Below are 72089 nucleotides of genomic sequence, written 5' to 3' on the forward strand. Positions count from 1 at the left end.
TAAAACGCGAAGGGTCTGATGCAACCGTCGAAACCCTGCCCTTAGCCTTCCTATCCTTCCTGTGTATGCGATGCTCAATGAGCCTGGCTAATTTACGTGGGCGCCTAGGGGACCCAGAAGACCTAGCATCAGAAGAAGAGCTGGAAGAAGAACTATCAGAAGAAGAAGGAGTAACTATCTCACCGGTTCCAGAAGGACCTCCCGCCTCTTCGGACGCAGCGATGGGGCCGGACCGCACCTCTTCAGGGACCCGAGATCCCCCAGCTTCACCTGGTCTCCCAGGCTCGTTCTGTGGCGCTGACGATCTCCTCTGCATTGCAGCGTCATGGCTCCGGACGATCCACCAGGGGGAGAGACCCCCCTCGACCCATTGACACCTAAAGGGGAGACAGCAGGGGGGGGGAGGGGAGGTACAAAACCGGCAGCCGCTGGGGGAGGAACAGGAGGCAATGGAGGGGGGGGAAAGCAGGAAGGGGGGGCTGGGAAAAGGGGACCGGAGCGGCCAAGGTCTCAGCATCCGCCACGCCAATGGCCGCCCCAAAGGAGGGAGGCCAAGGGGCCGAAGCGGCAAACCCAGGTTGCAAAGCATACGGAGTCTGCGGGAAAGGCGCAGACCAATATGGAGTCTGCGGTAGGGCCCCAAGAGAACCCCCCCCCCGCGCATATGACCCCGAAAAGGGGGCCAACCCCGGGCCCGCAGGGCCGGGCCACGATGTGACGGATCCCTGCGTATGCGCGAACGCCGGCAGCAAATAAAGGGCAGGGAGGGGGGACCGCACACCCTGGAAACCTGCCGACACCCCGGAGGTCATAATTGGCAACTGAAGGGCCCCAGACCAGGCCACCAACACCGAAGCCGCCTGCAGGAAACCAGTGGGCGCAGCTTGCGACGCTTCGCACATTGCCGCAAATGAAGCGGCCAGGGCACCGCGACTGAACCCCAGCTGCTGTATGTTGAGCCGGCCTGCAGGTGACATTACCGACCCGGGCCACAGGCCACCGGCCCGTGGCAGCAGGATCTGGGACACCAGGAGCGCACCCGGGTGAATCCCAGATGCCTGCCCGTCCACCGCAGACGCCGGCGCCCTGATGATCACGGCGGCCGCGGGAACCAGGGGAACAGCGGGGGGGGAGACAGGGCACTACCCACTCCCTCAGAGGCAATGGGAAGCGCAGGCCCTGCCCCCTGAGCCACGCCCAACATCCCCGAAATGGACACTATGTCCTGCAGCAGCCAGGCACCCGCAGGGGAGCTGGCAAGGGAGAGAACCGGCTGCACGCGGCTTGCAGCGGCGCAGAGGGACCCGACCGTCGGGTCACCTGACCCGCTCACTGCAGCCACGAGGAGGGAGGAGGGATCACCCAGGGACACCGGAGCCCCGGTGCGCGCGGCTCCACGGCCGCGCCGAGCGCTACAGCCGCTGGGGAGACACCGCCGTACGAGGAGAGCAGTAACAGCTCTCCTGCGGGCGGCGGTAATCAGCCGCCGTGAGCGGGCGGGCGGCCTCAGCCAGGCGGCGGGGAGGGGGCGCTGATCTACGCGGGCAGGGCATAGCGCAAGGGGAGACACAGGACAGAGAGGAGACAGAATAAATGCAGCAGGGTGGAAAAGGAAAATCTAAGCAACCAAACCACCAATAAAAATTGCACTCCTTACTGTATCTAAAGAAACTGGCAAGAGGAAGATGGCTGCCTACACCCAGGACTATATACCCCTGCATATACTCCTCCTACCCACACCTGATAGGCACCCTGGGTCACCTGACCCCAACTGTCCATCACTAAGGCTAGCCCTGCCTACCTTAACCAAATGTCACAAAAATTCTGGGTGCTTATGTGGCTTCGAGCCTATGCGGATCTCTGCCTGCCTAAGTCACCCATGACTTTATTCTGATGCACTTAACATTTAACATTTAGCTAGCTTATCACTATGAAATAACCACACGGACACCAACTGCTAGATTTAAAAGGTCAAACTGGTATTTATTGTTTGTTGACCTGTCATTTAAACTAAATATTGGAGGATGGCGAGAAAAGGCGCTACCAACTCACCAGCACCAGTCAACTATAATAATAAACCAATAAAACTAGGAGGGGACTTACAACCGCCTCCTTAAACATAACCTGCACTGTGCAGGACTCACCCCCCTTACTCTAGCAGACCCTTGGACGAACCCGCACAGGGGCATCCGTAGTCCACCCGCAAAGGGAGGACACACTCGCTGTTCTATCAAAAGGGGGTGCCCCACAGTGACCACTTATGTAACTTTGACCGCTGGCTGGTAGGACTTTCCGCCACAACAAGGATTTTCAACAAAAAACCGCAGACCGCCATCCAACCAAAACCAAAGAAAAAAACTCAACCCAACAAAACTCGAAAGATACTCTCTAAAAACACACCAATACCCGCAGGGGAAAGATGAACACCGTCCTCCCTATAAAACTGCACATTGCGAAGAATTAAAAGCGGGTGCCTAACAACCAAACACCCTATCGCCTGCACATACACTGACACCGCAGAATTAACTTTCTTCCTAGCTTTCTCAATTGTAGAAAAATGAACAGCACCCTGCCAGTGAAAACGGGGCACTATGTCAGACCATACAACTGTCACTTGGGGCCAGGATGCTCGCAACGTGACCAAGTCCGCCTTGATACTCAGGATGAGGTCAATGCCTTTGACTTGACCCATATCATTCCCACCAAGGTGAATGACAATCCAGCCAGGCCACCCCCACCTTCGTTCGTGGCGAAACAGCAGGCAAAGTAAACCCATCCAACGCAAACCTCTAACACCCAACCATCTGACTACCTTGTCCCCAAAGAAATCGCGCGTTCGCCCCGCCATAGGATGCCTCTCCGCACAAAAAATGTAAGAATGGCAAATAAGCCAAATCTGATCCGAGACATCCAAAGCAGCTGCAAAAGAAAATTCCTACCGTCAGCAAACTATTCAAGTACAGCAACATAACGAAAATATGCATATAAAGAACCCAAGTGAAGGAGAAAACTCAAAAAACCTCCCGTGGACCGTGAGTGATGCCAATTGTAATTCGGCCCCCTCGGAGGAGAATTTAAAAATTCACTTCACAACCTCCATTCCTGAACACTAGCCATTCAAGAACCGACGGGTAAAACGCATTTTTGGGTTCGCGCAACAGGCGCAACAAATCAAAACCGAACATACTGAACTCCCCAAAAGCTAGGTCGCAAGACCAGCCAACTGAAACCGGGCTTCCTTGACCCCAGCTGGCGTTCTACCCGCATAGGCAGGACCCACTCACCGCAGCAGTGTTCACGACTGCCGCCCCCCCCCCCCCCCCGGCCATACCGTCCGCCAGCGAACAGAGGCAACCGGCCACCATATCTCCTAGTCAACGAGCTTCCACAGGAAGGGCAGAACCGGTAAACCCCCAAAAGCCGCATCAGGAACCAGCTCCCGAAACTTTCTGAACTCAAAACGAGACAGCACCTCAGCAATTCTATTGTCAACACCCGGGACATGCGCAGCTGTGAAATTAATATTATGCCTCAGGCATTTAAGCACTAAATAAAGCAACAGGCGCAAAGCTTGCGGAGAGGGCGAACATTGGTTATTAACAGCGTGTACGACACCCAGATTGTCACAGCGGAACACAATACTCTGATCCGACAAGCTGGGTGACCACAATTCGACGGCCACTATCAACAGGAACAATTCCAAAAGAAGCAAGTTCTTTGTGAAACCGCGGGAAACCCATGACAAAGGCCAAGGCGCGGCGCACCACTCCGTCCTGAAAAAAGCCCCAAAGCCCGAACCGCCGGCAGCATCAGTAAAAAGTTGTAACGCAACGTTGGAACAGCGCTCCGCTGGCCATAACACCTCCCGGTTAAAGGAAACCAAAAAGGCAGACCAGATTTGCAAATCTTCCCTAATCTTGCGCAAAATATACACCGTATGGTGAGGCTTGCGAACCCCCGCAATGGAGCTCTCAAGTTTACGGCAGAACACGCTCCCCATGGGTATGATCCTGCACGCAAAATTAAAAGATCCAAGCAACGACTGCGCTCGTTGTAACCTGACCCTACGACTGAGGAGGCATTGCTCTATGAGACCCAGCAATTTGTGCACCTTATCGGCGGGAAGCCGGCAGCAACCGACCTCCGAATCGATTTCAATGCCCAAATAACTGAGGCAAACTGTGGGCCCCTCGGTCTTATCCGAGGCCACGGGCACCCCAAGACGACCGAACAAACGCTGAGCTAAACCCAGGGCATCCCTGCAAACCGAACTGTCCCTCAGACCCACAAAGAAAAAATCGTCTAAGTAGTGGGCAACCCCCGGGTGACCGGAGGCCGACACCACGCACCAATGCAAAAAAGAACTGAATTTCTCAAAGTAGGCACAAGAAACGGAACAACCCATCGGCAAGCACGTGTCGACGTAGAAACCACCCCCTAACCGAAAACCTAGGAAACGAAGGGAATCGGGGTGAATGGACAGCAGGCGGAAAGCGGACTCAATGTCCAGCTTGGCCATGAGGGCGCTGGGGCCCGCCATTTTAACTAACCGAAGGGCCTCATAAAAGGATTGGTATCGCACCCTGCAAGACTCCGCCGGGATGGCGTCGTTGACCGAGCCGCCACGGGGGTGTGACAAATGTTGAATGAGGAGGAATTGACCCGGGGCCTTCTTGGGAACCACCCCTAAAGGAGAGATGCACAGCCGGGGCACCGGGGGGGACGGAAAAGGGCCGCACATGCGCCCCAAGCTGATTTCAGCCTGCACCTTGCGGTAGACCACTGAAGGGAAATCGCGCGCGGACTTCAAATTGCGACGGGAGACAACGAAGACTGAATCCGGGATGGGGAGCCTGAAACCGTGATGGAAACCGTCTAACAAGAACAGCCCGGAAGTGAGGTCAGGATAAGCACCCAACCATTTGGTCAATTCCGGGACGTTGACAGGAGAAAACGCCTTACTTTCCACTTCCAGGCACCTCGGCAGCCTCGGAGGGCCGGGACTTGGGAGTGGAAGTGCAATCCTTGGCCGAGTGACCCCCGCCTCACACCTTGCAGGAGTGGTGAAAACGGCAACTGGAACCCTGGGAACACTTGCCGTCGTTGAAAGCAAAACATTTCCCTTTATTCCCTGAGGTAGGGCTCAGACGGATGCCCAAACCCGGTTTCCCACCTTGGGATTCAGGGAGGGGTCTACCATGTTGCGTGACCTCCCGCCACACCTCAACATCCTTAAATCTCAAGGGTAGTGTCTGGTTACCGTCCTGGTTGCGACGGAACTTCTCGTCGTAGTCCCGCCATGCGTAACCCTTGGAGGTCAAGTACATTTCGCGCACCAGGAACAAATCTTTGACAGTGTTATGATACTCCGCCGGCCTCGTTTCAGCGTAGCACGCCGTAAATACTAAAAATCCACTGAGCCACTGATGAAAATTGCGAAATGCATTTTCACCAATGCCCCCGACTTTCTTAGCCTTATCGAAAGCCTTCCGCATGTCATCCGTAAGGGTGAACATGTCGACATATGTACCCTTCCTAATCTTTTCCCTCATCCGCTTACGCAAACCCCTGGTGACCGCTGTGTTCGTGCAGTGCACCATTTCCGTAAAACGCGAAGGGTCTGATGCAACCGTCGAAACCCTGCCCTTAGCCTTCCTATCCTTCCTGTGTATGCGATGCTCAATGAGCCTGGCTAATTTACGTGGGCGCCTAGGGGACCCAGAAGACCTAGCATCAGAAGAAGAGCTGGAAGAAGAACTATCAGAAGAAGAAGGAGTAACTATCTCACCGGTTCCAGAAGGACCTCCCGCCTCTTCGGACGCAGCGATGGGGCCGGACCGCACCTCTTCAGGGACCCGAGATCCCCCAGCTTCACCTGGTCTCCCAGGCTCGTTCTGTGGCGCTGACGATCTCCTCTGCATTGCAGCGTCATGGCTCCGGACGATCCACCAGGGGGAGAGACCCCCCTCGACCCATTGACACCTAAAGGGGAGACAGCAGGGGGGGGGAGGGGAGGTACAAAACCGGCAGCCGCTGGGGGAGGAACAGGAGGCAATGGAGGGGGGGGAAAGCAGGAAGGGGGGGCTGGGAAAAGGGGACCGGAGCGGCCAAGGTCTCAGCATCCGCCACGCCAATGGCCGCCCCAAAGGAGGGAGGCCAAGGGGCCGAAGCGGCAAACCCAGGTTGCAAAGCATACGGAGTCTGCGGGAAAGGCGCAGACCAATATGGAGTCTGCGGTAGGGCCCCAAGAGAACCCCCCCCCCGCGCATATGACCCCGAAAAGGGGGCCAACCCCGGGCCCGCAGGGCCGGGCCACGATGTGACGGATCCCTGCGTATGCGCGAACGCCGGCAGCAAATAAAGGGCAGGGAGGGGGGACCGCACACCCTGGAAACCTGCCGACACCCCGGAGGTCATAATTGGCAACTGAAGGGCCCCAGACCAGGCCACCAACACCGAAGCCGCCTGCAGGAAACCAGTGGGCGCAGCTTGCGACGCTTCGCACATTGCCGCAAATGAAGCGGCCAGGGCACCGCGACTGAACCCCAGCTGCTGTATGTTGAGCCGGCCTGCAGGTGACATTACCGACCCGGGCCACAGGCCACCGGCCCGTGGCAGCAGGATCTGGGACACCAGGAGCGCACCCGGGTGAATCCCAGATGCCTGCCCGTCCACCGCAGACGCCGGCGCCCTGATGATCACGGCGGCCGCGGGAACCAGGGGAACAGCGGGGGGGGAGACAGGGCACTACCCACTCCCTCAGAGGCAATGGGAAGCGCAGGCCCTGCCCCCTGAGCCACGCCCAACATCCCCGAAATGGACACTATGTCCTGCAGCAGCCAGGCACCCGCAGGGGAGCTGGCAAGGGAGAGAACCGGCTGCACGCGGCTTGCAGCGGCGCAGAGGGACCCGACCGTCGGGTCACCTGACCCGCTCACTGCAGCCACGAGGAGGGAGGAGGGATCACCCAGGGACACCGGAGCCCCGGTGCGCGCGGCTCCACGGCCGCGCCGAGCGCTACAGCCGCTGGGGAGACACCGCCGTACGAGGAGAGCAGTAACAGCTCTCCTGTGGGCGGCGGTAATCAGCCGCCGTGAGCGGGCGGGCGGCCTCAGCCAGGCGGCGGGGAGGGGGCGCTGATCTACGCGGGCAGGGCATAGCGCAAGGGGAGACACAGGACAGAGAGGAGACAGAATAAATGCAGCAGGGTGGAAAAGGAAAATCTAAGCAACCAAACCACCAATAAAAATTGCACTCCTTACTGTATCCAAAGAAACTGGCAAGAGGAAGATGGCTGCCTACACCCAGGACTATATACCCCTGCATATACTCCTCCTACCCACACCTGATAGGCACCCTGGGTCACCTGACCCCAACTGTCCATCACTAAGGCTAGCCCTGCCTACCTTAACCAAATGTCACAAAAATTCTGGGTGCTTATGTGGCTTCGAGCCTATGCGGATCTCTGCCTGCCTAAGTCACCCATGACTTTATTCTGATGCACTTAACATTTAACATTTAGCTAGCTTATCACTATGAAATAACCACACGGACACCAACTGCTAGATTTAAAAGGTCAAACTGGTATTTATTGTTTGTTGACCTGTCATTTAAACTAAATATTGGAGGATGGCGAGAAAAGGCGCTACCAACTCACCAGCACCAGTCAACTATAATAATAAACCAATAAAACTAGGAGGGGACTTACAACCGCCTCCTTAAACATAACCTGCACTGTGCAGGACTCACCCCCCTTACTCTAGCAGACCCTTGGACGAACCCGCACAGGGGCATCCGTAGTCCACCCGCAAAGGGAGGACACACTCGCTGTTCTATCAAAAGGGGGTGCCCCACAGTGACCACTTATGTAACTTTGACCGCTGGCTGGTAGGACTTTCCGCCACAACAAGGATTTTCAACAAAAAACCGCAGACCGCCATCCAACCAAAACCAAAGAAAAAAACTCAACCCAACAAAACTCGAAAGATACTCTCTAAAAACACACCAATACCCGCAGGGGAAAGATGAACACCGTCCTCCCTATAAAACTGCACATTGCGAAGAATTAAAAGCGGGTGCCTAACAACCAAACACCCTATCGCCTGCACATACACTGACACCGCAGAATTAACTTTCTTCCTAGCTTTCTCAATTGTAGAAAAATGAACAGCACCCTGCCAGTGAAAACGGGGCACTATGTCAGACCATACAACTGTCACTTGGGGCCAGGATGCTCGCAACGTGACCAAGTCCGCCTTGATACTCAGGATGAGGTCAATGCCTTTGACTTGACCCATATCATTCCCACCAAGGTGAATGACAATCCAGCCAGGCCACCCCCACCTTCGTTCGTGGCGAAACAGCAGGCAAAGTAAACCCATCCAACGCAAACCTCTAACACCCAACCATCTGACTACCTTGTCCCCAAAGAAATCGCGCGTTCGCCCCGCCATAGGATGCCTCTCCGCACAAAAAATGTAAGAATGGCAAATAAGCCAAATCTGATCCGAGACATCCAAAGCAGCTGCAAAAGAAAATTCCTACCGTCAGCAAACTATTCAAGTACAGCAACATAACGAAAATATGCATATAAAGAACCCAAGTGAAGGAGAAAACTCAAAAAACCTCCCGTGGACCGTGAGTGATGCCAATTGTAATTCGGCCCCCTCGGAGGAGAATTTAAAAATTCACTTCACAACCTCCATTCCTGAACACTAGCCATTCAAGAACCGACGGGTAAAACGCATTTTTGGGTTCGCGCAACAGGCGCAACAAATCAAAACCGAACATACTGAACTCCCCAAAAGCTAGGTCGCAAGACCAGCCAACTGAAACCGGGCTTCCTTGACCCCAGCTGGCGTTCTACCCGCATAGGCAGGACCCACTCACCGCAGCAGTGTTCACGACTGCCGCCCCCCCCCCCCCCGGCCATACCGTCCGCCAGCGAACAGAGGCAACCGGCCACCATATCTCCTAGTCAACGAGCTTCCACAGGAAGGGCAGAACCGGTAAACCCCCAAAAGCCGCATCAGGAACCAGCTCCCGAAACTTTCTGAACTCAAAACGAGACAGCACCTCAGCAATTCTATTGTCAACACCCGGGACATGCGCAGCTGTGAAATTAATATTATGCCTCAGGCATTTAAGCACTAAATAAAGCAACAGGCGCAAAGCTTGCGGAGAGGGCGAACATTGGTTATTAACAGCGTGTACGACACCCAGATTGTCACAGCGGAACACAATACTCTGATCCGACAAGCTGGGTGACCACAATTCGACGGCCACTATCAACAGGAACAATTCCAAAAGAAGCAAGTTCTTTGTGAAACCGCGGGAAACCCATGACAAAGGCCAAGGCGCGGCGCACCACTCCGTCCTGAAAAAAGCCCCAAAGCCCGAACCGCCGGCAGCATCAGTAAAAAGTTGTAACGCAACGTTGGAACAGCGCTCCGCTGGCCATAACACCTCCCGGTTAAAGGAAACCAAAAAGGCAGACCAGATTTGCAAATCTTCCCTAATCTTGCGCAAAATATACACCGTATGGTGAGGCTTGCGAACCCCCGCAATGGAGCTCTCAAGTTTACGGCAGAACACGCTCCCCATGGGTATGATCCTGCACGCAAAATTAAAAGATCCAAGCAACGACTGCGCTCGTTGTAACCTGACCCTACGACTGAGGAGGCATTGCTCTATGAGACCCAGCAATTTGTGCACCTTATCGGCGGGAAGCCGGCAGCAACCGACCTCCGAATCGATTTCAATGCCCAAATAACTGAGGCAAACTGTGGGCCCCTCGGTCTTATCCGAGGCCACGGGCACCCCAAGACGACCGAACAAACGCTGAGCTAAACCCAGGGCATCCCTGCAAACCGAACTGTCCCTCAGACCCACAAAGAAAAAATCGTCTAAGTAGTGGGCAACCCCCGGGTGACCGGAGGCCGACACCACGCACCAATGCAAAAAAGAACTGAATTTCTCAAAGTAGGCACAAGAAACGGAACAACCCATCGGCAAGCACGTGTCGACGTAGAAACCACCCCCTAACCGAAAACCTAGGAAACGAAGGGAATCGGGGTGAATGGACAGCAGGCGGAAAGCGGACTCAATGTCCAGCTTGGCCATGAGGACGCTGGGGCCCGCCATTTTAACTAACCGAAGGGCCTCATAAAAGGATTGATATCGCACCCTGCAAGACTCCGCCGGGATGGCGTCGTTGACCGAGCCGCCACGGGGGTGTGACAAATGTTGAATGAGGAGGAATTGACCCGGGGCCTTCTTGGGAACCACCCCTAAAGGAGAGATGCACAGCCGGGGCACCGGGGGGGACGGAAAAGGGCCGCACATGCGCCCCAAGCTGATTTCAGCCTGCACCTTGCGGTAGACCACTGAAGGGAAATCGCGCGCGGACTTCAAATTGCGACGGGAGACAACGAAGACTGAATCCGGGATGGGGAGCCTGAAACCGTGATGGAAACCGTCTAACAAGAACAGCCCGGAAGTGAGGTCAGGATAAGCACCCAACCATTTGGTCAATTCCGGGACGTTGACAGGAGAAAACGCCTTACTTTCCACTTCCAGGCACCTCGGCAGCCTCGGAGGGCCGGGACTTGGGAGTGGAAGTGCAATCCTTGGCCGAGTGACCCCCGCCTCACACCTTGCAGGAGTGGTGAAAACGGCAACTGGAACCCTGGGAACACTTGCCGTCGTTGAAAGCAAAACATTTCCCTTTATTCCCTGAGGTAGGGCTCAGACGGATGCCCAAACCCGGTTTCCCACCTTGGGATTCAGGGAGGGGTCTACCATGTTGCGTGACCTCCCGCCACACCTCAACATCCTTAAATCTCAAGGGTAGTGTCTGGTTACCGTCCTGGTTGCGACGGAACTTCTCGTCGTAGTCCCGCCATGCGTAACCCTTGGAGGTCAAGTACATTTCGTGCACCAGGAACAAATCTTTGACAGTGTTATGATACTCCGCCGGCCTCGTTTCAGCGTAGCACGCCGTAAATACTAAAAATCCACTGAGCCACTGATGAAAATTGCGAAATGCATTTTCACCAATGCCCCCGACTTTCTTAGCCTTATCGAAAGCCTTCCGCATGTCATCCGTAAGGGTGAACATGTCGACATATGTACCCTTCCTAATCTTTTCCCTCATCCGCTTACGCAAACCCCTGGTGACCGCTGTGTTCGTGCAGTGCACCATTTCCGTAAAACGCGAAGGGTCTGATGCAACCGTCGAAACCCTGCCCTTAGCCTTCCTATCCTTCCTGTGTATGCGATGCTCAATGAGCCTGGCTAATTTACGTGGGCGCCTAGGGGACCCAGAAGACCTAGCATCAGAAGAAGAGCTGGAAGAAGAACTATCAGAAGAAGAAGGAGTAACTATCTCACCGGTTCCAGAAGGACCTCCCGCCTCTTCGGACGCAGCGATGGGGCCGGACCGCACCTCTTCAGGGACCCGAGATCCCCCAGCTTCACCTGGTCTCCCAGGCTCGTTCTGTGGCGCTGACGATCTCCTCTGCATTGCAGCGTCATGGCTCCGGACGATCCACCAGGGGGAGAGACCCCCCTCGACCCATTGACACCTAAAGGGGAGACAGCAGGGGGGGGGAGGGGAGGTACAAAACCGGCAGCCGCTGGGGGAGGAACAGGAGGCAATGGAGGGGGGGGAAAGCAGGAAGGGGGGGCTGGGAAAAGGGGACCGGAGCGGCCAAGGTCTCAGCATCCGCCACGCCAATGGCCGCCCCAAAGGAGGGAGGCCAAGGGGCCGAAGCGGCAAACCCAGGTTGCAAAGCATACGGAGTCTGCGGGAAAGGCGCAGACCAATATGGAGTCTGCGGTAGGGCCCCAAGAGAACCCCCCCCCCCCGCGCATATGACCCCGAAAAGGGGGCCAACCCCGGGCCCGCAGGGCCGGGCCACGATGTGACGGATCCCTGCGTATGCGCGAACGCCGGCAGCAAATAAAGGGCAGGGAGGGGGGACCGCACACCCTGGAAACCTGCCGACACCCCGGAGGTCATAATTGGCAACTGAAGGGCCCCAGACCAGGCCACCAACACCGAAGCCGCCTGCAGGAAACCAGTGGGCGCAGCTTGCGACGCTTCGCACATTGCCGCAAATGAAGCGGCCAGGGCACCGCGACTGAACCCCAGCTGCTGTATGTTGAGCCGGCCTGCAGGTGACATTACCGACCCGGGCCACAGGCCACCGGCCCGTGGCAGCAGGATCTGGGACACCAGGAGCGCACCCGGGTGAATCCCAGATGCCTGCCCGTCCACCGCAGACGCCGGCGCCCTGATGATCACGGCGGCCGCGGGAACCAGGGGAACAGCGGGGGGGGAGACAGGGCACTACCCACTCCCTCAGAGGCAATGGGAAGCGCAGGCCCTGCCCCCTGAGCCACGCCCAACATCCCCGAAATGGACACTATGTCCTGCAGCAGCCAGGCACCCGCAGGGGAGCTGGCAAGGGAGAGAACCGGCTGCACGCGGCTTGCAGCGGCGCAGAGGGACCCGACCGTCGGGTCACCTGACCCGCTCACTGCAGCCACGAGGAGGGAGGAGGGATCACCCAGGGACACCGGAGCCCCGGTGCGCGCGGCTCCACGGCCGCGCCGAGCGCTACAGCCGCTGGGGAGACACCGCCGTACGAGGAGAGCAGTAACAGCTCTCCTGCGGGCGGCGGTAATCAGCCGCCGTGAGCGGGCGGGCGGCCTCAGCCAGGCGGCGGGGAGGGGGCGCTGATCTACGCGGGCAGGGCATAGCGCAAGGGGAGACACAGGACAGAGAGGAGACAGAATAAATGCAGCAGGGTGGAAAAGGAAAATCTAAGCAACCAAACCACCAATAAAAATTGCACTCCTTACTGTATCCAAAGAAACTGGCAAGAGGAAGATGGCTGCCTACACCCAGGACTATATACCCCTGCATATACTCCTCCTACCCACACCTGATAGGCACCCTGGGTCACCTGACCCCAACTGTCCATCACTAAGGCTAGCCCTGCCTACCTTAACCAAATGTCACAAAAATTCCGGGTGCTTATGTGGCTTCGAGCCTATGCGGATCTCTGCCTGCCTTACATCTAAATTGCTAAGCTTCATTCACTGCCATCTTAGATTGTTCTTATTGTTTTTTTGGTACAAATGTTTATGCAGTAATTATTGCTATTTTATATGTATTCTTAATAAATTGCATTATGGGGGTAATTCCAAGTTGATCGCAGCAGGACATTTTTTAGCAGTTGGGCAAAACCATGTGCACTGCAGGGGAGGCAGATATAACATTTGAAGAGAGAGTTAGATTTGGGTGGGTTATTTTGTTTTTGTGCAGGGTAAATACTGGCTGCTTTATTTTTACACTGCAATTTAGATTGCAGATTGAACACACCACACCCAAATCTAACTCTCTCTGCACATGTTATATCTGCCTCCCCTGCAGTGCACATGGTTTTGCCCAATTGCTAACAAAAATCCTGCTGCGATCAACTTGGAATTACCCCCAATATGTTATTTTATAAGCACTCCTTGTTTGTTGAGTCTATACAAACATCACGCTATTTCTATGTTAATGCATCAAGTTTGTCATATAGGAACAGCTATAAAATAAAATAAACTATACAAAGGTGCTTTTTTAATTGCTAAATTATTTTTAAGTGTTTATAGCGCCCGATTCCTCAGTGGAACCTATTTCCCTGTGATACTATTGTGCATAATAAAATATGTCTGCCCACTAGTGCTGGCTACCAGAGCTTCATAATGAAGGGGTGATTACCTAATGATAAGGGGAATCCTTTCTGTCAGTTTATATTAGTAGAGATTAATTGCAGGGGCATTTTAACAAATAATCAGGAGGTAGGAGCAGCTATGGCCATGTGTTTGAGGCAAGGAGGCACTTACTGTGAATATAGTGATTGCCTGTAGTTGCTCCGATGGAGGAAGTACGGATCCTTGGTGGCCTATCGCATTACTGAGTGAAAATTGTGATTATCGAATACAGAATATGGAGGTGCTAATAATAAAAAAAACAACATAACTATACAGCAATAAAAAGGACATATAATAAACAAGTGCAAATTAAGTTATGTCCAACCAGCACGTGCACCCTTGACAACTTGCTGCAGCTACCAGCTGCTGTTCTAAGTTCTGCTAGTGCTTGTCTACAGTATATTCTGAAAACTTACAGGATTGTAAGGAAAAGAGATAAATTTACCCCTTGGTCTATTTCTTGGTCTTTTCATATACTGTATAACAATGGAAACTATAATACACCTGCAGGTTACCTGGTGAAAAAATGTTTTGCAAAGGTTTTTACAACATGATGTTTCACATTGAAATGGTATTATTGATGTTATAATAATAGGACAACCACTACAATACATGCTTTCAGAATAGTTGGTCAGACCTTTACCCATGTTTGATTTTTATATGTACAGTACATATCCTTTCTACATACGTACTTACTCCCCACACCCTTAATAAAACATTGCAGGATCTATTACTGTCAATAACGTAGGAATTATTGTCATGCTTTTGATGCCTGATTCAATTTACGGTGACAGATGCTGTGTTTGAAACAGTAACCACGTTGTATTTGAAACATTAAGGCACAACTGCGTTGGAAAATTTGTAAATATCCCCAAATATATTGGAATTCAATTTAATGAAATTGATGTTGCTATTGTAGTAAGGCTCTAAAATTAGATTTACTGAAAGTCCTGCTAGAATCATTACGCCATTTCATTTGAAAATGTCAAAAATGTTATATAATGTGTCCATGAGCTTTTCTAGAGATTTATGCCAATGCCCTTTAAAGGAGGAGAACATTAAAGTTGTCTTTTTCAATATATGGGGATTCTGTCAAATGTAAAATAAATGTTGACAGCAATTGGTAGATTATTTCTAGTAACCAGCAATATAATAGCCCATAGCATTGTGGTCTGGTATATACTTACCCCTGCCATGACATCTTGACAGTTGAGAGAAGTTTGAAATTAAATTCAAGGCAGTGAAAGTTTTCTTAAATAGTTGCTTAAAACCCAACTGAAATGAATGGAAAATTAAAATGAACAGGAAATGGGAAATGTTTTGCTGAAAAACAAAATAATAATAATTTGGTGTGGTCCCCCAACCCTCAACCCGCCCCAGCAGTAGACAGGGTAAAATCTCCTTGTTATGGTGAATACTGCCCCCAGACAGTGCCAGTGCTATTAAAGTATGTGCTGCCCCCCCCCCCCCACAATAAATAAATAGCATGCACCCCCTCCTAACCTTGAGCTGTGGTGCAAAGGGTAATAAACAATAGTGGATCCCATGGAGTGGGGATCATACAGTTGCCACAGTGTATTGGATTGATGTAGATTTAGTTTATTTGTTTTTTCCGTCTTAATCCATTATAGTCCAGTTGAGAAACAGAGAATAAAATATGTCTATAGCATGATGTTTGTAGAGACTCAACATCATCTACACCTCCTGAAGAAACTGGCGTTTGCTGTGGCAGAGAAATGCATTGAGGGCTGCGGAGTTCAAGTGTCTGCCCTTGGGAATAAGCAGTAATTATCATTTGAAGTGGCCACATCCTTCCCCAGCCGCCCGCTGCGTTAGGAATATTTAACAACTGACTGTCGCTGTGCAACAAGCCCCGTCAGCAGACTAGGTATTGTGGACTCACCTTTCCCCCCCCCCCCCCTCTTGCATACCTACAGAGGGGGAATTGATCAGCTGTTTGCAGGGCCGGTGCAAGGTTCCTCAGCACCCTAGGCAAAACATGTGCCTGCTGCACCCCCCCCCCCCCCCTGGAAAAAAAAAACCCACCCAGGCACTATGTGTGACATTTTGCGGGGACCCTAGACAGGCTGTAATGTGTCTGGACATAGGATAGGTTACCCCTGAGTGCAGCCGAACTGAATCTTTATACATTCGCTGCCATGCAATATACAGCGGAGCGCAACGGGGCATGTATTTATGCTATGTAATTGAGTGCCGGATATTGACTGAAATATATATATATACATACATGCACATACACCACAAATCGCAGCCTCAAATCCAAATTCTTCTACAGTAGAGGAATGGAGTACTGAGCTTGCAATATAAGGGTACCTTTATAGCTGCAGGAGAAGGAGTCCCAGTGAAGAAGAGATGTATAATAGGGACCAATCCAAGGCAACTATATTGCAGGCTGCAGAAGAAGGGGACTGTGATCCACTCAGACAGGGAACAGTAGCAGGGGAGCTGCCCGCAGTCTGCTCTGCAGTGTAGTCCCATTCCCTCACAAAGCACGACACAATCATCACCGCAGGACTCCCATATGCAGAGTCTGTTCTTGCGGTGCGGGAATATGTCAGCTTGGAGAGGAGCAGAAGAACTGTAACAATAGCCGGCAGCACGCTGCTTACTCTATGTGCAGAGTATTAGAGGTGCTGCCGGTGGGTTACACTCACACTGTCAGCGCTGCAGGAATGCCGTGGCCGCCCAACTGTTCTCCGCCGCTAGCGCTGAGTGTGAGTGTAACCCATTGGTAGCACCTCTAATACTCTTTGCACATAGAGTAAGCAGCGTGCTGCCGGCTATTGTTACAGTTCTCCTCTCCGCCTCTCCAGTAACACTGGACATATTCCTCTTAAGGAAGAGGAGGAGCTCAGCTGAGCAAGGGTCAGGGAAGCAGTGGCGTAAGTTTGTCCCAGTCGCCTGGAGACAAGATAAATGTTGCTGCCACCAACCCCACAGATAAATATAGAACTAGATAGATAAGATAGATATTATTTATTTATTATCAGTTATTTATATAGCGCACACATATTCCGCAGCGCTTTACAGAGAATATTTGGCCATTCACATCAGTCCCTGCCCCAGTGGAGCTTACAATCTATTTTCCCTATCACATGTACACGCACACACATTCACATTAGGGTTAATTTTGTTGGGAGCCAATTAACCTACCAGTATATATTTTTGGATTGTGGGAGAAAACCGGAGTACCCGGAGGAAACCCACGCAAGTACAGGGAGAATATACAAACTCCACACAGTTAGGGCCATGGTGGGAATCGAACCCATGACCTCAGTGCTGTGAGGCAGTAATGCTAACCATTACACCATCCGTACTGGATGGATGGAGGGAGGGACAGCACTTAAGGCAATATAAATAATTAGGCTGGCTGGCTCTGATGGCTAGGCTCCTCAGTCCTCTCTGCTGTATCCATAGTGCGTCTGTCCACTCACAGGCAGCTGAACTCCGTCCTGTCCCTCCTCCCAGCATGCCATGCTGGGCTTCCAGCTGAATTGAAGAATGATGATTGACCTCATCACCTTTCATATCTGAATTGATGACACCAGCGCCGCAGGGTAGGATTAGGATGGGGGGTTAGGGTAAGGCTGCGGGAGGTTAGGATAAGGCTGTGGGAGGGGAGGTTAGGGGGGTAGGGGAGAGGTTAAGGTAAGGCTGTGAGTGGGGTGGTTAAGTTTAGGTAGCGGGGGATGGTTAGATTAAGGCAAGGTTCTTTAGCCCACATTATATTTAGACTGAACCTGTAATGCTCCTGTGCAGGACTTCACAGCCTGGGCTACACATGCAAGTAATGGCAGTAAAAGCCCTGCTTGCCAATACTGGCTTTACTACATGCTTAATGAGACAGATGGTTACATCATCTAGATGTAGCAGGTTATCTGTCTCTGACTACAGCTCATTCATTGCACCTTTTTTACCTGCTTCTCCCCTGCTCTTTATAAGCTACATGCCTTTCTACCCCCACCAACCTGTGTGAGCTGTTGGGAGGTGAATCTTCATGCCTGGCATAGGCAGGGGAACTGATGAGGGAAGAGCAGGCTGAGGAACTCCCGACTCTGGCTTGTAGCTGCTCCTCAGCTCCACCTCACACAAACTGCTCACAGTGTGGGTGGGTGCCTCTGCTGGCAGGGTGCTGGTCACTGGTGTGGTAGAAACTGCACTGGAAGTTGTCTGTGTGCCTGGCTGGGAAGTGAGGACTCGGACTCCCATGAGGTTGCCTGTTTCTGCTGCTGATCATCATCTACACGGTCAGAGCAGCATGTGATTGGTTTCCTCCAATCAGAGCCCAGCAAATGCTCCTCTGACCTCTCTGCAGAGTATCCTGGGATAGGATTTAGTACCCAGTAGTGCACTGCAGATTACTGTGTGCTCGGTGCTGTGCCCCTATCCTGTAGCTGATCACTGCATACTGAACTGGCAGACGAGCCTCTTAAATCAAGCAGTCCAGCTCATCTCTGGTATCATTAGTTGTCTTTCAGATGGGAGTTGGAGGGGGGGCTGGCTGGCTGTGGTGGTGGAGCATAGTTTAATAAGTCAGTCTGACTCATTTTACGCCATCAGCTGTGGGCACAGGGAGCCAGAGACAGTGGAGGAGAGGTGCCCCCCGTCAGAGGAGGAGGCCGGCGGCAGCCTACTGCACTGTCACCGTGAGTTCCGCCTCTGCAGGGAAGCCTTCTTCAGCAGCGTGAGCTGCCGCCCCCCAGTGGGCGCCGCCCATAGGCAGCTGCCTAAAGCTGCCTAGTGGTGGCGCCGGCTCTGGCTGTTTGGAGCTCACATGTCTGCACTGCCATCGACGGGAAAGTACGGTCACTACCTGCAGCGGGTGTTAACTAAACCTTTGATTAGGGGTGAGCATAACGTCCCCACTCCACTCTATTTACAGCTGTGGACTTTATGCTTTAAGAAAAAATCCTTCCCACTGATTCTGGATTTACCAGCTTTATACCATCAATATCTGGACCTCAACTCTACTAATTTCATTTAAGCTTCATTTATATTACATCTAAATTGCTATGCTTCATTCACTGCCATCTTAGATTGTTCTTTTTGTTTTTTTGGTACAAATGTTTATGCAGTAATTATTGCTATTTTATATGTATTCTTAATAAATTGCATTATATGTTATTTTATAAGCGCTCCTTGTTTGTTGAGTCTATACAAACATCACGCTATTTCTATATTTAGGCATCCAGTTTGCCATATAGGAGCAGCTATAAAATAAAATAAACTATACAAAGGTGCTTTTTTAATTGCTAAATTATTTTTAAGTGTTTATAGCGCCCGATTCCTCAGTGGAACCTATTTCCCTGTGATACTATTGTGCATAATTGAAGGGTTAGCTCTTCTGTCTTTGTAAATATTACTTTTTATATGATCAATTTCCTTATAATAGTTACAGTGTAAAAGTGAATATTTCTATTTCCCTAGTGAAGGGTTAAAACATGCTATATGAACTCTTATGTGTTTGCATGGATGCGTGCTGCCCTGTGCTAGGTGCCTTTGTCTCTCATACAGATACCAGGCCTGTGTGGGTCTGGCATCCAAGGTCAGTTCCATACCAGATGAAACTTGTTCTTTCTACCCAAATATACTGTGTTACAAAAACTTTGTTAAATGTTTGAGAAACTTGTAGAAAACCCATATATGGACATCCGCCTTTTCTGTTCTGCCTGGTAACTATTAACGAGCCAATGGGAGTGTAACAAAATGTCAGTTACACCCATATGCATTGTCTTATATATCTTTGTTAACCTCATAATAAACAGTGTGAATTTTTACTGCTTGTGTTGTGCATGTACCTTGTGGCTAAAAGTTCATACTCCAGACGTCTAAGAGGCCATCACATCGAGGGTTAAAGAATATAAGGGCAAATCCTTTCAGCTGGGGGCTATGTCCGGGATTCAGTGATCGTCCCTGAATGGTAAGATAGAGAATTTATTGTCTGTCTTTGCCATACAGGATTGCGGTCATACACTGAAGCTGAATCCGTGTCAGTGTTCCGGGAACACGTGACAAGGTAATATTTAAGTCCGGGACTTAATATTACGAAGTTTTATGTAAAAGCATAAAACAGGTATCAGGGATACCATAGAATCTTTAATGTCTGGGACTTAAAGATACGTCTGAGAAAGGACCCGGGGTCCAAGCGCAATTCTCCAAAGACGTCAGTATCTGGGATACTTAAAAAAATAGACCTGGGGTCTATACGTAACGTAGATTATACCTCGATTTGATCGTCTATATATATTCTTGTATGTTTGTAGTGAGATAAGTTCTTATATTTGGTCCAGACGGCTGGTAAGTTTTCGTCTGCCAGATATCTTTACTCAAACACTTTTCTTGCTTCCTGTTTAAAACGCTGTATTTTTCTGACATCTTGTACGAATGTAAGTATCGTACGCGTCAAAAGATTTCATGTTCTCACTATACAGATAATATTGTGATATTGTCAATGACTAATTAACTGGTTAGCTGATGCATGTATAGTAGAGTTGTAAATTTTAGATATTTTCCTTTAAAGTTGTACTGTTGATTTATATTACTGTCTGACAATGGGCTCTAGTCAGAGTAAAAAACTACATATCCCCCGCCCCTCCCTGGTGAGACATGCAAGATGTATGTCGCCCGCAACTCTACCTCAGAGTATTACTTAGTTAACCCATGGGTGGATAATTTAGCGGGATGGATAGAGAAAGCAGGACAGGACCCATTCCTACGGGAAGGCAGTAATTACCCTTTCTATATGGAGATTTAAGAAAAAATGTCAGTTTCCAACAGCACAGAAGCGAGGCAGTGAGAAACTGTATCCCTCTCCCTCCCCCTTGCATTCCAATGTATCCTGCGCTCAGAGACACAAATCTCTTGGCAGCAGTAACCCTTTCACACTAAATGGGATTGCCTCCAGCTCCACTGCTGGAGGGTGCGTCCACTAGCTCTATCCCTAGCACCAATAACCCAGAGTTTAGATAATAGTAAAACACTGTCCCAAGCCCACCATTACCCTCGATGGCTGTATATCTTATTTGCGCAAAGCTTGCAAAGGACGCAGCTATACACATATGAAGGAAGGCTTTTTTGCCTGTGCTTTTTTTTTGCCTGTCGCTGTGGCTTGTAAACAGAAACCTTCATAGTCTGTTACTGCGTTTTGGAAAAGGTTTAAGGACTGCTGGACAGATGACGCTGGCTTACCTTTGCTTAACTCAGAAAGCTTACTCATTTCCCCACCCACTCATGCCTATCAGAGCTCCGGACGCTTTGACAGACAGAGCCGGCCCCGCAGTCAGGGAAGATTCCAAAGACCCCGCGCACTGACGGGGCCCGGAGGAGGGTATCCCAGCCTTTATTCAACTCTCCCGTCATAGTAAAGATTCACCTCTGCTGCCACTTATTATAAATGGAAGTAAAATTCCCTTTTTAGTGGACAGCGGTGCAACAACCAGTGTTTTGTGTTCTGACCTATGCAGTATCCCCTCTCACCAGAAAAGATAGAAGGTCTCCGCCCCATGATACAGCAATTCTTACAACAGGGTATTCTCAGACATATTGTATCACCATACTGTACTCCTGTGAACCCTGTTGCAAAAGCTGATGGCAGTATAAGATTTGTACAGAATCTCAGAGCGATCAATCAGCTAATTGTCCCAATTGCACCAATTGTTCCAGATGTAAACTCACTCATTTCTGCAATCCCTGCAGATGCTGCGTTCTTCTCTGTATTTGATTTGAAGAATGCCTTTTTTCAGCATACCTGTAGATTCACAGACACAATTACTTTTGCCTTTTCTTTTGAGGGTAAACAACTTACCTGGTGCAGATTATTGACGCACCTGTTGTCTCCAGGCCACATTGGGGCCCTGGCAACCTCACCATGGTTCAGTCCTGCTACAGTATGCAGATGATCTGCTGCTCTGTAGTAAAACTGAGGAGGCCTGCCGAGAGGATGGTGTTTCATTACTAAACTGGCTTTGTGAATGTGGACACAAGGTGTCCAAAATAAAAATGCAATGGTGTAAAAAGCATGTTGATTACTTAGGTTTTGTGCTCACTCAGGGAGAGAGGAAAGTCAGTCCACAACGCATACAGTCTGTATTGGGCCTGGTCACCCCAACTACCCAGAAGGAACTACTGTCCTTCCTGGGTATGGTAAATTACTGCAGACAGTGGATATCTGATTGCTCTTATTATGATAACATTTTGAGACAAGCCACACTGAAGGACAAACCTAAAACTGTACAATGGTCACAAGAAATGTTAACTGCATATGAAAGTTTAAAATGTATGTTGATAAAAAGTCCGGCACTTGGCCTCCCCAATTATGTACTACCTTTCCATCTATATGCAAGGGACAATTGTAAAACCATGGCGGGGGTGCTCACACAGTTTCATGGAGGGAAGTTGCGCCCCGTGGCATTTTTTTCCCAAAGTCATGCCAGTGTCTGTGCAAGGTATGCCTGCCTGCCTCAGGGCTTTGGCAGCCTGTGCAATGGTTGCAGAAATGGCCACTACCCTCACTTTAGGCCACATCACAGTACTCCACACCACACATGATGTCCTGGCAATACTTAAAGCCTTACACACACAGCACATGTCAGCACAACGCCTTAGTGGATATGAAGTACTCCTTTTGAGTAACCCTACCCTTACCATTAAGTACACTGCTAGTTCTTCTGGCCCTGCACCCATTCTCAATGCCCTTTTAGGCTTGAAAGGTCCTGAGGATGAACCACCCGACCTACATGACTGTGCTGCTTCCATTGAAGCTGAAACTTCTCCCAGACTTGACATGTCTCCCGTTCCCATACCAGGCGCAGACGTAGTTTTTGTTAACGGCTCCTGTAGTAGGCCCAATGACAATACATACCAGGCTGGCTATGCCATTGTCACCCTCCCTGATACTGTGTTGGAAACCCTGCCAATACCTTATCAGTCCGCGCAAGCTGCAGAACTCATTGCACTCACTAGAGCATGTCCCTCCCTTGACAACGTCCATCTGCTCACTCAACTTCAAGCTGCTGCGACAAATACTGATCTCTCCGACTGGACTTACCCAATTCTGCAGAAAAAATCCTAAATCAGGATTAATCTGCAAAGAGGGGAAACCCTGTATACCCCAGTCCAGTGCCCCTTTGCTCGTTGCCCAGTGCCGTGGTGTTGGTCACCGTGGTGAAGCCACAACACTCCTCCTACTAACCAATGATTTTTATGTTACTAATGCCAAATCACTTGTGGACCAGTATGTTAGCAGATGCATCACTTGCCTCAGGAACAACCCTAATAAAGCTAAACACCAGCATCTTGAATACCCCACAGAAAACTCTAGGATACTCACCCTTTGAAATACTAATGGGTAGACCCTTTTCCTACACCCTGGGCTAAGAAACCACTAGTAGTACAGGAAGGAGATCTAGAACTCATCAGAGAAGAGTATGTCAGGTCCCTGATAACAAAACTGAATGAAATTGAACATGAGGTTGTTTGTAAAAACCCTTTGAATCCACAGGAACCTACACACCCCTTTAAAGTCAGAGACAGAGTCGTGGTGAAGGTGCTCCCCAGGAACAAGAGCCCAGGAGACTTCACCTATGGTCCAGAGACAGAGGTCGTAGCAGTTACCCGAACAGCAGTCCTGACAGAGGAAAGTCCTACCTGGATCCATGCATCCCGAGTAAAAAAGGTTCCTAGACCAGACCTAGAGAGGGAAGCAAGTGATTCCAGTGAGGTACGAACCGGGGCAGACAGCCCTGACCTCCCACCTAGCGAAGAAAGAAGAACAGAAGAAGATGAGGAACCTGTCCCCTATCTCTATCCTGGGGACTATCTCGATAGCCCTACTGGCCCTTATTCACCTCACAATATGTGAAGTCGACATCACACAAACAAATGGGATCCCCACCTTGTGGTATAATTCCTCTAACACACACGTAGCCACATATATCCTTGACTATTTTATGTTCCCCAAAATTGCTGATGACAAATATTATATACAACACAGGAGGAAATCAGGAATGTCTGAGACAGTATATATTTGTGTTACTGACGAATGGTACTATGACATTAGATATTATGGATCTAATTGTAATTCCTGGGAAGCTGTGGGGTGGCAAGCAGGATACTATAGTGCAAGACAAAGGTTTTATTTGTGGGACATGTATAAAAACCCAAAATACCAGCCTAAAATTGCTCCCCAAAACAAACCTTTAAAGCCCCATACTGCCACTTTTAAAGATATGGTGGCTATTACTAACCCTACCTTTGAAGACACCCTAGCTATTGAAACTGGTTTCTCTGACATTAATTTTTGGTTGGAATGGATGAAGTATAGTGCTAACAAACACAATAAAAGCAACTGTTATGTCTGTGGCAAATCTAGGCCCCACCTAGGTACAGTGCCCCTTAATATACCCCTAGAACAGGAAAATTGTTTTTTTTTTCAGCCTTTTTAATGACACCAAAACAAATGACAGTCAGTGCGAAATGTGGAAAAGGGAATATCCCATATTGTCAAAAAATCCCAACCCAGGAAGCACCATAACCATATATCCTGGAAACTATACCTGTTATACATCTAACACCACCACAGGGAGAAATTTAAAAACCTTCCCACCAGGGTATTGTGCAAATAAGCATATTCATACTTGTAACTTTAATTCTTGTAGGCATTATAGTTTATTGTGTAATTCCCTGTGGAAAGAAACTTACCTCCAAAGGCATTGATAAGGCCCTGATGTACTATGATATAACCACCAGTCCTGTCACCTCCTCTGATAGTAAGGGACCCGACGATTATGTCCAATATCTCAAGAACTGGAGGAACAAGAAAGGAGCCTCACTCAAGAATCATGTCATATAATAATCATGATTCTAAGAGGGGATTGAAGGGTTAGCTCTTCTGTCTTTGTAAATATTACTTTTTATATGATCAATTTCCTTATAATAGTTACAGTGTAAAAGTGAATATTTCTATTTCCCTAGTGAAGGGTTAAAACATGCTATATGAACTCTTATGTGTTTGCATGGATGCGTGCTGCCCTGTGCTAGGTGCCTTTGTCTCTCATACAGATACCAGGCCTGTGTGGGTCTGGCATCCAAGGTCAGTTCCATACCAGATGAAACTTGTTCTTTCTACCCAAATATACTGTGTTACAAAAACTTTGTTAAATGTTTGAGAAACTTGTAGAAAACCCATATATGGACATCCGCCTTTTCTGTTCTGCCTGGTAACTATTAACGAGCCAATGGGAGTGTAACAAAATGTCAGTTACACCCATATGCATTGTCTTATATATCTTTGTTAACCTCATAATAAACAGTGTGAATTTTTACTGCTTGTGTTGTGCATGTACCTTGTGGCTAAAAGTTCATACTCCAGACGTCTAAGAGGCCATCACATCGAGGGTTAAAGAATATAAGGGCAAATCCTTTCAATAATAAAATATGTCTGCCCACTAGTGCTGGCTACCAGAGCTTCATAATGAAGGGGTGATTACCTAATGATAAGGGGAATCCTTTCTGTCAGTTTATATTAGTAGAGATTAATTGAACCTCTATTGAAATGCAGGGGCGTTTTAACAAATAACTGTTCCTACGTACACATTTTTATGGTGGCCCCCTTTTCTCCGTTAAAATGGTGGCAGCGCATTTTCAGAGGATAGCAATTACTTTGGCATGGGTTTTCTTCCGAGCATGCATCATATTTCTGGCAATTTCTTAGAAATATGCAGTTGGACCAAACTTTTTAAAGAAATTACTGGAAAAATGGGACAAGCCTCAGTTTCATTGTACCGTAGTCTGAAGTGCGTGGTGTGCGGTGTGCCCCCTCCTTTAAACCAGGAGCCAGTGTACACCACTTACAGTACCTTGCACCCATTATAGATCCACCTTTGTTGAGGTGGGGAAAAAAATACTGAAAATCATGTGGAGATCTATTTCCACTAAATGATTCATTGCAAAGGACTCATTTATGCCAAGGCAGCACACTTGCTGGGAAATTCATAGAAATGAATGGGCCATTGAATTTAATGTATACAGCCTGGAACAAAGATAATGGGAACCAGTAGATTCAAATACAGTAGTACAGATGAAATGTTTTTTAACAACACTTGAATAATTCCTGTAGGGACAGAGATGATTCCCAGCACACAGTAGTGTAGTGGTGAAATAATAATGGTCAGAAGAGTAATCGCAAAAGTCAGGAATCAAGAGCCAGAGAGATATCCTCACACAAAGCCAAGGGTCATAGACCCAGAGGAGTAGTCATCTAAATCCAGTGGCGGATCCAGAGGCAGGGCTGCAGCACAGTCCAAAATTAAAATAGAAGAGCCACACCAACTGCCAGTGAGTCCCGGCCAGAAATGTTTGTCAGCGTTTGGAGTGGCAGTTGGTGTTGCTCCCCTATTTGAATTTTGGACTGTGCCGCCACTGTCTAAATCTAATGGTCAACGAGCAAAGGAGGTAGTTGTCCAAAGCCAAGGAAGAATCAGAGTAATGTTGAACTAAGGAAGCTAATTCAATTAACTGGCTACAAGCTGGTGACCTCCCAGCTCTGTTTATACAGTAGGGAGAACTGGTGGCTTTGTTGTTGATCTCATGATAGGATAGTGCAGGAAAATAACACACAGGCACAGAAGAGCGATCACATTGCACAGAAATTATTGTTCATAATGTGAAAAGCTGTACAGTAGTAGTTTTTTCTCTTTATTGTGGGAGGTAATTTTGCACAGGAAAACAGTATGTAATATTCATGCCATCTGGGACAACCAGTCTGAATGGAGGACTCAGCATATCTAGAAGCTTGCACAGTGCTAGATTAACTGTGAAATAGCCGCCCTTTTGCCCTCGTGCATGGGAAGGGTTATGGCTCTGCCCCACTGACCTTAATCCAGCTCTGTGCTGGTAACCTATAAGACTACAGGAGAAGGTGTTATAATATGTGATACTCTTGGGGACATTCTAGCTTGGGTTGATGTCTGCAAAGCCGAAGATGCCAAAAATATAGGTGCGTGGCATCATGAGGAAGGGGCGCAGCCACATAATAGTACTAATTCATATTACACTGCACAGTAGTGTCCATTAGTCACAATACTCCACACTTTAGTACCCCTTATACACATTACACCATACAGTGGTGTCTGTTATTTACATTACACCAAACATTAGTAGTTCTTATACATGTTACATCACACAGTAGGGCCCCTTTTACACTTTACACCACAGAGTAGTGTCCCTTATACTCATTACAGCACAGTAGAGTAGCTTATATATGTTACGCCACAGTAGAGCCCCTTATATACATTATGCCATGATAGAGCCACTTATACAAGTTGCACCACAGTAGAGCCACTATGGAATTAGATATGAAATGAGGACAAGAGAGAGGGGTGAGGACAATAGAGATAGAGAGGTGAGGACAAGAGAGAGAGGTGAAAGGGAGAGAGAGAGAGGTGAATAAGAGATAGGGAGAGAGAGAGAGAGGTGGACAAGAAAGAGAGAGAGGGAGGTGAGGACTAGAGATCGAGAGAGATGAGGACGAGAGAGAGAGAGTCAACCAGTGTATACACCAGTGGTCTCCAACCTTAATTGGGGTGTGAGCTACTTTCGGAAAATAAAACCTCTGAAGGAGCTACCCCCTCCCCCCAATGCGCGTGCGTTCCTGTGAAAGTGTGTGGCCTCACAAAAGTGGGTGTTGCCTCACAACTACTTGTAATGCCCCCCACGTAGTGCCAGATACACAAATAATGCCCTTCAGCAGTGCCAGATACACAAATAATGTCCCTCAGCAGTGCCAGATATTCAAATAATGCCTCCCAGCAGTGCCAGATACAAAAATAATGCTCCCCCCAGCAGTACCAGATACAATGCCCCCAACAGTGCTAGATACAATTCCCCCCGAAGTGCCATTTAAAATGCCTCCCGCAGAGCGAGATAAAATGCCCCCCCGCAGTGTCCGATACAGTGCCCCACACAGTGCTAACCCTTGCTGGCTTCTTCTACTGACGCCGGTGCTGCTCCTCCTGTATGAGGGACAGAAGGGGAGGAGAGTGCAGTGTGCACCTCTCCTGTGAAGTCCGGAGAGCGGCTGCGGTGAGGGTGACAGAGTCTCCATCAGCGAGCATTTAAAATATGGTGTCGGTAAGTGAGCCAATCAAAACATGCGGTCCGGCAGCCAATCAGGTGCCACCACTGCCAGTCCACAATCTCTGATTGGCTGACGGCTGGCACCATATTAAAAATGAAGAGATTAGGAGTGCCAGTGACTGCTCAAGCCCGTGCGCTCTGTGAGCTACCGAAAATACTATGGCGAGCTTTTTTTTTTTTTTTTTAAAAGGTCTATCTTTAGAAGACTCCCTCTTTTCCTTGGTGCGTCACCTTTATTGTACAGTATATTGTACAGTATATTGCACAGTATATTTTACAGGTGCGTCACCTAAATATACAGTATAATATCTCAGACATACAGTAGCTAAATCTAAAAACTATCTACAGTTACTTAAGACAAATCTGAAAAAGCCACTGTTCACAGTAACATGCCAATCATTGTCATCTCATTACATGCTCATCTCACAAGAGTGACAATCCAGGTCCATAATTTGAATCTATTTTTGGCAGAACATTGAGTCTAATTGCTGCCTGGTGAATATCAGTACAGGAAGAAAACTGACGGATTAAAAGAAAGTGTCTGAAATACATGTAGTAAATATCATTCAATAAGTAAAACAAATGCAGGAAATAGAAAATTCTCAAACACTCCCTACTGCTTACTTTGTAAATATGAACATCCTGGTACTGAACATTTATCCAGGGAGAAAACTATCTTGGAAGAATCCTTCAGAGACATTAAGTAACCTCCCCGTGGATTCCGTAATGCCTTGCACAGTTCTTGCCATTCTGTGCCACTCAGACCTAATTTTTGAAGTGTTCTCTTAAGAGAATGTTGCATAAAATAGAAGAACAGTATGAAAAAACACATCTGCCAATGGAATTGAAAGGAAAAAATACATTCACTATCTGGTTATGGAAATGACACAATCATTTATAGGGCAAGTTTATGGTGCACATAAACCTAGAGCTGAAATTGTGAAGGTTTTTATTTTTTTGTGAGCAGCACCGTGTCACCAAAGGGGGTGTGCATGCCCTTCATAATGTTAAATGGGCAACTTCCCTTACTTGATGCATGTACCACCAAGTGGTTGGTGAGGCATTTATGGAAGTTGAAGAGTGGAAAATACCTACATATGGGATGTAGTTGGGATCCTGGCGGTCAAAATCCGGATGCTGGAATCCTAACCACCAGAATGCCAGCAGTGGCGCCACAGCTATTCCCTCTCCTGGGTGTCCACGACACCCATGGAGGGGAATAGAACCTGTGGGGAGTGCAGCAAGCCACTTAGCCCGCAAGGGGCTTCATTGCGCTGACCCCCTGTCGGCATTCTGGCGGTCGAAATTTTGTCTGTCGGGATTTCGACCATTCGGGATCCCGTACCCAACGCCCTACATACTGTGTAGTCCCACAACACTGGTTTGCAATTAGGACAATAGAGAGCTGAAGTTATGTTATCATGAATGATGTCAAAACACAAATATATATGAAGCAGAAATATATATAAATTGTATGAATATAATCAATAGAATCCATATACTGTAAGGGGTGTTATCCAATGTAGTGAGGAGACTGACTATAAATGTTATCAATCAATAAAGATAGGACTCTGCATATAAAACTGGCACCAATCAGATAAGTGATGAGTAAATTATGTAACTATAGGCAGGAGATTATACACTGCACCCTTATAAATAAATAATGGCAATATGGTGAATAACAAAACAAACAAACAACAAACATTTATTTAGCTTTTATGTATAATTATTTGCCCAGTATTAGTGGTAGATATACAATATACAGAGCACCCTGGTGACATGCATTACTAGGAGCATCCTATTGATTGATACAGAAAGCATCTTAGGCTATGGCCACACATTGCAGCCAAGCGGGTCCCGTTCAGCCTATGCAGGTGCCCACACATGTGCGGCAGTCCCGCCGCTGCGGGATCCAACCGCAGCATGCTGCGGTTGAGCCAGATGGCAGGACGACGGGATTTCAAGGTGAACACATACATTTCAATGCACTTTGTAATCCCGTGTGTCACTGTCCGGATCCTGTTCTGCGGGATCCCGTTTGAACACACAACCCCCCCTCCCCACCAAACTGGTCCCATTCAGAGGGACCCGCTTGGCCACTACGTGTGGCCGTAGCCTTAGTGAACATAAGTAATACAGAGAGCATCCTACTGACTGGCATACAATACAAAGAGCATCCTAGTGACCATTTTACAATACAGATACTGTAGTATCCTGGTGATTGCCATACAATACAGAGTACATCCTAGTCATTGTTATACAATACAGAAAGCATCCTAGTGAGATACCAGAACACAGTGGCACTGTACAACCAACTTATGCTCAGACTGCACTTTACAGATGTGTCTTTCACCCCTCTGCCATGGGAAGGACACACACAAAACACATGTGACAGTAGTTTACATATCCTTCTAACCAGAGATGTACGGTCAGGGGAGGCAGAGCCTTACCTGTCATACTCCAGTATACTCCAGAGTTTAGACTATGAAAATTATTAGAATAATTCAAAGAAGTTATTTATAAATAAAACTCACTAAATTTGCAGTGCTCTGCTGGAAATACAGGGACGGTCAGGGAGAGACTAAAGGTGAGGCAGATGTGAGGTCAGCCTCTTCTGTGTGAGTCAGAAACTGCATGGAGCTGGGGGCATGACCATGTTGTGGCCAACATTACTACAAAAACACATAAAGGAAGGAAGCTATCATATCTGCCTCACTGAGGAGGACATGGCTTGGTGCAGTGTCAGGTCACCTATCCATGAAGTTCCCCAGCACACTAACAGGAGCAGCCAACGTGAAGGTGAATCTGATGATCAAGATGGCTAAAATACAGGGGAATGTGCTGGTGAGTGGCTGCTGGGGCAGGACAAGGGAGTCACAGGGCTGACCCACTCCCCTCCTTTATTTGGGGCTGCTTCACCGGCGACCGGGATCCTGGCGGTCAGCATCCACAATTGGTGTGGGCATATGAATTCAAGCATAAGATCTGTTTTTATATTGACCTGTATTTATTAGCAGAAGGCCCTTTTGTGGACAGTCTTATTGTTTACCTTCAGCTTTTATTATTATATATATTGTAACAAGAACAATGGAATAGTGTTTGAGGACAGGTATATTTGCCCCAGGTTTCTAATCTATGTATTTTAAGGCTTTAAATAGGGATCTAGCATTGCTGACTGCAGAATCTGTATAGTAAATCCACAGGAAAGATCTTCATAATTATATTGCAAGTTAGTTGTCGGGTGAACTTTTGGGGCGTGGGGCTCCTTAGATTGCTCTACCTGAGCAGCTTTGGGGCATCACCATCTTACACTTATTTTATACCACTCTGTGTTTGTTTTTAATTTATGTGACATTTTCACACATCTTTCACTTTTTGAACACTTAACATTGATCAGCTAACCTCACCTTTGTAACGCTCTGATACGTCAATGCGGGTGGTCTTCGGGTTGCCGGCGGCCGGGCTCCCGGCGAACAGCATACCGGCGCCGGAATCCCGACCGCCGGCATACTGACATCTTTTTTCCCTCTTGGGGGTCCAAGACCCCCCTGGAGGGAGAAACGTGCCTGCAAGGGGCTCATTTGCACTCGCCCTGCTGTCGGTATGCCGGCAGTCGGGATTCCGGCGCCGGTATGCTGGTCGCCGGGACCCTGACCGCCTGCAAACCATACTACACCCGTCAATGCTGTCCTCTTTCTAACACTCAGCAACTACTTTCACTTACCTAACACTTTGATTTTTCCCTGCTATCGTTTACTTGTGTGATGTCTGGGGTGGTTTGGGGGTGCCCTGTGCTACCAGAGGCAAACCCCTATAATGTTAGGGACCTGCCCTATGAGGTTACCGTGATGATTAGTGGGCAGACTCATAATATTGGCCAATTTTATGCCAAAACGTCAAATATAATGTGTAATTAAACTTATTATAATTCTAATGATTGTATGGTGCACCTGTTTCCGTGTTGCTATATGTTTTAAACACTAGGAATAGTTTGTGTTTGTTCTGAGAGCTTTTTGGCTATTAGTAAAAGCTGGTTAAAGGGTATACAGGTTGAGTCTCCCTTATCCAAAATGCTTGGGACCAGAGGTATTTTGGATATGGGATTTTTCCGTATTTTGGAATAATTGCATACCATAATGAGACATCATGGTGAAGGGACCTAAATCTAAGCACAGAATACATTTATGTTACATATACACCTTATACACCCAGCCTGAAGGTAATTTTAGCCAATATTTTTTATAACTTTGTGCATTAAACAAAGTGTGTCTACATTTACACAATTCATTTATGTTTCATATACACCTTATACACACAGCCTGAAGGTCATTTAATACAATATTTTTCATAACTCTGTGTATTAAACAAAGTTTGCATACATTAAGCCATCAAAAAAAAAAAGGTTTCACTATCTCACTCTCACTCAAAAAAGTCCGTATTTCGGAATATTCCGTATTTCGGAATATTTGGATATGGGATACTCAACCTGTATATATATATATATATATATATATATATATATAGAAAGAGGTATATACATCTGCACTGTTATGCCTGAGGTACAGATGTAGCCACGCTCATCTTTGCTGGCGAGCATCTAATCCACTGCAAAGCGGCGCAACTCCTTAATCCCCCTCTTTCTTCATCTTCCTAGTTTTTCTTTGTTCACATCCTCCTTCCTCATCCTCTTCCTCATTTTTCATAATTTTCCTCCTCTTTCATTATCCTCCCCTCAATCATCCCTATCATTATTGACTAATTATTTATTTATACAGAGCCACTGTTAAAGAGTGTGCTATAAGCCCCTGGTTTAGTATTTAGAATTATAACAGTTAAGAAAATATACAAATTACTATTTTTTTTTATAAATTAACCATTTGCAAAAATTGCTGTATAACCAGAGATTTAAGAATATTTTATACTGATATTCATATTATTAAAGACTTGAAATAAATATTGCACACAGATTTAGTTTCATTTAGGATTGTAATCTAGTTAATATGATACATAACATTCACCAGCATATAACATACAGTGATACAGTACATCTGGTAGTATCTTTTATTACTGTGTGTTAGTGATGAGCGCCGCCCGAACTTCACCTTTTTTTGCACGGGTCCGAGCAACTCGGATCCTCCCGCCTTGCTCGGTTAACCCGAGCGCGCCCGAACATCATCATCCCGCGGTCGGATTCTCACGAGATTCGTATTCTATATAAGGAGCCGCGCGTCGCCGCCATTTTTCACTCGTGCATTGGAGATGATCGTGAGAGGACGTGGCTGGCGTCCTCTCAGTTTCTATGTTCAGTGGGCTGCAAATATCTGTGCTCAGTGTGCTGCAAATATCTGTGCTCAGTGTGCTGCAAGTGCAAATATCTACGTTCTCTGCCTGAAAAACTCTCCATATCTGTGCTCAGTGTGCTGCAAATATCAGTGCTCAGTGTGCTAATTGCTTTATTGTGGGGACTGGGGACCAGCAGTATTATATAGTGGGAGGACAGTGCAGAGTTTCGCTGACCAGTGACCACCAGTATTATACGTTCTCTGCCTGAAAAACGCTCCATATCTGTGCTGCATTGTAGTATATAGTAGGAGGACAGTGCAGAATTTTGCTGACCACCAGTATAACTATATATACAGCAGTACGGTACAGTAGTCCACTGCTCTACCTACCTCTGTGTCGTCAAGTATACTATCCATCCATACCTGTGGTGCATTTCAGTTTTGCACAGTTTGCTGACCACCAGTATATAATATATAGCAGTACGGTAAAGAAGGCCACTGCTCTACCTACCTCTGTGTCGTCAAGTATACTATCCATCCATACCTGTGGTGCATTTCAGTTTTGCACAGTTTGCTGACCACCAGTATATAATATATAGCAGTAAGGTACAGTAGGCCACTGCTCTACCTACCTCTGTGTCGTCAAGTATACTATCCATCCATACTTGTGGTGCATTTCAGTTTTGCACAGTTTGCTGACCACCAGTATATAATATTTAGCAGTACGGTACAGAAGGCCACTGCTCTACCTACCTCTGTGTCGTTAAGTATTCTATCCATCCATACCTGTGGTGCATTTCAGTTTTGCACAGTTTGCTGACCACCAGTATATAATATATAGCAGTAAGGTACAGTAGGCCACTGCTCTACCTACATCTGTGTCGTCAAGTATACTATCCATCCATACCTGTGGAGCATTTCAGTTTTGCACAATTTGCTGACCACCAGTATATAATATATAGCAGTACGGTACAGAAGGCCACTGCTCTACCTACCTCTGTGTCGTCAAGTATACTATCCATCTATACCTGTGGTGCATTTCAGTTTTGCACAGTTTGCTGACCACCAGTATATAATATATAGCAGTACGGTACAGAAGGCCACTGCTCTACCTACCTCTGTGTCGTCAAGTATACTATCCATCCATACCTGTGGTGCATTTCAGTTTTGCACAGTTTGCTGACCACCAGTTTATAATATATAGCAGTACGGTACAGTAGGCCACTGCTCTACCTACCTCTGTGTCGTCAAGTATACTATCCATCCATACTTGTGGTGCATTTCAGTTTTGCACAGTTTGCTGACCACCAGTATATAATATTTAGCAGTACGGTACAGAAGGCCACTGCTCTACCTACCTCTGTGTCGTTAAGTATTCTATCCATCCATACCTGTGGTGCATTTCAGTTTTGCACAGTTTGCTGACCACCAGTATATAATATATAGCAGTACGGTACAGAAGGCCACTGCTCTACCTACCTCTGTGTCATCAAGTATACTATCCATCCATACCTGTGGTGTATTTCAGTTTTGCACAGTTTGCTGACCACATGTATATAATATATAGCAGTACGGTACAGTAGGCCACTGCTCTAACTACCTTTGTGTCGTCAAGTATACTATCCATCCATACCTGTGGTGCATTTCAGTTTTGCACAGTTTGCTGACCACCAGTATATAATATATAGCAGTACGGTACAGTAGGCCACTGCTCTACCTACCTCTGTGTCGTCAAATATACTATCCATCTATACCTGTGGTGCATTTCAGTTTTGCACAGTTTGCTGACCACCAGTATATAATATATAGCAGTACGGTACAGAAGGCCACTGCTCTACCTACCTCTGTGTCGTCAAGTATACTATCCATCCATACCTGTGGTGCATTTCAGTTTTGCACAGTTTGCTGACCACCAGTTTATAATATATAGCAGTACGGTACAGTAGGCCACTGCTCTACCTACCTCTGTGTCGTCAAGTATACTATCCATCCATACTTGTGGTGCATTTCAGTTTTGCACAGTTTGCTGACCACCAGTATATAATATTTAGCAGTACGGTACAGAAGGCCACTGCTCTACCTACCTCTGTGTCGTTAAGTATTCTATCCATCCATACCTGTGGTGCATTTCAGTTTTGCACAGTTTGCTGACCACCAGTATATAATATATAGCAGTACGGTACTGAAGGCCACTGCTCTACCTACCTCTGTGTCATCAAGTATACTATCCATCCATACCTGTGGTGTATTTCAGTTTTGCACAGTTTGCTGACCACATGTATATAATATATAGCAGTACGGTACAGTAGGCCACTGCTCTAACTACCTTTGTGTCGTCAAGTATACTATCCATCCATACCTGTGGTGCATTTCAGTTTTGCACAGTTTGCTGACCACCAGTATATAATATATAGCAGTACGGTACAGTAGGCCACTGCTCTACCTACCTCTGTGTCGTCAAATATACTATCCATCCATACCTGTGGTGCATTTCAGTTTTGCACAGTTTGCTGACCACCAGTATATAATACATAGCAGTACGGTACAGTAGGCCACTGCTCTACCTACCTCTGTGTCGTCAAGTATACTATCCATCCATACCTGTGGTGCATTCCAGTTTTGCAGTTTGCTGACCACCAGTATATAATTTATAGCAGTACGGTACAGAATGCCACTGCTCTACCTACCTCTGTGTCGTCAAGTATACTATCCATCCATACCTGTGGTGCATTTCAGTTTTGCACAGTTTCCTGACCACCAGTATATAATATATAGCAGTACGGTACAGTAGGTCACTGCTCTACGTACCTCTGTGTCGTCAAGTATACTATCCATCCATACCTGTGGTGCATTTCAGTTTTGCACAGTTTTCTGACAACCAGTATATAATATATAGCAGTACAGTAAATAAGGCCACTGCTCTACCTACCTCTGTGTCGTCAAGTATACTATCCATCCATACCTGTGGTGCATTTCAGTTTTGCACAGTTTGCTGACCACCAGTATATAATATATAGCAGTACGGTACAGTAGGTCACTGCTCTACGTACCTCTGTGTCGTCAAGTATACTATCCATCCATACCTGTGGTGCATTTCAGTTTTGCACAGTTTCCTGACCACCAGTATATAATATATAGCAGTACGGTACAGTAGGTCACTGCTCTACGTACCTCTGTGTCGTCAAGTATACTATCCATCCATACCTGTGGTGCATTTCAGTTTTGCACAGTTTGCTGACCACCAGTATATAATATATAGCAGTACAGTAAAGAAGGCCACTGCTCTACCTACCTCTGTGTCGTCAAGTATACTATCCATCCATACCTGTGGTGCATTTCAGTTTTGCACAGTTTGCTGACCACCAGTATATAATATATAGCAGTACGGTACAGTAGGCTACTGCTCTACCAACCTCTGTGTCGTCAAGTATGGTATCCATCCATACCTGTGGTGCATTTCAGTTTTGCACAGTTTGCTGACCACCAGTATATAATATATAGCAGTACGGTACAGTAGTAGTAGAATTGATTTTCTGCATTGCTCTTCATGGAGTATTCATAAAGACCATTGCATCATTCAGTCTCCCAGCAACTCACCCCTCTGTACATGTTGCCCCCTCAATTCTACACTCCCCTCTCATTAGCACTCATGAGCTTTTTACTTCCCTATACTCATTGACAATAACATCTACAACCTCTCACCATAAAAAACTTTCACAAACCTCTGACACCCACATTTATCTCTCTCTTCTGCTTCTGATAGCTTGTGACATTTCGCCAAATCCAGGACCCAGCCACTTGCATCACTCGCATTCACCTGATTCACAGCAACATAGAAATATAGCTAACCTCATAAACATCACATGTCTTCCATCACCCTCCAGATCACTAAAATGTGCCTTATGGAATGCACACTCTGTTTGTAACAAATTAACATCCATCCATGACCTCTTCATATCTAACAACATCAATCTGCTGGCTATAACAGAAACCTGGCTCACACAATCTGACACAGCCTCCCCTGCAGCACTGGCACATGGTGGTCTCCACTTTACACACACCTCCAGACCCGATAATCATAAAGGAGGAGGAGTTGGACTTTTACTTTCCCAATCTTTTGCATATACTGTTCTACCACAGGTTCCATCACTCACATTTACATCATTTGAAGTACATTCCATTAGGGTTTACTCTCCTTTCTCTCTGCGTGTTGCAGCTATCTACCGCCCACCTGGGCATCCAAAACAATTTTTGGAAGATTTTTCTGCCTGGCTCCCTCACTTCCTATCCTCAGACATCTCCACCATTAACATGGGTGATTTCAATATTGCTATTGATTGTCCAAAATCTGCTGCGCATGCCTCCAAACTACTCTCTCTAACCTCCTCTCTTGGCCTCTCCCAATGGACTGACTCCTCTACTCATCAGGCGGGCCACTGCCTTGATCTAGTATTCACCAGACTATGCTCCATCTCTGAACTCACTAACACTCCTTTCCCCTTCTCAGATCACAACCTTATCACCTGCATGCTCTCCTCTGTTAATTCAAACCCTGTGTTGCGGAAGTTCTCCAATCTTCCTCAAACTCGCAGAAATATTAACACAATTAATCTTCAAGAACTTTCCACTTCACTCCAACAACTGCTTTCACCTATTTCTGCATTCACCTCTCCTGAGATGACTGTATCACACCTTAATGAGACTCTAGAACTAGCCCTTGATGAAGTGGCTCCAGCTACCCATCACACTCCACGAACGCCTAGATGTCAACCATGGCACTCCAAATTAACAAGACAACTACAAAAACTCACACGAAAACTTGAACGTCAGTGGCGTAAATCTCGTATTTCAAGTGACTTCCTCACATATAAGACAGTCTACCATTCTTATAAAAATGCCCTGGACACTGCCAAACAAACATATTTCCAAACTCTTATCTCTGCTTAAGCCTCTAACCCCAAACGACTCTTTAATACATTTAAATCACTTCTGAATCCTCCCGCACCTACCCCACCAGCCACTATCAAGGCACAGGATCTTGCTTCCTACTTCAAGGAGAAGATTGATAAGATCCGAGATGAAATGGTATGCTCTTCGGCAGCCAGTGACCTGCTCCGTTCTTTACCTGAACCCTCTGGCACTCTTTCTTCATTTGATCCCACAAATGAAGATGAAGTATCATCACTCTTCTCATCCTGCTTCTCTACTACCTCTCCTCTTGATCCTTTACCCTCACAAATAAGTAATGCTCTGTCTCTGGTGCTCATCCCTACCTTAACTAACATCTGTAATCTCTCTCTCTCTACTGGTATTTTTCCTTCACTCTTCAAGCATGCAGTGATTACTCCCATTTTAAAAAAACAAGATTCTGACCATAATGCTCTCTCAAACTACCGCCCTATCTCTCAGCTCCCTTGTCTCTCTAAGCTACTTGAGAGACTTGCCTACACTCGACTCACACACTTTCTTAACTCATACACTTTGTTGGACCCACTTCAGTCAGGCTTCCGTTCCCAACATTCCACAGAGACAGCACTGACTAAAGTGGTTAATGATTTGGTCACTACAAAGTCTAAAGGCCACTACTCACTACTTATTCTTCAAGATCTATCTGCTGCATTTGACACTGTAGACCACTCTCTTCTCATACAGACACTACAATCCCTAGGTCTTAAAGACACAGCCCTTTCTTGGTTCCTATCGTACCTATAAAATCGCTCCTTCAGTGTTCGCTTCTCTGAATCTACCTCCTCTTCGCTACCTCTTTCAGTTGGAGTACCGCAAGGCTCAGTCTTGGGTCCTCTGCTTTTCTTTATCTATACCTCATCTCTTGGTAAACTAATCAGCTCTTTTGGTTTTCAGTATCATCTGTACGCAGATGATACTCAAATCTACCTATCCTCCCCTGACTTGTCCCTATCTGTACTGGACCGTGTCACTGAATGCCTTTCTGCCATCTCATCCTGGAGGAAATCTCGCCACCTCAAACTGAATATTTCAAAGACAGAGTTAATTATATTTCCACCGGCCAATAGTAGGTACCAACCTGATATCTCTATCACTGTTGAAAACTCGACTATCAACCCTACCCCACAAGCTCGCTGCCTAGGTGTCATCCTTGACTCTGATCTGTCCTTTGTTCCCCACATTCAATCTGTCTCAAGATCATGTTACATGCATCTAAAAAACATATCCAAAATACGACCATACCTTACACAAGACACTGCTAAAACTCTAATCCACGCTCTCATTATCTCCCGCATTGATTATTGCAATAGTCTCCTAACTGGTCTTCCCAAAACGAGACTCTCACCACTACAATCCATTCTGAATGCAGCGGCGAGGCTTATCTTCCTCGCTAGACGTTCATCGTCTGCAGATCCACTCTGTCAGTCCCTCCATTGGTTACCTGTACTCTACCGCATTCAATATAAAATACTTTTACTCACACACAAGGCCATTAACCAAACTACACCAACGTACATCACTTCGCTTATCACAAAATATCTCCCAACCCGACCTCTTCGCTCTTCACAAGACCTGCGTCTCTCATCCACACTCATTACTCGCTCCCACTCACGACTGCAGGACTTTCATCGGGCTGCACCCACTCTGTGGAATGCCCTACCACGCACAATAAGACTCTCCTCTAGTCTCCAAACCTTCAAGCGTTCCCTCAAAACTCACCTCTTTAGGCAAGCGTATCAAATTCCTGAACCACCCACATAACTTTCATAAACCTTCCTATCAAATTACATCCACTCTGTACAGTCCACACATATCCTCACATGTCTTCTCATTCTATGCAATAGATAGCACCTTTCCTTGTGTACATATATGCCTATTTCCCTATAGATTGTAAGCTTGCGAGCAGGGCCTTCCTACCTCTATGACTGTTATCACCCAGTTTGTTATTGTTATTTCAAATTGTAAAGCGCAACGGAATTTGCTGCACTATATAAGAAACTGTTAATAAATAAATAAATAATAGGCCACTGCTCTACCTACCTCTGTGTCGTCAAGTATACTATCCATCCATACCTGTGGTGCATTTCAGTTTTGCACAGTTTGCTGACCACCAGTATATAATATATAGCAGTACGGTACAGAAGTCCACTGCTCTACCAACCTCTGTGTCCTCAAGTATACTATCCATCCATACCTGTGGTGCATTTCAGTTTTGCACAGTTTGCTGACCACCAGTATATAATATATAGCCAGAGCCGGCCATAGGCATAGGCAAACTAGGCAATTGCCTAGGGCATTTGATATGCCTAGGGGCATCATCAGCTTCTGCTGATTAAAATGATATGCGACATGCCTATATTCTGTATGTAGCATTTCATATGCAGATACAGCCACAGTCTCACACAGTATATTGGCATGCTGCATATCAGTTTAATCAGCAGAAGCTGCTTGTGCATCCTAGCCACATAGCAATGCAAATAAGATGCATTTTCATTAAAAAAGTGCCCGACATTAGCATTGATGCAAGATTTGTGAGGACACATCTGTATCCAAGCAGAGGCAGAGGTCACAGTGTTAGTGGAAGTGTGAGTGCTGTGTGCATGTGAGTGGGTTGGTTGTGCAGTAGTGTTCAGAATATGTGTAAGGAACATTATGTGTGTCATGTAAAAATTCATTAATAATGTGTAACATATGTGTAAAGGGCCACTATGTGTGTCATTATGTGTATAAGGGCATTAATAATGTGCAGCAAATGTGTAGGGGGCACTATGTGTGTCATTATGTGTATAAGGGCATTAATAATGTGCGGCATATGTGTAACAGGGTACTACTGTATGTGTGTCATTATGTGTATAGGGGCACTAATAATGTGCAGCAAATGTGTAGGGGGCGCTATGTGTGTCATTATGTGTATAAGGGCATTAATAATGTGCGGCATATGTGTAAGGTACATTATGTGTAAAAGGGCATTAATAAAGGTTGTCATAATGTGTAAGGTGCATTATGTTTATAAGGACATTAATGTGTCTCATATGTGTAAGGGGCATTACTGTGTGGAATTGTGTATAAATGCATTACTAATGTGTGGCATTATGTGTATCAGGTGCTCTACTATGTGGCGTTGCAAATAGAAAGGGCACTACTGTGTCGTCTAATGTGAATAAAGAGCAATAAGGTGTGGTGTAATGTGAATAAGGAGCAATTCAGTGTGATGTAATGTGAATAAGGGTCTCTCTACTGTGAGGAGTAACGTTTATAAGGTAAAGTGATACTACTGTGGGATGTAATATGAATTATGGACACTATCGCAAGATAAAATGTGAATAAAGTTGCAGTACTGTGTGGCATAATTGGAATTGGGGTTACTATTGTGTGGCCAGGTCCCTTCCCAGCAAGAAGATGCCCCTTTTTGGGCTGTGCGTCAAATGTGCGAACTGTTCCTATTTAAAATATAGGGGGTACAAGGACTGCTGTGGGTGAGGGGTGATGGTGCTGGGAAAGAGGTGCAAGGTCAGAGACAGAACCAGCGGTGGTGCTAGGGGGCACCAGCCAAAATCTTGCCTAGGGCATCGTATTGGTTAGGGCCGGCTCTGTATATAGCAGTACGGTACAGTAGGCCACTGCTCTACCTACCTCTGTGTCGTCAAGTATACTATCCATCCATACCTGTGGTGCATTTCAGTTTTGCAGTTTGCTGACCACCAGTATATAATATATAGCAGTACGGTACAGTAGGCCACTACTCTACCTACCTCTGTGCCGTCAAGTATACTATCCATCCATACCTGTGGTGCATTTCAGTTTTGCACAGTTTGCTGACCACCAGTATATAATATATAGCAGTACGGTACAGTAGGCGACTGCTCTACCTACCTCTGTGTCGTCAAGTATACTATCCATCCATACCTGTGGTGCATTTGTTTTGCACAGTTTGCTGACCACCAGTATATAATATATAGCAGTACGGTACAGTAGGCCACTGCTCTACCTACCCCTGTGTCGTCAAGTATACTATCCATCCATATCTGTGGTGCATTTGTTTTGCACAGTTTGCTAACCACCAGTATATAATATATAGCAGTACGGTACAGAAGGCCACTGCTCTACCTACCTCTGTGTCGTCAAGTATACTATCCATCCATACCTGTGGTGCATTTCAGTTTTGCACAGTTTGCTGACCACATGTATATAATATATAGCAGTACGGTACAGTAGGCCACTGCTCTACCTACCTCTGTGTCGTCAAGTATACTATCCATCCATAACTGTGGTGCATTTCAGTTTTGCACAGTTTGCTGACCACCAGTATATAATATATAGCAGTATGGTACAGTAGGCCACTGCTCTACCAACCTCTGTGTCGTCAAATATACTATCCATCCATACCTGTGGTGCATTTCAGTTTTGCACAGTTTGCTGACCACCAGTATATAATATATTGCAGTACGGTACAGTAGGCCACTGCTCTACCAACCTCTGTGTCGTCAAATATACTATCCATCCATACCTGTGGTGCATTCAAGTTTTGCAGTTTGCTGACCACCAGTATATAATTTATAGCAGTACGGTACAGAAGGCCACTGCTCTACCTACCTCTGCGTCGTCAAGAATACTATCCATCCATACCTGTGGTGCATTTCAGTTTTGCACAGTTTCCTGACCACCAGTATATAATATATAGCAGTACGGTACAGAAGGCCACTGCTCTACCTACCTCTGTGTCGTCAAGTATACTATCCATCCATACCTGTGGTGCATTTCAGTTTTGCACAGTTTGCTGACCACCAGTATATAATATATAGCAGTACGGTACAGTAGGCCACTGCTCTACCTACCTCTGTGTCGTCAAGTATACTATCCATCCATACCTGTGGTGCATTTGTTTTGCACAGTTTGCTGACCACCAGTATATAATATATAGCAGTACGGTACAGTAGGCTACTGCTCTACCTACCTCTGTGTCGTCAAGTATACTATCCATCCATACCTGTGGTGCATTTCAGTTTTGCACAGTTTGCTGACCACCAGTATATAATATATAGCAGTACGGTACAGTAGGCCACTGCTCTACCTACCTCTGTGTCGTAAAGTATACTATCCATCCATACCTGTGGTGCATTTCAGTTGTGCGCAGTATATATAGTAGTAGGCCATTGCTATTGATATATTACCGGCATATAATTCCACACATTAAAAAATGGAGAACAAAAATGTGGAGGGTAAAATAGGGAAAGATCAAGATCCACTTCCACCTTGTGCTGAAGCTGCTGCCACTGGTCATGGCTGAGACAATGAAATGCCATCAACGTCGTCTGCAAAGGCCGATGCCCAATGTCATAGTAGAGAGCATGTAAAATCCAAAAAAATAAAGCTCAGTAAAATGACCCAAAAATCTAAATCAAAATCATCTGAGGAGAAGCGTAAACTTGCCAATGTGCCATTTATGACACGGAGTGGCAAGGAACGGCAGAGGGCCTGGCCTATGTTCATGGCTAGTGGTTCAGCTTCACATGAGGATGGAAGCACTCATCCTCCTGCTAGAAAACTTAAAAGAGTTAAGATGGCAAGAGCACAGCAAAGAACTGTGCGTTCTTCTAAATCACAAATCCCCAAGGAGAGTCCAATTGTGTCGGTTGCGATGCCTGACCTTCCCAACACTGGACGGGAAGAGGTGGTGCCTTCCACCATTTGCACGCCCCCTGCAAGTGCTGGAAGGAGCACCCGCAGTCCAGTTTCTGATAGTCAAATTGAAGATGTCACTGTTGAAGTACACCAGTATGAGGATATGGGTGTTGCTGGCGCTGGGGAGGAAATTGACAAGGAGGATTCTGATGGTGAGGTGGTTTGTTTAAGTCAGACACCCGGGGAGACACCTGTTGTCCGTGGGACGAATATGGCCATTGACATGCCTCGTCAAAATACAAAAAAAAATCACCTCTTCGGTGTGGAATTATTTCAACAGAAATGCGGACAACTGGTGTCAAGCCGTGTGTTGCCTTTGTCAAGCTGTAATAAGTAGGGGTAAGGACGTTAACCACCTAGGAACATCCTCCCTTATACGTCACCTGGAGCGCATTCATCAGAAGTCATTGACAAGTTCAAAAACTTTGGGTGACAGCGGAAGCAGTCCACTGCCAACTAAATCCCTTCCTCATGTAACCAAGCTCCTGCAAACCACACCACCAACTCCCTCAGTGTCAATTTCCTCCTTAGACAGGAAAGCCAATAGTCCTGCAGGCCATGTCACTGTCAAGTCTGACGAGTCCTCTCCTGCCTGGGATTCCTCCGATGCATCCTTGAGTGTAACGCCTACTGCTGCTGGCACTGCTGTTGTTGCTGCTGGGAGTCGATCGTCATCCCAGAGGGGAAGTCGGAATACCACTTGTACTACTTCCAGTAAGCAATTGACTGTCCAACAGTCCTTTGCGAGGAAGATGAAATATCACAGCAGTCAACCTGCTGCAAAGCGGATAACTCAGGCCTTGGCAGCCTGGGTGGTGAGAAACGTGTTTCCGGTATCCACCGTTAATTCACAGGGAACTAGAGAATTGATTGAGGTACTGTGTCCCCGATACCAAATACCATCTAGGTTAAATTTCTCTAGACAGGCGATACCGAAAATGTACACAGACGTCAGAAAAAGAGTCACCAGTGTCCTAAAAAATGCAGTTGTACCCAATATCCACTTAACCACGGACATGTGGACAAGTGGACCAGGGCAGACTCAGAACTATATGACTGTGACAGCCCACTGGGTAGATGTATTGCCTCCCGCAGCAAGAACAGCAGTGGCGGCACCAGTAGCAGCATCTCGCAAACGCGAACTCGTTCCTAGGCAGGCTACGCTTTGTATCACCGCTTTCCATAAAAGGCACACAGCTGACAACCTCTTACGGAAACTGAGGAACATCATCGCAGAATGGCTTACCCCAATTGGACTCTCCTGGGGATTTGTGACATCGGACAATGCCATCAATATTGTGCGTGCATTACATGTGGGAAAATTCCAGCATGTCCCATGTTTTGCACATACATTGAATTTGGTGGTGCAGAATTTTTTTTAAAAACGACAGGGGCGTGCAAGAGATGCTGTCGGTGACCCGAAGAATTGCGGGCAACTTTCGGCATTCAGCCACCGCGTGCCGAAGGCTGGAGCACCAGCAAACACTCCTGAACCTGCCCTGCCATCATCTGAAGCAAGAGGTGGTAACGAGGTGGAATTCAACCCTCTATATGCTTCAGAGGATGGAGGAGCAGCAAAAGGCCATTCAAGCCTATACAGCTACCTATGATATAGGCAAAGGAGGGGGAATGCACCTGACTCAAGCGCAGTGGAGAATGATTTCAACGTTGTGCAAGGTTCTGCAACCCTTTGAACTTGCAACACGTGAAGTCAGTTCAGACACTGCCAGCCTGAGTCAGGTCATTCCCCTCATCACGCTTTTGCAGAAGAAGCTGGAGAGATTGAAGGAGGAGCTAAAACAGAGCGATTTCCGCTAGGCATGTGGGACTTGTGGATGGAGCCCTTAATTCGCTTAACCAGGATTCACGGGTGGTCAATCTGTTGAAATCAGAGCACTACATTTTGGCCACCGTGCTCGATCCTAGATTTAAAACCTACGTTGTATTTCTCTTTCCGGCAGACACAAGTCTGCAGAGGTTCAAAGACCTGCTGGTGAGAAAATTGTCAAGTCAAGCGGAACGTGACCCGTCAACAGCTCCTCCTTCACATTCTCCCGCAACTGGGGCTGCGAGGAAAAGGCTAAGAATTCCGAGCCCACCCGCTGGCGGTGATGCAGGGCAGTCTGGAGCGAGTGCTCTAGTCCAGACTGAAGGACCTGCCAACGATTACTGACATGTCGTCTACTGTCACTGCATATGATTCTGTCACCATTGAAAGAATGGTAGAGGATTATATGAGTGACCGCATCCAAGTAGGCATGTCAGACAGTCCGTACGTATACTGGCAGGAAAAAGAGGCAAATTGGAGGCCCTTGCACAAACTGGCTTTATTTTACCTAAGTTGCCCCCCCCCCCCAGTGTGTACTCTGAAAGAGTGTTTAGTGCAGCCGCTCACCTTGTCAGCAATCGGCGTACGAGGTTACTTCCAGAAAATGTGGAGAAGATGATGTTCATCAAAATGAATTATAATCAATTCCTCTGTGGAGACATTCACCAGCAATTGCCTCCAGAAAGTACACAGGGACCTGAGATGGTGGATTCCAGTGGGGACGAATTAATAATCTGTGAGGAGGGGGATGTACACAGTGAAAGGGGTGAGGAATCGGACGATGAGGAGAAGGTGGACATCTTGCCTCTGTAGAGCCAGTTTGTGCAAGGAGAGATTGATTGCTTCTTTTTTGGTGGGGGCCCAAACCAACCAGTCATTACAGTCACAGTTGTGTGGCAGACCCTGTCGCTGAAATGATGGGTTTGTTAAAGTGTGCATGTCCTGTTTATACAACATAAGGGTGGGTGGGAGGGCCCAAGGACAATTTCATCTTGCACCTCTTTTTTCTTTCATTTTTCTTTGCATCATGTGCTGTTTGGGGACTATTTTTTTGAATTGCCATCCTGTCTGACACTGCAGTGCCACTCCTAGATGGGCCAGGTGTTTGTGTCGGCCACTTGGGTCGCTTAGCTTAGTCACACAGCTACCTCATTGCGCCTCTTTTTTTCTTTGCATCATGTGCTGTTTGGGGACAATTTTTTTAATCTGCCATCCTGTCTGACACTGCAGTGCCACTCCTAGATGGGCCAGGTGTTTGTGTCGGCCACTTGGGTCGCTTAGCTTAGTCACACAGCTACCTCATTGCGCCTCTTTTTTTCTTTGCATCATGTGCTGTTTTGGGACAATTTTTTTAATCTGCCATCCTGTCTGACACTGTAGTGCCACTCCTAGATGGGCCAGGTGTTTGTTTCGGCCACTTGGGTCGCTTAGCTTAGTCACACAGCTACCTCATTGCGCCTCTTTTTTTCTTTGCATCATTTGCTGTTTGGGGACAATTTTCTTAATCTGCCATCCTGTCTGACACTGCAGTGCCACTCCTAGATGGGCCAGGTGTTTGTGTCGGCCACTTGGGTCGCTTAGCTTAGTCATCCAGCGACCTCGGTGCAAATTTTAGGACTAAAAATAATATTGTGAGGTGTGAGGTGTTCAGAATAGACTGGAAATGAGTGGAAATTATGGTTATTGAGGTTAATAATACTATGGGATCAAAATGACCCCCAAATTCTATGATTTAAGCTGTTTTTGAGGGTTTTTTGTAAAAAACACCCGAATCCAAAACACACCCGAATCCAACAAAAAATTTTCAGGGAGGTTTTTTTGCCAAAACGCGTCCGAATCCAAAATACGGCCGCGGAACCGAATCCAAAACCAAAACACAAAACCTGAAAAATTTCCAGTGCACATCACTACTCTGTGTGTGAGTGATACGTCCCAGGTTAGTCCTATGTTATTGGATGAGAGTGTCTCACCCAGCTGTGTGTATGTAGTCCTGCATGTGGGTTCTTTATTCACACTATTGTCTATTATGTTGTCTGCTGATGTGTCCCAAAGCATAAGTATAGGTTGCAGTTTTATCTCAGACCACTTTATATGGTATTGCCTCAGACAACTATACTAGAACTGTACACCTTAAGCAGACTGTTGTGTTAATACTCATAGCAAACAGGTATTGTTAAATCATACAGTATCTGTATAGCACAATAATAGCTATTAGACAACATGCAGACTATAGTTGTATCATTTATTGTTGAAAGTGAAGTGCACTACTGTGAGACTCCATGTTACTTCTCCCCCAGGGAAGCATCATACACTGAATCAAGATGGCCACAGAGGCTACTACTGAGTGTGTGCAGAGCCATCTTGAGTGCAGTGGAAGACAGTAGTCTTCCATTTAGATCCAGTGAGACCTGCGACTGCCTGCTGATCCATGTATCCCAGCATCCTGCAATGCCATCCGGTATCTACCTACACTTACCGGCTGGTGAGCTGTATGACACCCTACTCCACTCAAGCTCGGCACCATCTACCAGTGTCTATAACAGTGAGTACAGCTGTACCTGCTTTATCTTCAAAAACCCCATTTCATTGGTTAAATAACTGGGCTGTCCCTATCCGTAGCTGTAAGGCATCCACTGGTGTGTACAGAAACTCTGCTACATCTGTGGTACCCACGTTTGGGGTACCCCTACTACCCCTCAGCGCTATGGGGGAGGCCCTTTTCTTTGTGTAACTGGTATTGCTAGGGTTAAAACCCCTTCCCTAGTGCCGGACATCAACGGTAGCACTAGGACCCACCGCCACGAATACCTGGGAGCTGCAGAGGCTGGGATTGGCCGCCCACAGAGCGGGAAGAAGCGGGCCGGGTGATTGGAAGGAGGCAGAGCGCGGGAGAGCAGGGTGTGGTTGGCGCGGAAAGACGGCTGGCGCCAGTGTGAGGAGAAAAGTGCCAGGAGTGTGTCACGCGGCTGCCCGACGGGAGAGAACACAGCACCGCGGAGGGGAGAATTGACCCTGCCGCCGGTGCTAACACCGCCGCAGATTGCCGGGCAGCGTGTGTGGAGAGCGGCACACTGCTGCGGCTTGCAGAGAAGATCCGTCGGGCCAGTGCCGCGCAGAGGAGACAGAGGGCGATGCTGTAAGGAGCCAGCCCAGACCCGGGAGACAAAGCTGACCTTGTGTGTGCCCAGCAGAGAGGGAGAGCAGCAGGACCAGCTGGCCCTCTGTGTGGTCCCAGGAGGCAGCCGCAATAGCAGCAAGGTGTCACCAGCCAGAGCCGTGCAGCGGGACACTAGAGGATACCACTAGAGACCAGGTTTTTGCACACTAACAGCCTCACCCGGGACAACTCACAAGGGAATCAGAGCCACTAGACCCCTCTATTCCAACCCTAGCTAGTTACAGATGCTTTAATAGAGGGAAACTGTACATCTAGTCTAAACACCCCTCCAGTAATAGGGGCGCCTGACGCTGCTGAACTACTTACCTTCCCGTGGATACAAATACCCCTCCAGTAATAGGGGCGCCTGACGCTGGCGAACTATTTACTTTTCTGTGGATACAAATACGGTTAGTACCGTTGGCCGTTGCTACCGTGTCAGATTGCGAACAGTTAGTTTTGCACTCATCCCTACGAATACTTACCTTACGTCCACCGACGTCTTCCCAGGAGTTCTCTGTTAGAGTGCAAGAGTTCTGTTAAAGGAACACTGACCGTAAACGCCCACTGAGGCGCGGGAATTGCACATTAGTGCCTGGCGTGTAGCGCCATCCTATGGACAGTTTAAGAAGTGCATCAGAATTACTGTCAGGACATTGCTTATCCTAAGATATCGCTACATATCAAGTGCTTGCTATCGCATGTAATATATTTGATTGTTTGACCAAGTTATTGTCATGCCTTTGATATCTCTAAGCTGTGATTACTGTTATGGACAGGGAAAGAATCAGGGTATTGTAATGATGTCCGACCTATGCAATTGCTTCTAACGAGTGTTGAGTTATAACAGTGACTGACTCTTTCAGTTCAATAAATGGTTGGCACCATCTCCATGTGTAGTGGTCCTTGAGCATATTGTGTTTGGGTTGTCCTTCCGTGGTTCTCCAGGTCCTTCTGCCCAGCCTTACAGGTGATGGGAAGTATAGCCGCTGGCCTCGACATCGCTGAAGAGTGGATACGGCCGACCACGAAAACGACAGAGCTTCAGGTACGAACCCACTTTATCGTGATATTACACATCCTCATGCATGTACACACATATTTCCCTCATTTCTGTCCAGTCATATCCAAACAATGTCCTTTATAAGCAGAGTACAGTATTAAGTTAAATATAAGTCAGTATTGAACCTCTTCTAGAGGTAAACATTAAGCTTATTTCTTTGTCTACATTTTGTATCTCAAACAGCAATATTTTAACTATTTTTATAATGTATTGCGGAGAATCTACACATGCAAACCCAGTATTACAAACCAAATGCACCTCATAACAATTTATCAATAATGCACAGAATACACCAGGTTTTACTACAATAAATGCAGTCTGATTGGTCAGACAACAGCTGTCTCCACACTCTGACCAATCAGAGTGCCCCCATTAATTTCTACTAGCTAAGCACTAGTTGGAATGGCGCTGTGCATCCGATAACTGTAAATGTGTGTCTATGATACAGGATGCTTCTCTTCTCACCATGGCAGTCTCCCCCGATGCTCCTAATAATTACTGTATGTGTCAGTAGTAGGCTGGAATTCAGACTCTGCTTCATTGGTTACCCAGCTTTTAAACAGCTGCTTTGCCATTTTACCTGTGGTTCTCTGTTGACTGCCTGCCCTGATTCTGGAGTGCTCCTGATAATACTTCTCTACATTCATTTCTGTTATATCATCAGTTCTATTAATATCCATTTTTTCTCTTCATATTTCAGTGGTTTCTGATAATGTCAAATATTACCTTTAAACATGAAGCTATATACTAATACCGTGGAGCCGTTATGGCCGCTAGACCACGTGCACGTGCTACGCACTTTGTACGCTATTTGCGTACGGAGTCCCGCACGTGGTACGCACTTGGCGTACACACGCTGCGCTGAGTGTACGGATCACACACAGCGGGCACACACACAGTGGATAACCTTTAAACCTTGCTAATAAAACACAGTGAGAATATACTTATACTCTAAACCTTAATAACCAAGTACTGTAATGTTGTAACTATTAGCACCTTTTAAACAATGTGTATGGTGTTTGAGCAATTGAGTCACTAAGAAAAGCCCTTTGCAATAAACAGTGAATACACAAGACCTGGTTTGGATTTAAAAACCCCAGCTGCTCTAACACCGCCGTGGATGGTTTAGAGAAAAAGGAAAACACAATACAAGTTATACACTACAAACTAACAGGGAAATCTAAACAGAATAACAGAATATACATGAACAATAGCGAACAATCACAAACAAGAGCGAACAGAATGAGAACACAATGAGAACAAATGGCGAACAAAATGGATAACAAAATGGCTACAGAGAAATATACATACGTGGGGATGATTCGCAAGCGCGTCCTGGATCCAGCCCTCAGCATTTAGAGAGAAAGCCTTCAGAGAGAGTGAGTGACTGGCCAGGCAATGGTGGTCTTTATATACACAACATACATTCACAATACAATGGTTCCTATAATCTCATTGTTCATTGGACACAGGAATGTGTCTCCACATTATAGCAAAGGTCATAGGTGGATTTGAACAGGTGGGCTGTGTCTTTCTCCAACTGCTCTGGTGGGAGGTATCCTCAGGATTCCCGCCGCATGTGTAATTTACAGTAAATACAATATATGTTCATAAACTACTTTTGCACATAACTATACGCAGGAGCGAGCGATCCTTTCCTAACCAACACCGAAATGTTACTCTTAAAATATCCTACAGCTGGATACTAAACACCACCTTTCAACCTTTGTCTGACCCTTCCTATCATGTAAAGAGGAATCTCTCTGTCCAGGAACAGTTTAAACTAAACATACTTGCTGACATTGTCTAGGGGAATATTTACTACAAAACACACTATATGGGTTAAATATGCTACGATCGAGTCGCACGCTAGATGCTTACAAACTGTACCGTAAATGCGCATACCACGCGCGTGATTGCCGGAGCGATCTTACGCAAATTGGGGATATGTGCACGCACGGCAGAGCGTGTGCACGTGCAGCGGGCATGTACATGAGGGGTTAGTACAAGGCATATGCATCAGGATATTTTTCGACTTTGACAGTCCACCCTTTGGCAGTCAACAATAACTGCCACTATCTAAACAATTTAAGCAAAAAAATATATAATACCGTGAAATACCTATTTATGATTGGGTGTAGGGAGGAGAGGAGAAGGTGGGAAATGTATGACCTAGTGGGATAGTAAAAGCATGTATGTATGAAATTCATGTCTGAGGGGTCATGTATCATCGTGCCGTACATGTTCTAAAATAAGCTTCGAGGTATTGCGAAGTATACATTGAATCCTTCTTATCCCGTATTAAGGGTCTGTAAGTGGGCTAACAAACTCTACCGAGCTCTTTTCGGCTTTTAGTTCCAACAAATGGGGTGCACATTAGTTGATGATACATGATGGGGGAAAATATGTGAGTGCTAATATATGTGCCTATATTACCTGTCGACTATGTGTGTCACTACCTGAAGATCGTAGAGATGAAGATAAGAAACATGCGTTATAAATGCATTCATATGATGTTATATATGATTGTCCTTGGATGTCTTGTTGAAGTCTTGTTGATGTCTTGTCCGGGTTGCTATATCTTAGCTGTAAGTGGCAAGCACAGTTTTTCAAGTGTCCATAAAGTCAAAGTCTCTAAAAGTTCATCAAATGTCTGTGAAAAAGTTCATCAATGGTCTGTATAAAGGGTCATCAAAATCTTCTTCCGAGTGGATGTCTTTTTACCTTGGAGAAAAACAAAGGAGAAACGGGTGAAAGAAACGGACCGTGGAATCACATTTTATCACAACATTGTCTCGATTGATGGGTCATAAATTAAACCAGTTGTTGTAACAATGCCCTCGCTCCTCAAACTCATCAATTTGGTACTACTCTTGCAATTCATTAAAATCCGAACACATCTAAATATCAAACAAATCATTATGACAACTCCTAGGATACACAAGAGGAATTTCCCTACAGTAACAATAACATTTTGAGCCCATTCTCCTAAACCTGAGAACCAATTGCGTGGGTTCAACCATGATACCCAGCCGGTCAGTTCATTACTCACAGAAGTAAGGGTAAGGTTGTGCCTCCTTCGGAACTCCCACTTCAATTGCAAGATATCGTCCATCTTTTGATCTATGACCTCGGTTGGGTCATCAGTGCTGTTTGTGATATACGTACAGCACTTTACACCATACTGAGTTGCTAGGGTGACACAATACCCGCCTGTCACCGCTGTGATGTAATTTAGAACCATCCTGTGCTGGATCAGTTCCGTTTTGTAAGCTTACAATTCTCTCCCAGTATACCTGAAGGTGTCATCATACATCTCGGTGATATTGTCTATCAGGTTCGCTAGCGCAGTTATATACCTAAAATTTATAACTCCTCTGGCGGTACGGGTGATATCTAGCGTGAGTAGGAGTTGAATCCCGGTGGATTCGTGGATCAAATCAGAGGCTGCGTGCTCTGTCCTATCTATAAGGTGTCTCTTTACAATGTGTTCGTAATGGGTGTGAGTGTAAGGAGCTTGAGCTTTGCGGTGAACGTCTTTCATTTTCTCATGGGTAATGGTCATTACTTCAGGCAACACTCTTCCAATGTAACACAATCCCTCTGAGTTTGGGGCAAGCCACTTATACGCCTTCCTCCCACATATGAAATATGCATCATCGGGGAGGACATATGGGACAGAATATGACATCACCATATTACAAACCTTCCAGGTGAAAAATCCTATCCCTAACTCTCTCATTTGTCTAGTACACATATCAGGCTGTATGATATGCGCACAGTATCATGGTGATACTTCTCCAACTCGCATCGTCCTACTTCCTAGAGTGTACCTATACTGAAAATATCTCCCACCGTTGGCTATTTGGCGTATAAGCTCTGAGTCTATGGGCATTCTATCGGCTCTGTGTGAGAATGTCATGGTTTGGTTGTTCCATGTCACTTCCCAATTTCCCGGCTTTTGGGGATTGGAAATGTTAAAACATATTAAGGACCTATCCACATGATATTGGTGGAGCTTCAAACTAGGAGGACTATAAATATAAAATTTCTTGTCCACCGGTCTCCCATCCCTTAATTCAAGTACCTCATCTATCGTTAAAGCATATGGCACTAGTCCTGACTTTCTATGACCTTGAGGTACTTGTGAGCACACCCAGCATTCCGTTTAGTTTAAAACCTTACCCACTAATGAGTGATAGTCACTCAATGGATGACGGTCCATGTTGATATTAAGGCTGGACTGACATCTCTGGATGCACCCGTCCTCAACTATGTTTTCACAATTCCTACAGATACAATTCTCTTCAGCTAACAATCCTTCACAATGTCTCTTAGTGTCATGACTACCAGATCGTTTTCTGATACTCGCCTTTGCTCGGTGATTGTGTTGCTCTCGGAATTCTACGAATCCATCCTGGTTATCAGAACCCATTCCAGATCCTTTCTCGACCTCTCTGGTACTCTCACCGAAATAGACTGCTCTGGTCAACAACAGGGTCAACAGGAAAACACGGAATGCAGTCTCTTGGGGCAAGTCCATCTTGCAGGAGGAGAAAGAAAGAGTTGTAATGGGGGAAAGAAAATAATTAGGAGGGAAAGAAAACTTGGCGCGACAACCGCCTCTGATCCTGTAGTTCTCTGTGCTCAGGTGCCGTGACAACAGTCCTGCCTCTCAACCTTCCCGGGACAGACACTCCAGTGATATGGTTTCCTCCACACTCTGCTCTTTGTCACGGCTTTCCCGGGGTCAGCGACCTTCTTACAGTGGGACGAGTGGACCCAAGTCTCTCTTTCGGCAACCTTCAATGCTGTCGTGCTGGTCAGTAAGACTTGGTACGGTCCTTCCCACCGGTCAATCAGGCAACCTGAGCGTAGAAAATTGCGAATCATTACATAATCCCCATGTTCAATGTCATGACAATTACTGTCTGGCAGATCAGGAATCACTAGCTTTAGATTGCTGTTTTGATTCCTCAACTGCTTGCTCATCTTAACCAAATACTTTACAGTGACTTCATTGTTACATTTCAAATCATCCTTGGGGTCAATCATTACATGGGGTTGTCGACCAAAAAGAATCTCAAAGGGTGACAGGTTAAGAGGGGACCTGGGATTGGTTCTGATGCTGTACAGTACAAGTGGCAAAGCTTCTGGCCACAACAATCTAGTTTCAGCCATTACTTTGCTCAACTTGTTCTTAATAGTGCTGTTTACTCTTTCCACTTTCGCACTCGCCTGTGGGCGGTACGGAGTATGCAGCTTACTATTAATTCCCATTAATTAGCACATTACCTGAAAGACTTCATCTGTAAAATGGGTACCCCTATCACTTTCAATTATCCTAGGGATACCATACCTGCACACAAATTCCTGCACAATTTTCTTTGCAGTAAGTAAACACAGCAGTATTTGTGGCAGCGGGGAACGCTTCAACCCAATTTGAAAACACATCAATACAAACCAATACATACTTTAAATTTCTACAAGGTGGCAATTGTATGAAATCAATTTGTATTACCTGAAAAGGGCCGTCCGTTGGCGGGACATGGGATGATTCAGTTGGTATTGCCTTTCCAATATTCTTCCTCAAGCAGGTGAGGCATGTCATTGCTCTCTTACCTGCATGGGAAGAAAATCCTGGCGTGCACCAGTAGGTTCTTACCAACTTGCACATACATTCTTTGCCTAGATGAGTCAGACCATGTGCCGCCTCAGCTAAACTTGGAAGGTATGCTCTGGGTGCCACTGGCTTACCCTGTCCATCTGTCTAGAGTTCTGAGGACTCCTGGCCATATCCTTTTGACCTCCAGACTGCCTTTTCCTGTGGGGAACACAAATTTTGCATTTCACTCAATTTCTGTGTGTTGACGGTATTGAATACCATCAGTTGTGTGATGTCTGTCTGTATGGGGGTACTGGCTGCTGATTTAGCAGCTTCGTCTGCCCGGCTGTTACCAAGTGACACTGGGTCTTGGCTGTATGTGTGGGCTTTACACTTGATAACAGCCACTCTGTCAGGTTCCTGTATCACTGCTAGAAGTCTTTTGATGTGGGTCGCATGCGCCACGGGTGTGCCAGCTGCCGTCATGAAATTTCTGAGGCGCCATAGGGCCCTGAAATCATGTACTACTCCAAAGGCATACCTAGAATCCGTGTAGATATTGGCTGACTTACCCTTAGCCAATTCACACGCTCTGGTTAGGGCGACCAGCTCAGCAACTTGTGCTGAGTGAGGTGGGCCCAGGGGTTCCGCTTCTATGGTACCTTTGTCATCTACGACTGCGTATCCAGTACACAAGTCTCCCGAGTCCGTCTGTCTGTGGCAACTACCGTCAGTGTAAAAAGTAAAATCTACACCTTCCAGTGGGTTGTCACTGATGTCGGGCCTTGCAGTGAAATTTTGGGTCAAATGTTCCATACAATCATGTGTGTCAGTGTTTGTACTAAATCCTCCTTCACCATCACTCTCATCCCCCACCCTTTGTGCCTGTCCAGGCACACCTGGGAGATATGTTGCAGGATTTAGTGCGCTGCATCTCTTTATGGTGATGTTTACAGGGGCCATTAGTGCTAATTCCCACCTTGTAAACTGTGCAGATGAGACGTGTCTGGTTTGGGCAGAATTCGCTGACACTGCATGAGGTGTATGGATGGTCAGGTTGTGTCCCAACACTACATCTTCGCTTTTACTCACTAGCATTGCTATCGCTGCAACACTTCGCAAGCATGTGGGGAGGGATCGTGCTATGGTGTCTAGCTGAGCGCTGTAGTAGGCTACCGGCCTGCTGGCATCACTATGTTTCTGGGTTAAAACACCTGCCGCACACCCAGCACTTTCCGTTCCGTACAGTTCAAAGGGTTTCCCATAATCTGGCATACCTAATGCTGGTGCCTGCGATAGGCACTGTTTGAGTCTCTCAAATGCCAGTTCGGACTCATCTGTGTGCGAAATCCGATCTGGTTTATTTGATGAGACCATCTCTTGTAAAGGTAAGGCCAGTATGGAAAACCCTGGGATCCAGTTGCGGCAGTACCCACAGTGCGGATCTGTTGCTGGGTTTGTGGCAGAGTCATGTCGCGAATCGCCTGTATTCTATCAGCGGTGAGGTGTCTCAGTCCTTGTGTCAAGCAATGTCCCAAATATTTTACCTTGGTCCGGCATAACTGTAACTTATCCTTTGAAACCTTGTGTCCCGTATTAAAAAGATGAAACAGAAGCTGTTTCGTGTCTCTCAAGGACGATTCGAGTGAATCAGAACACAGCAGTAAGTCATCTACATACTGTATTAATACTGATCCGCTTTCAGGTTGAAAGGATTGTAAACAATCATGCAAAGCCTGTGAGAAAATACTTGGGCTGTCAATGAAACCTTGTTGTAAACGAGTCCAGGTGTACTGTACTCCTCTGTATGTAAATGCAAACAAGTATTGGCTGTCAGGGTGCAGAGGGACCGAAAAGAAAGCGGAGCAGAGGTCAATAACAGTGAAAAATTTTGCAGTGGGAGGGATTTGCATAAGGATGACAGCTGGATTTGGCACTACGGGGAATTGGCTCTCAACTATTTTGTTGATCCCCCTTAGATCCTGCACTAGCCTGTAACCCCTCCCCCCACTCTTTTTCACAGGGAAGATGGGACTATTGGCAGTGCTGGACGTCCTAACCAGAATGCCCTGTTGTAGCAAGCGCTCTATTACTGGGTAAACTCCTAACTCCACCTCTGGCTTCAGAGGGTACAGTGGGATTTTTGGAGCTATCCTACCATCTTTTACTTGAACTACTACAGGAGCTACATTTGCCATCAATCCAGTGTCTTGTCCATCCTTGGTCCAAAGTGACTCCGGTATCTGGGAGATCATTTCCTCTACCTTGGATGGACACCTGTCTGTAACAGCAGTGTGTGACATTAACCTTTGAGGGGAGTCTAACATATCCTGCACTTCCTGAGCGTGATTCTCGGGTATATCTAAGAACACACCTCCTGGAGTACAAGATATGACGCACCCCATCTTGCACAGTAAATCTCTCCCAAGTAGATTAGTCGGAGCCGAAAAAGGAGTGCTTGGTCTGCAAAGGCCCTATCGTAATCTCTGCTGGTCTGCTTAAAGAGTAGTGTTGTACTACTCCTGTTACTCCCATGGCTGGAATTGTTTTACCAGTGGTTTTCATACCCACTGTTGAATTTAACACTGACTTGGCCACCCCCGTATCTACAAGGAAAGGTAGTGATCTACCAGCTACATCAATTGTGACCTCGGGTTCACTTCCAAGGCTCGCAATTAATTTCACTGGCTGCAGACTACAGGTGTGGCCTGACCCCTATTGTAAGTTGTGGCCCTCCCGCAGCGCGTTGGCAGCTACAATATGTGAGGGCGGTAACAGAGAGATTTCAGAGACCTGCCAGTCTCTCTTTGGTGGGTACCTTTTTGTTTCCCCTGCATGTGGCTCATAACTCCTCCTCTGCGGTCCCTGATCCCAATTACGTGTGTCATGTTGTTGTCTAGGGGGTTGATATATCTTATGTGGGTTTCTATAGGTGCAGTTTCGTGAAAAATGTCCTTCCCTCTGACAGTTATAACATTTTACCACATACGACTTACCGTCAGGGGTCTGGGGCTTAGGCTGAGGTGGCCTTGTTGTAAGGGCCTGTATACTCACTGCCATCAGCTTATCGCCCTGTGACTCCCTGTGTCTAATGATGTTCCGATCATGCCCGACAGCGGTCTCTCTCAAAGCAGCCACCGACATACCTCTCCAGTTAGGTTGAGTGGTTTGTGTCCTAGTTCTCAACACTTCCTTTAAACCGTCCATTAATACGGACACCGCTACCTCTCTATGGTGCACATTTTCTTCAATGTCTACAACTCCAGTGTACCTAGCCATTTCCTCTAATGCCCTATGGAAATAGTCAGAAGCAGTTTCCCCTTCTTTTTGTCTAATGGAGAAAATTTTGTTCCACTTGACAACAGTTGGGAAATATACTCCTAAATGCAGGTTGATCTGTTTAACATTTTCCTGATTGTAAGCATCAGTGAGAGGTTTCTCTTCATCTAACTTACAATCAGTAATGAATTTCAAAGGGTCAATGGTAGAGGGCAAGCATGCCCGCAGTACTGTCCGCCAATCTTTGTTAGTGGGTTCGGCGGCGTTACCTAGTTCTTTAATGAACCTTTGGCATGCGGCTAGATCTTTCCTGGGATCAGGAAATTCAGACATAATTGTCCTTAATTCTGTCCGGGACCAGGGGCAGTGCATCGCAATGTTCCTGATGGGAGTGACTCCCTGAGCATCAGTCTTTCCATTTGGGACTGCGATCACCCTGACAGGATTAAGTTCAATTACATCACTCTGTGTTTCTTCTACAATGTGAGGTGTAATTGTTTCCGCATAATGTACAGTTCCGTACTTACCCGTGGACACAACCTCACCTATCCCTCCACTAGGGTCCTTCGCTACTCCTCTTACTGGTTGGGCCGTGCCTACTGTAGTCTCTTGTATGGTGGCTGCTAAAGAGAGTGCTGATATCGTTGTGGGCTCATCTTCCTGGTCGCAGTCCTGAGAGAAGTTTAGGATGGGATATAACTTGCACGGGTTAGCATTAGCATCAATACACTTATCTACTTTACTCTTATCATTAATACATTTATTAAGTGCACTTTTATCATATACCAGTATGCCATTCTCTGTAGCCATTTTCTCTCCTGTTTTGTATGGTGGTGGTGGTGCTGTGGCTATCAGTTTTCTGATAGGGTTGGAACCAGCTGCTTGAGCTAATCCCCTTTGTATCTCACCTTCCTGTTGCCATAACTGTAAATAATCATAATGTCTAATCCGTTGCTTTCTGGATTTAATCAGACATATCCTTCTCCTTAAATTTTGCAAAACCTCAGGATTAAAACTGCCTACCCTAGGGAACTGTTCCCCATCGTTCACAGTCATACGTTCCCACTCATTGCACAAGACCTCTGCGTGTGATCCATATTTCTCACACATTATGTACCTCGCCGACCCTTTGGGCCGACAAATATCAACGTGAACCCTTGTTGATCGTCCCCTACTTGAGCAAGTGGCCCCCATTCTTTGCAGGTATTGCCTTCTCAGCGAACCCTTACAAAAACCAACTTACTCAGTGGTAAGGCGACGGTGAAAGTTCTCCGAGCGCTTTCACCCACTCACGCCCCTATTGGCCTATACACCAGCCCTGTGTCCGTATCCTGTTTCCAGTGCCGGTAGTACCCAACCTCGGGATCTTTTATAACCTCTATTTACTGAGAGCGTGTGGGAGTATGCTACCCCTCCCAGTAAATATCAGTTGTTGGAGATTTCCTGAGTGAACAGCGAAACTCGCTTAAAATAAAAAAACCTACACAAATCACGTTTACCTGTACAATTAGCGTCTATGATCCCGCAGCAAATTTAGTGGGTATCAAGGTGAACTAACTAATGTACACAGTAGCGTGCGGTCCAGTCGCACTGCGTATAAGTAACTATTACTTATCCACTGCACGACCAACGGAATCGATTGTTTGGGCTGCGAAACCTCAGCCGGAGCGTATTCTCAAAACGGGCCTATATGGGTACTACGCAAACCCCCGGGGCTGCGCTCACTACCTCTGATTTTTCTCAAGTCAGGGTTTTCAGAACTTCGCTAGGTGCCTTTAACGATTTCTGACTTCGCCGACCTTCTGGTCTGCTGATTGCTACCTTGCTCCTTTATACCTTATACAATGTTAACGTGAGAAAGACACTCCCACGCCACCAAGTGTCCACTCACCTGATGTGGTCTCCGACGGGATCCCGAATTATGGGTTCACAAAAAAAACTTTATTTTTCACACTCACTCCTGCTCACTCATATGCACTTTGATTTTTCTGTACAGAAAATAACTTTCATTCAGGTAAAACAGGCTAATCCCAGAGGTGATGCAATAAGAGAAGGATCTTTTAAACTAAAATTTTGGAAACTGAACAAATTTGTGCTATTATCGCGTGGCTTCCGTATCACTTAAACTAAAACAATGTTATCGTGTGATTTATGTTTAGTGGGCGTATCTGTACGCACGTTGCGTAAACACGCCACGTGTGTAGGCCTCTGCGTTGCGTACGCAATCTCACACGTGGTCCGAGACACGTATACAAAGGCCGGATACGTCCGCAGTAACACAAATAACACGCTTCTATAAATGCAAACGATATGTAACTATAATCGCTTACCAAGCACCACACAGTATCTCCTGTATAAACCTTTATAACTGGGTCAGGCTGCGTGTGTGCTTTACAATTACTCCCTTAAATAATACTTTTTTACTTTTCACGAAATAGCAACAAATTACCCAGCACGTGATCAATGCTAATGGCAAACAGAAAGGTAGATATGCGAAAATACAGATAAAATACAAATGCGTGCGTGTGTTGCGTGCCCAGTTGAAACCAAACAGAAATTTAGACAGATTTAAAAACCAATAATAAACAATAGCTTTGCATTCTTACCTTTCGGTTCCGGATCCCACCAGCATCCCTTCAAACCAAGCGGAGCAGACGCTTATCTAATCAGCACTACTGTATCCCCGACCACCAAACGGATAACAGGGATACTACCTTCCCGCCCTTTGCTGATAGATAAAAAGTCTGCCTTGTCCTGCTAGGCTGCGGATATGAGGAGGACTGGATGAGCCCTCAATTGATAATGTCAAATATTACCTTTAAACATGAAGCTATATACTAATACCGTGGAGCCGTTATGGGCGCTGGACCACGTGCACGTGCTATGCACTTTGTACGCTATTTGCGTACAGAGTCCCGCAAGTGGTACGCACTTGGCGTACACACGCTGCGCTGAGTGGACGGATCACACACAGCGGGCGCACACACAGTGGATAACCTTTAAACCTTGCTAATAAAACACAGTGAGAATATACTTATACTCTAAATCTTAATAACCAAGTACTGTAATGTTGTAACTATTAGAACCTTTTAAACAATGTGTATGGTGTTTGAGCAATTGAGTCACTAAGAAAAGCCCTTTGCAATAAACAGTGAAAACACAAGACCTGGTTTGGATTTAAAAACCCCAGCAGCTCTAACACCGCCGTGGATGGTTTAGAGAAAAAGGAAAACACAATACAAGTTATACACTACAAACTAACAGGGAAATCTAAACAGAATAACAGAATATACATGAACTATAGCGAACAATCGCATTCAAGAGCGAACAGAATGAGAACACAATGAGAACAAATGGCGAACAAAATGGATAACAAAATGGCTACAGAGAAATATACATACGTGGGGATGATTCGCAAGCGCGTCCTGGATCCAGCCCTCAGCATTCAGAGAGAAAGCCTTCAGAGAGAGTGAGTGACTGGCCAGGCAATGGTGGTCTTTATATACACAACATACATTCACAATACAATGGTCCCTATAATCTCATTGTTCATTGGACACAGGAATGTGTCTCCACATTATAGCAAAGGTCATAGGTGGATTTGAACAGGTGGGCTGTGTCTTTCTCCAACTGCTCTGGTGGGAGGTATCCTCAGGATTCCCGCCGCATTTGTGTAATTTACAGCAAATACAATATATGTTCATAAACTACTTTTGCACATAACTATACGCAGGAGCGAGCGATCCTTTCCTAACCAACACCGAAATGTTACTCTTAAAATATCCTACATCTGGATACTAAACACCACCTTTCAACCTTTGTCTGACCCTTCCTATCATGTAAAGAGGAATCTCTCTGTCCAGGAACAGTTTAAACTAAACATACTTGCTGACATTGTCTAGGGGAATATTTACTACAAAACACACTATATGGGTTAAATATGCTACGATCGAGTCGCATGCTAGACGCTTACAAACTCTACCGTAAATGCGCATACCACGTGCGTGATTGCCGGAGCGATCTTACGCAAATTGCGGATATGTGCACGCACGGCAGAGCGTGTGCACGTGCAGCGGGCATGTACATGAGGGGTTAGTACAAGGCATATGCATCAGGATATTTTTCGACTTTGACATTTCTCTATTATAGTATTGTGATCCTTATAGTGTGTGAGACTGCTGCAGAACCTCTTGTAAGAAGTTTTTACTTTATTTCTCATCACTATTTATAATTTGAACCTTGCCAATGGTTATTTATAAGTATTTCAGTATCCTGTACATCCTTTGGTAACCACACTAACTCTAGATAAGCCATACTACCCACGCAGAAGCCCTGGCAGCATCCGAGTAACAGTAAGCATATCTTGCTTAGAGGGAAAGGCGGTTATTAAAGATAAAGTCATTGGTTCTAGTTCTTGAGGCTTATCACAGTGCTACCAGTGTAATTCATATTTATCCTAGCATCATCTTGTGAGCATTCTAGCGATCAAGCCCATACTTATCGAGCCTTGGAGAGTGATAAATTGCACGGTGATAATGTATCAACCAATCAGCACCTAACTGCCATGTTACAGGCTGTGTTTGAAAAATGACAATTAGGAGCTGATTTGTTGGTACTTTACCACTGTGCAATTTATCACTCCACAAGGCTTGATAAATCTGGGCCTAAATTCCAGTAAGTATTTTAGCAAGCATTTTAATAAGACAGTATCTAAAGGACTCATGTACCATGGGGGTCATTCTGACCCGTTCACACGCAGCGGTTTATCGCTGCGGTGTGAATGGGTCTGGAATGCGCATGCATGGCGGCCGCAATGCACGTGCGCGACGTTGCCTGGCGACGGGGGTCACCGGGTTACGTCGCGTCCTATGATTGAAGCGGTCGCAGAGCCGACCGCAAAGAAGATTGACAAGAAGAAGGCGCACCTGGGCGGATCCGGACCGTTGGAGACCGTTTTCGGGGAGTGGTAAGGAAAACGCAGGTGTGTCCAGCAGAACGGAGGGCGGATGTCTGACGTCAAAGCTTGAATTTTTTTTAGCTTAGCAGGGCTGCACAAGTGATCGCAGCCCTGCTAAGCTAAAATATACTCCCCCATAGGCGTGTTCTAGTTGATCGCAGCAGCAGCAAAAAGTTGCTGGCTGCGATCAACTCGGAATGACCACCCATACACGGAGAATTGTATTCAGGACAGGCCTATAGCATTCTTCCACCTCATACAGAAAGCAAATGTTCCAAAATGTCAAGGATGGAATTAGCCAGCATGCTTGCAGTAAAAACTGTGTTAATATAAAAATAAATATTTATTATTATAATTTTTTTTCTGTTATTATCTTTCTTCTTTTTGTGCACACTTTTTTTTTTCTTTTTATGTACTTAGGCTTCCTGCCCCAGTCCACACACAGAAGCTGATTCAGGGATATACACTGTGCAACTCATGATCATGACAACTAACCTTGCTGGCAAGCGGTAGAACGCTGAGCAAGATTTTTTTTTCTTAGATATAAATCACCAAAATGCATATTTTGTTTTGCTGCGATACGTTGCGATTGAGAATCTATCTTTCTGGTGGGCTGTCAATAAACAGACCCCTAATACTGAAGGTTACGCTCTTCTTTGACTTCCATTGTAGTAACAAATGACTACTGTCTCAGCTGTGAACGCTGTAGCTGTGTGTGAGAATGCAGTGTTCCATTTACTGCTCACGGTTAATAATTTGTGATAATGTGCCTCCAGCTTCTGAAACGTGTGCTGACCGATGCTGCTTTAACAAAATGTCTGAATCAAGGAAATTCTTACATTGAATAATGATGTCTTTTAAATGCAACAATAAAATTATATTAGAACAGATTATATTTAAGTCAATTGATTTTTCACCCCACCCCGCAATACAACAGTGATCAATTACACACAATGAACAGCTGCATTGCAAAGTGTCACACTTTGTCATGGATTGAAACACAACAGGAAATCTCAGAAACGTTCTCGTTCACCCCCAAGGGAATGTTTTTTTAATCATGTCATTATTATGCCGTATAGCGCACTCAGCAAGTGTAGCATTATCAATGGAACCCTGCCTCTTGAGGTGCATTCAGTCTTAGGGGCATAATTATCAAGGCATTTTATTCATAACACTGTACAGAAAATACAGTACAGCTTCTGCATAATTTATGTATAAGCACTATGTACAGTACTAATACAGTACTAATCACACTCCTTCTAAGCCCTCCCCCAGACTCCTGTGAAACTAGCCAATGGGATTCCAGGGGTAGGCTTAGAAGGAGTGTGTTTCCATATGCTGAGTCCTGGGTGCCGCATGGCGCCTGATACACACAGCGCTGCTGATCCCCGGGGACCCAGCCAGCACATATATTACATCAGAACATGTAGGTTTATATATGCTAAGCGATTCCCCCCTGCACTATATGTCAGGAGCTGCAACTCCCGCCGGTGTAAACTGCTTTTTGCCTATGCAGGCTTACTTGCAGGAGAGGGCTCTTCCAATCCCTCTCCTTAGTGTCCGGTCGGCTCCAGAATCTGACCCTGTGCGCATCCCAGTGTCAGATTCCCCTGTAATTGTCTTCCACAAATGTGAAAAAATCTGATTCGACCAGGATCAAACTCGCAGGGACAACAATTATCACTACTAATGTACCTGCGAGTGTTCATTAGTACATAGCGGGATATTTCCATAAAAAATTTAAATATCCATTGCGCTATGAGCCGTTAACAATCGTGAAAAAGGCCCCTTGGAAAGACAAGTGATTATACAATGATAATGTATCGTAGAATGCTGCTGTGAACAGTGCATTCTCTAATCAATTTATACCAGTGACCTCAGAGTGCTGAGTCACTTGCTGCATAAATAACTGTGGGGTATATTTATTAAGCCTGGTGAAGTGATAAAGTGGAAGGTGATAACGCTCCAGCCAGTCAGCTCCTAACTGTCATTTTTAAAACCCAGCCTGTAATATGGAAGTTAGGAGCTGATTGGCTGGTACTTTATCACCTTCCACTTTATCACTTCACCAGGCTTAATAAATCGGGCCCTCATTCCGAGTTGTTCGCTCGCAAGCTGCTTTTAGCAGCTTTACACACGCTAAGCCGCCGCCTACTGGGAGTGAATCTTAGCTTCTTAAAATTGCGAACGAAAGATTCTCAAAATTGCGACCACACACCTCTTAGCAGTTTCTGAGTAGCTCCAGACTTACTCGGCATCTGCGATCAGTTCAGTGCTTGTCGTTCCTGGTTTGACGTCACAAACACACCCAGCGTTCGCCCAGACACTCCTCCGTTTCTTCAGCCACACCCGCGTTTTTCCCAGAAACTGTAGCGTTTTTTCGCACACACCCATAAAACGGCCTGTTTCCGCCCAGAAACACCCACTTCCTGTCAATCACATTACGATCACCAGAACGAAGAAAAAACCGTGAGTAAAATTCCTAACTGCATAGTAAAGTTACTTGGCGCAGTCGCAGTGCGGACATTGCGCATGCGCACTAAGCGGAAAATCGCTGCAATGCGAAAAAATTTACAGAGCGAACAACTCGGAATGACCCCCTCTGTCCCTGTATCCGAAATCTGCTTTATCCCTGACTTCTCTGAATCATTTTATGTTATCATAGTAGGATGGAATTAAACAAAAATGAATAAAAATTAAATCACAGTGAGTATTCCTAGAAAAGCTTTGCTCTCTCTACCTGTGACTGGATATATCTAATGCTATGTAAGGAATCTGCAGTAAATGATTTATTTTCAGTCACCAACTTCATTGAAGGGCTGGGAAGACTCTCTGTGCTGCATTGCAGCAGTTTGTGCCACACAGAAATCCAGGAGCCGTGAACTAGTTAGATGTCTGGGACTGCGGCATAGTGGCAGCCTCATATAAGCGATAATGAAATCTCGGGAAATGATTTTTCAATATGGCCTTTTAAAAATAGGAGCAGAAGAAATAATAACAGCAAAACAGCTTAGTATACTGAGGCACAACAAAGGGTTCTGTCGGACATCAAGCAATGCAGATGGCTAGAACATACTGTACAAATTAGAAACTGCTTGCTAGGTTCCTGGCTTACTGTGACTGCTCGTCCGCTGGTGATCTCAGCGTAACCTCTGAAATTGGAGTCTGAAGGGTCATTTAGTTTTTTGTGGAACCCTGGAGAGTGCGGTCATTTGTAGCTAATCATGAAGCAAGAACAGCATAGTCCATGTTTTTAGAGGTTACAAGGTTGCTGCAGTCAGGAGGGGAGCACTGTGTGTGTGTTTTAAAGGGCTAAGGGGGGTATTTATCAAAGCTTGGAGTTAAATAAAGTGGAGAGCTATAAAACAATAACCATTCAGCTTCTAACTCTCATTGTATAGGTTGTGTTTGAAATTAAAGTTAGGAGCTGAATGGTTCATGCTTTGTTTCTCTCTACTTTATCTCTCTCCATGTTTTCATAAATATCTCCTATGTCTGGTTTTACAAGATCTGTTTAATAAGATGTAAGGATAATTTAACTGTAAAAAGTACATGATTAATTGTAGCTGTCCTCCTAGTTACTGTACAACAAGTATTATTTCCAAGCTGCTATACCTTGTTATAGTACAGTATATACTGGGATGCAGACCAACCATAGTGACCATCACCCAGAATATCATTGGGAAGATGGTGATGTATAGGAGGGGGAGCCACTTGCTGACACCAAGTAGTTCGGATGTAGAGGGGTGGACCCACTCCTCAGTGGAGGCGGGGGGGGGGGGGCATGGGTGTTAATATTCCACTGAACCTACAGTTGAAGACTTGACAAATTGAGTTTGAGTTAAAACTTAGAGCTGCATCACATTAGATATTGAAGTGGAAGCCATGAATACAGGATTTTGGACTCTATTAACCTAATATCACCTGAAAATCATGTATAAATGACGCTGGTCTTGTGCCAGAGCTTTAGAGACAGAGACAGAGAGAGAGAGGCATGGAGTTGTTGTAGAGTACTGTACCTTGCAGAATGGCTTGTTTAAGTGTACTTGTGCTGCAGAGTCATGAGACTATAGAGTAGATTGCAGAATGTACACTCAGAACGACTGCGTTAAGTTGGGAGAGTGAGATTCCATTAGAGCAGGGATGGATCACAAGGGAGTTTTTAAGGACTCATGAAGCAGTGAGCAGAGTATACGTTGGCACAGAGTGAGAATGTAGAAAAGTGACCCTTAACATTGAATCAGGGCCATAGATTTAAGCTCCAGGAGTGGATGAGTGCCAGTAGGCTGTGACTGAACCCGGATAAAATAGAGGTCCTTATGATACGACCGCAACATCAAAGGACAAGACTGCATCATAGCCAACCAACTGGACTTACACTTGGGGATTCAGAATTACAAACCACTGATCGTGTGTAGAATCTTGGCATTGTCCTGGATGGTGGCTTTACACTTAAACATCAGATATCAGCCACAATCAAATCCTCATTCTTTCACCTGAGGAACATAGCCAGAATCAAGCACTTAATTCCCTCAGATGATCTGCCAAAAGTCATACATGCATTTGTATCATCTCTATTTGACTACTGTAATGCCTTCAACCTTGGTCTCCCAGCAAAAGAATTGCACCGCTTACAACTGGTGCAAAACACAGCTGCCAGGCTGTTAACCAACCAGCCCCGTTCTATCCACATAACACCCATCCTCTAGTCCCTTCACTGGCTGCCTGTAAGATGGCGAATCATTTTCAAGATTGGCTTACTGAGTTTCAAAGCACTACATGACCAGGGCCCAAGGTACCTGAAGCAGCTTCTGATTCCATACTGCCCCACTCAATTACTGCGATCTGTAGATGAAGAACTTTTAGCAGTACCTAGAATCTCCCATAATTAATCTGAGTGTTGAGCTTTTAGTCATGCGGCTCCGACTCTGTGGAAGTCACTTCCTCGCACAGTGTGAGAGGCCCCAACTATAGAATCCTTAAAAAATAGATTCAAGGCTTTCCTGTTTACTCAAGCATTTCCATAATGTCCCTTTAGTATCTTCATGCTTTCTGTATTTTATGAAAAGCTTTTCTGTACGTCATTGTTTCTGTACTATATTATGCTATGTATCTGTTAAGCGCCTTGAGTCCTATTGGAGAAAGAGCGCTATAAAACTAAAATTATTATTATTATTATTAAAGATACAAACTACCTCTGAGACGTCAGGAGACAAGTTGCCGGTGAGAGATCCAGAGAACTTAGCTGTCTGTAAGAGGGAGATGACTGGGACCTGTGGTATCACACAGTGAATAAACTGAGTATTTTGTTCAAATGTGAGCGGTGTCTAAATTTAAAAGGGGAATCTACATTCTTATTGAGATCTACTGTTATTTGGTGAAATAAAACTATATATATATATATACACTGCTCAAAAAAATAAAGGGAACACTAAAATAACACATCCTAGATCTGAAAGAATTAAATATTCTTATTAAATACTTTGTTCTTTACATAGTTGAATGTACTGACAACAAAATCACACAAAAATTATCAATGGAAATCAAATTTATTAACCCATGGAGGTCTGGATTTGGAGTCCCTCTCAAAATTAAAGTGGAAAAACACACTACAGGCTGATCCAACTTTGATGTAATGTCCTTAAAACAAGTTAAAATGAGGCTCAGTAGTGTGTGTGGCCTCCACTTGCCTGTATGACCTCCCTACAACCCACACAAGTGACTCAGGTAGTGCAGCTCATCCAGGATGGCACATCAGTGCGAGCTGTGGCAAGAAGGTTTGCTGTGTCTGTCAGCGTAGTGTCCAGAGCATGGAAGCGCTACCAGGAGACAGGCCAGTACATCAGGAGACATGGAGGAGGCCGTAGGAGGGCAACAACCCAGCAGCAGGACCGCTACCTCCGCCTTTGTGCAAGGAGGAACAGGAGGAGCACTGCCAGAGCCCGGCAAAATGACCTCCAGCAAGCCACAAATGTGCATATGTCTATTCAAACGATCAGAAATAGACTCCATGAGGGTGGTATGAGGGCCAGACGCCCACAGGTGGGGGTTGTGCTTACAGCCCAACACCGTGCAAGACGTTTGGCATTTGCCAGAGAACACCAAGATTGGCAAATTCGCCACTGGCGCCCTGTGCTCTTCACAGATGAAAGCAGGTACTCACTGTGCACATGTGACAGACGTGACAGAGTCTGGAGACGCCAAGGAGAACATTCTGCTGCCTGCAACATCCTCCAGCATGACCGGTTTGGCAGTGGGTCAGTAATGGTGTGGGGTGGCATTTCTTTGGGGGGCCGCACAGCCCTCCATGTGCTCGCCAGAGGTAGCCTGACTGCCATTAGGTACCGAGATGAGATCCTCAGACCCCTTGTGAGACCATATGCTGGTGCGGTTGGCCCTGGGTTCCTCCTAATGCAAGACAATGCTAGACCTCATGTGGCTGGAGTGTGTCAGCAGTTCCCGCAAGATGAATGCATTGATGCTATGGACTGGCCCGTCCATTCCCCAGACCTGAATCCAATTGAGCACATCTGGGACATCATGTCTTGCTCCATCCACCAAAGCCACGTTGCACCACAGACTGTCCAGGAGTTAGCGGATGCTTTAGTCCAGGTCTGGGAGGAGATCCCTCAGGAGACCATCCGCCACCTCATCAGGAGCATGCCCAGGCGTTGTAGGGAGGTCATACAGGCACGTGGAGGCCACAGACACTACTGAGCCTCATTTTGACTTGTTTTAAGGACATTACATCAAAGTTGGATCAGCCTGTAGTGTGTTTTTCCACTTTTATTTTGAGGGTGACTCCAAATCCAGACCTCCATGGGTTAATAAATTTGATTTCCATTGATAATTTTTGTGTGATTTTGTTGTCAGCACATTCAACTATGTAAAGTACAAAGTATTTAATAAGCGTATTTCATTCATTCAGATCTAGGATGTGTTATTTTAGTGTTCCCTTTATTTTTTTGAGTAGTGTATATATATATATATGAAAGCACCTATGTTGTGTGAGAGCCATTGCCTCTATTAAGTGACATTTACATGATAACACTGCAACAGACACTTTGATGAGCCACAGCTGTGCACACAGAGCCCCCTTAAGCAACCCAGGTTTGCCAATGCTCAAGCCATTAAGGATAAATGAGTTATTGCGCAGAGCTCAGGACATTCTTAATTAGATTTAGGAAATCAGTGAGAGTGGGAAGATCCTCATTTACAGTCATTATTGGACATTTAAAGTACGATAGGACTTAGTGATGATAGTGACTTTCAGACACTGCTAGGCCTATTGTCAAAATCCAAACTGTTTATTCAGTGTGCAGGAACAAAAATGTCATATTGTACTTAATACTGTGTTGATTAAGTGAGCCATAACCTTTAATAAGTTAACTATTGAAAGTAATCCATACTACATTAAAGTTATTGCATCTGGGTATATATGTTCTTTTAATCTGTGTCATCTGCCATACAAAATGCCTTTACCAATTTACCAACTTCACACTCCTTATGGAGTCCTTAGCAATGAAGCATGTGCAACTACTCTTGTTGCACATGCCTATCTGATTTACGGTTTGTATATTTATTTTATTTATTTATTTACAGTTTCTTATATTGTGCAGCCTATTCCGTTGTGCTTTATTATCCTTACCTCTCTGCTGTGGTGTGAAATACAAGATTGCTGTAAAGGAGTAGAGCCAGAGCATGAGCTGTCCCTGCTAATATGCTGGTAGAACACCTACCCATCTTCTTCCGAGTCCTACTCCCCAAAAATGTTTTTTTAGATAAACATTTTGGCTATAAAATTGTAGTTAAAATTTAAATATTGATTTAACATTTTGAGAGGGGGCAGAGCCACTATGACATAAATATATTAAAACCACGTCATATCGGCCCTCTTCCTACATACCTGCAAATTACAGCACAGAGCGGTAAGAGGACGGGGCCCGAGGGAGTTTAAAAAAAAAATTTTTGGTCCATCAGAGGGGTTTCTGGGTACTCAGAACTCCCCCTATGTGATCCCAGAGAAATCCCATGCTATGCCCCTTCCCACATTCTATCTATCTATCTATCTATCTATCTCAGTGGCGTTTCTTGCGCCGGGCGAGCCGTGCAATCGCACAGGGCGCCCGCCGCGCTCGCCACGGCACTTCTGTGACTCCTTGCCTCCCCCTCCTCCCTCTTCCAGAATAACCCGCTTGGAGGGCCAGAGTTTCACCGCGTCATTCTGTGAAACTCCGCCCCCCCAAGCGGAGTCCTGAAGAGGAGGGAGCGCCGCTGCCAAGCTACAAGGAGGGAGAGGTGGCCGGCGCGAGGAGGGACTGGAGAGGCGGGCCAAAGAGCGGGAAGC

This window comes from Pseudophryne corroboree, chromosome 4 (assembly GCF_028390025.1).
Source record: "Pseudophryne corroboree isolate aPseCor3 chromosome 4, aPseCor3.hap2, whole genome shotgun sequence".
NCBI classification, from domain to species: domain Eukaryota; kingdom Metazoa; phylum Chordata; class Amphibia; order Anura; family Myobatrachidae; genus Pseudophryne; species Pseudophryne corroboree.